This window comes from Lycium ferocissimum, chromosome 9, assembly GCF_029784015.1.
Source record: "Lycium ferocissimum isolate CSIRO_LF1 chromosome 9, AGI_CSIRO_Lferr_CH_V1, whole genome shotgun sequence".
Taxonomy (NCBI): domain Eukaryota; kingdom Viridiplantae; phylum Streptophyta; class Magnoliopsida; order Solanales; family Solanaceae; genus Lycium; species Lycium ferocissimum.
In genome coordinates this window covers 42,260,922-42,332,201 of record NC_081350.1, presented here as the reverse complement: position 1 = coordinate 42,332,201, position 71,280 = coordinate 42,260,922, and the positions used below count along the sequence as shown (strand labels likewise).

At 33.0% G+C, this 71,280-nt stretch overlaps 7 protein-coding genes across 9 annotated transcripts in view; 5 read left to right on the top strand and 2 right to left on the bottom strand.

Annotated features, from left to right (window-relative positions):
- The window catches only part of LOC132030909 (U-box domain-containing protein 34-like), a 6,632-nt gene extending 2,647 nt beyond the window's left edge, over nt 1-3,985 (top strand). Inside the window, 7 exon segments of the mRNA XM_059420701.1 lie at nt 95-213; nt 313-551; nt 725-826; nt 1,025-1,453; nt 2,208-2,954; nt 3,360-3,525; nt 3,528-3,985. Of these exon segments, the coding sequence (XP_059276684.1) occupies nt 95-213; nt 313-551; nt 725-826; nt 1,025-1,453; nt 2,208-2,954; nt 3,360-3,525; nt 3,528-3,565 (1,840 nt within the window). The 3' untranslated portion in view covers nt 3,566-3,985.
- A 4,301-nt stretch (nt 3,986-8,286) lies between these two features.
- LOC132030907 (protein ANTAGONIST OF LIKE HETEROCHROMATIN PROTEIN 1-like) lies at nt 8,287-9,991 on the top strand. The gene has a single exon (XM_059420699.1). It carries the CDS (start codon nt 8,406-8,408, stop codon nt 9,768-9,770), a length of 1,365 nt encoding a protein of 454 aa, XP_059276682.1. The 5' UTR covers nt 8,287-8,405; the 3' UTR covers nt 9,771-9,991.
- Nucleotides 9,992-18,048: 8,057 nt separating this feature from the next.
- LOC132030906 (uncharacterized) lies at nt 18,049-25,253 on the top strand. Of its 2 annotated transcripts, XR_009408132.1 has the most exons (13): nt 18,049-18,358; nt 19,013-19,187; nt 19,799-19,882; nt 19,983-20,224; nt 20,310-20,523; nt 21,298-21,377; nt 21,607-21,691; nt 22,308-22,439; nt 22,512-22,625; nt 23,575-23,619; nt 24,061-24,145; nt 24,618-24,770; nt 25,008-25,253. XR_009408132.1 is itself a non-coding variant. In XM_059420698.1 (12 exons), exons 1-12 carry the CDS (start codon nt 18,150-18,152, stop codon nt 24,707-24,709), a joined length of 1,557 nt encoding a protein of 518 aa, XP_059276681.1. In that variant the 5' UTR covers nt 18,049-18,149; the 3' UTR covers nt 24,710-24,985. The 2 variants fall into 2 exon arrangements, 1 of the variants encoding a protein (XP_059276681.1); XM_059420698.1 differs by lacking the exon at nt 25,008-25,253 and having other exon boundaries at nt 24,618-24,985.
- Nucleotides 25,254-26,009: 756 nt separating this feature from the next.
- On the bottom strand, nt 26,010-33,132 carry LOC132030908 (mitogen-activated protein kinase kinase 2). Its single transcript, XM_059420700.1, has 9 exons — nt 32,734-33,132; nt 31,789-31,873; nt 30,998-31,132; nt 29,825-30,049; nt 29,560-29,742; nt 28,639-28,862; nt 27,877-27,922; nt 27,682-27,783; nt 26,010-26,419 (listed from the first exon to the last, which is right to left on the bottom strand). Exons 1-8 carry the CDS (start codon nt 32,808-32,810, stop codon nt 27,685-27,687), a joined length of 1,074 nt encoding a protein of 357 aa, XP_059276683.1. The 5' UTR covers nt 32,811-33,132; the 3' UTR covers nt 26,010-26,419; nt 27,682-27,684.
- An 8,316-nt stretch (nt 33,133-41,448) lies between these two features.
- On the top strand, nt 41,449-45,323 carry LOC132030904 (WD repeat-containing protein VIP3-like). The gene is made up of 2 exons (XM_059420697.1): nt 41,449-41,837; nt 44,464-45,323. The coding sequence occupies exons 1-2, from the start codon at nt 41,499-41,501 to the stop codon at nt 45,094-45,096; spliced, it is 972 nt and encodes a 323-aa protein (XP_059276680.1). The 5' UTR covers nt 41,449-41,498; the 3' UTR covers nt 45,097-45,323.
- A 3,834-nt stretch (nt 45,324-49,157) lies between these two features.
- Nucleotides 49,158-56,574, top strand: LOC132030903 (long chain acyl-CoA synthetase 8-like). Of its 2 annotated transcripts, none has more exons than XM_059420695.1 (12): nt 49,158-49,289; nt 50,408-50,977; nt 51,082-51,162; nt 51,249-51,518; nt 52,621-52,752; nt 52,844-53,017; nt 53,105-53,334; nt 53,449-53,566; nt 54,993-55,124; nt 55,207-55,341; nt 55,739-55,945; nt 56,223-56,574. In XM_059420695.1, the coding sequence occupies exons 2-12, from the start codon at nt 50,468-50,470 to the stop codon at nt 56,385-56,387; spliced, it is 2,154 nt and encodes a 717-aa protein (XP_059276678.1). In that variant the 5' UTR covers nt 49,158-49,289; nt 50,408-50,467; the 3' UTR covers nt 56,388-56,574. The 2 variants fall into 2 exon arrangements, with proteins under 2 accessions (XP_059276678.1, XP_059276679.1); XM_059420696.1 differs by lacking the exon at nt 49,158-49,289 and adding an exon at nt 49,308-49,453.
- Nucleotides 56,575-57,339: 765 nt separating this feature from the next.
- On the bottom strand, nt 57,340-63,240 carry LOC132030902 (nuclear transcription factor Y subunit A-7-like). Its single transcript, XM_059420694.1, has 6 exons — nt 63,088-63,240; nt 60,293-60,522; nt 59,899-59,984; nt 59,750-59,821; nt 59,007-59,168; nt 57,340-57,917 (listed from the first exon to the last, which is right to left on the bottom strand). Exons 2-6 carry the CDS (start codon nt 60,420-60,422, stop codon nt 57,645-57,647), a joined length of 723 nt encoding a protein of 240 aa, XP_059276677.1. The 5' UTR covers nt 60,423-60,522; nt 63,088-63,240; the 3' UTR covers nt 57,340-57,644.
- Nucleotides 63,241-71,280: the final 8,040 nt, after the last annotated feature.

Genomic DNA, 71,280 nt, shown 5'->3' with positions numbered 1-71,280 from the left:
TTTTTGGTAGAAGAAAGTAATTTCTCCATAATTTGGTGGAGACGTTTGATTTCCATCGCTAGTTGTGCTAAACCTTTAGATCGAATTTTACTAGGAAGCTGAAGGGATCAAGCGTGCCATCAATTATTCTAAAGCATGCTCTCTGTTGTGATGTTTATGTGGTGTCCTCAACTAAGCTTATGACAAATTCCTTAAATCCCTTCTTGGCTTCTGGTACATTGAAAATCTTTTGGACTCTCAATCATTTATCTTTCTCTCTAAAGTTCTCTCTCTTTTCTGACTTCTAATAAGTGCTTGTATACTGTGAAACAGAAGGTGATCTTCGTACAATCAATAAACAACAATCCAGTGCATCTTCTGCCTCCACAGAAAGTGTCTTTCATAACAGATCGTCGTCACTTGCAGTTAATCATATGAGTTCTCCCAAATTTGTCCATGGGAACTCTTCCAACAATGTCAATCCTCAACACCAAACTAATCGAAATCTGGAAGATGTTACCACAGGTCTGGAGGCAGTGAAGGGATGTCATTCTTCCACTTGCTCAGAGCAGGTGACTTCATAGCTTTTCTCTAATGCTTTTCTTCAAGTTCCTCTTAAAACTTGCATTCGTTTATATTTAAAATGTCAATTTAGAGTAGTATAACATTATTTAGTACAATCAAAACTCTATATATGTTGATGTTGATGTGGTACTTTTATCATGGCATTTATGTTTATTTACAGTTAGACATTCAGGATGAAGTGGCGAGGTTGCGCCTAGAATTACAAGATACTTTAGCAATGTACAATCAAGCATGTGAGGACCTGACCCATGCCCAAAACAAGGTAAAGCTCTTTATCTGCTTATGTTACCTCAAATCATTTGGTAATCTTGAAGTGCTCGTCTGGCATATCGAAAACAACAAAATATATGCTACTGATTAGAATCACGATCTCGATAATCTAGTTTAGTTCCATTTAGTTAATGGCTTTACAGCATTAGTGAGATATAGCTCTGACATTACCTTGCACACTGTCTTTCAGGTCCAGTTATTTTCTTCGCAATACCTTGAAGAGTCTGGAAAAGTGAATGACGCCAAGAAAAGAGAAGAAAGTCTAAGGAAAATTGCTGCTGAAGAGAAGGAGAAGCATATGGAAGCTGAGAAGGAGGTTGAGATAGCAAGAAAATTGCTTTCCCAAGAGGTTTATGACAGGCAGATAGCAGAGTTGAAGGCTCTTCAGCAGTCCTTAGAGAAAAAGAAAATTGTTGATGCACTATTATCATCTGATGGCAGGTATAGAAGGTTTACTAGAGAAGAGATTGAGGTTGCAACCAATTACTTTTCCGAGTCTAAGATGATTGGTGAAGGGGCATATGGGAAAGTTTACAAAGGCGATCTTGATCATACACCTGTTGCCATCAAAGTTCTTTGTTCTGATGCATCAGAAAAGAAAGAGGAATTTCTAAAAGAGGTATTTCTTCAAGCTTTTGCGGTTTTCTCTTTCATTTCAAGTTGTGCAATCTTAGACATGCCTCCTTGCACTGAAAAGTTAGGCATAGGGTGTGTTTGGTATGAAGGAAAATGTTTTTCATGAAAAATGATTTTTTGGAAAATGTTTTTCATGAAAAATGATTTTTTGGAAAATGTTTTTCAGGGGGCGGGGGGGGTTTCTTACTTATTTTCTTGTGTTTATAAGAGCAAAAAATATTTCTAAAAGCATTTGTATATAATCTAGACAAATACTATGAGGTGGGGTATTATGGGGATGGGGACTATGGGGGTGGGGTGAAGATGAGGTTCTCACCCTTTACCTGAGAAGGACACAATCAATGTCGCATTCCACTTGTGGAACCTGTTTTCCCTACTTTCACTAGGCAAGTCATTTTTCCTCATTTTTAGGAACTTGTTTTCCCATAGAAAATGTTTTCCAAACATTTTGAACATCCGAACATGGAAAAATTGGAAAACATTTTCCTCCATACCATCACACTGGCACATGCTATGCTATTTGTCCTTCTAATTCTCTTCATGCTAAATAACTCTGGTTATTGACAAGCATTCTTACAAACACTCCACAGCATATATCATGTGTTTGTCTTGTGCACAACTATTTGTTTAAAAAATATACGGATTGTCTACCAGATATAGTTGGTCGCAAGTCTAATGTTAGTCGTTTATAGCAGAGTTTTTTCAACTACTGTTGATATGATAGTAGTCATTTGTAGGTGGAGGTTCTAAGCCAGTTACATCACCCACACATTGTTTTACTGCTCGGAGCCTGTCCTGAAAATGGTTGCCTTGTTTATGAGTATATGGAGAATGGAAGCCTTGAAGATTACATTTTGGAACGGAACAGCAAATTGTTTCCCTGGTTTTCTCGATTCAGGATACTTTTTGAAGTGGCATGCGCTCTTGCATTCCTGCACAACTCAAAGCCTGAGCCTATTATTCATCGAGATATGAAACCAGGAAACATATTGTTGGACAAAAATCTTGTTTGCAAAATAGGAGATGTAGGTCTAGCAAAGATTATATCAGATGTTGTCCCAGAAAGTATTACAGAATATAGGAACTCTATTCTTGCTGGCACCCTTGGTTACATGGATCCAGAGTATCAACGAACTGGCACACTCAGACCAAAGTCTGATCTGTATGCATTTGGAGTAATAATACTTCAATTATTGGCTGCTCGTCGTCCTAATGGCCTTATAACGAAATTTGAAAATGCTGTGAATAGTAATTCATTGGTGGATATACTTGATAAGTCAGTTCCTGATTGGCCATTGATTGAAGCAGAGGAGCTAGCTAGGATGGCGCTAAAATGCTGCAAGCTTAGATGCCGAGAAAGACCTGACCTCGAGACTGAAGTTCTTCCACTGTTGAAAAGACTTGCTGAATTTGCGGATATGCATACCAATGTAGAGAGGAACCCTATCCAGGCACCTAGTCCGTACTTATGCCCAATTGTTCAGGTGAGAACAGGAATTCCGGAGGATGACCTATAGCTTGTTTGGCTAAGATTCTGGAATTCAAAAGTGCTTATTTTAGAGAATTGAAGTGTTTGGCCAAACTTTTAGGGGAAAAATAAGTGCTTTTGAGTTTTTCATAAGCTAAAAAAAAATAGCTTTTCTCCAAAGCACTTTTAGAACCTTAGTCAAACACAAATTCCTGCTCTAATAATGGGTAAAAGTGTTTTTTCAAATTGATTAGCCAAACACAAACTGCTCTTTGAAAGTACTTTTGTGAAAAGTACTTCAAAAAGCTTTTTTTAAAATAAGCAGATTTTAGAAGCTTGGTTAAACAGGTCATTTCAGTGCAGTGTTTGTGCATGCATCTCATTCTGCTTTCTGATCTTGTATCATGCAACATCTCTGCAGAAAGTAATGGAAGATCCACAGATAGCAGCGGATGGATTTACGTATGAGCGTAGAGCAATAAAGTTATGGCTCACCAGATATAGTGTATCACCAATAACAAAACAGAGACTGCAGAACAAGTTGATTACACCAAACCACACACTGCGACTTGCTATACAAGAGTGGAGATCACATTCAACATCGTTCAGATAGAGAAAAACTCGTGACTAGTGTGGAGGGAAAGGTCTATTTATGATATAGTTCAAGAAAGTTCAGTTGTCTCATTTCCTTACTTATTTCTAATTCATCACTTCAAGATTGGTTCTGAAAATCGCGTAACATCATCTTCAATCAATCTCCACTGTATTCTCGGTGTGAAGGGTCAAAACGTTCATGACGATATCAAGCCACAACCAAGCCACGAGAAAAGAAGGAAAAGTAATAGTACTGTTTTGTACACAAGTGCCTTTAGAACACAATCAAGTGTGTTATGTTCATATACATTACCCGAGTGTACATTAGCAGCTGTAATCTTTTGAAGTATTGTATAGCTCCTGATGTTAAGAAAACCTGTAGAAAATGTGAATAAAATGTAACATAATTCTGAGAATGACACAATACAGTCTAATTCATGATATCTTCTACTGGTCGAGTCTGAAATATATCCTAGCTTTCAGTAAGGATAAGCAGAAAGTTGTTAACTTGTGAATGTAGCTGAATATGTTGATCTTAACAACTGTGCATAACTGTTACTCTGTGTTATGGTTAATTGGTCATGATAAACTGAACACGTTGACATTGCCATACTAAATGATCACGAAGCATTAGATGCACAGAATTTTTAAGCTAAACTTAGTGATGTGCTGCATGAAAATGGTTAAATATTGATGAGAACGAAAGTCTGCTGGAAAGTGAAATTGGAGGAAGGAAAATGAGACGCTTTGATCAAAGGAGAAGTCAGGAATTTCATTAAGGGTGTTTAAGATTTAATATATATGTATAAAAAAGTAATTTTCTATATACTCTGTATAATTCTTCGATAAATAGTGTCAACTGACCAACACCTATCACTCTATGTGGTTGCACCCCACTGTATCTTTGTCAAATAAATGATTCTTCACAGGAAAAATGTACTACCTGGAAAGGAAGACCCTGTGAAGCTTCATTGTTTCTTAGGTGGCTTTTGCCCCTTTCCCTGCGTAGCTTTAGGTGGAAAGCAAAGAAGGCGTTCTTCCAAAGAAGACCCGAGCCATAAGTGAAATACCACTATGGATAGGTTGAAATCTTGTATCACTACGTCTCAAGGGATGATAAGTTAGAATTTTCAAAAAAACCGTTTTGGGTACACCTCCCAAGAAGTAATGGAAGCTTGTACGGGTCAAGGGATGGTCTTAGGTGAACGTTTCTATGACGCATACGATATTATATATATTAAACTCTTTCTCAAAAAGTAACCTTTATGGAGTTAATGGGTTTACACATGATGTGGGTCGTACACCTCCTATAGAAGATTAGTCACTAAGAAGTAATGGAAGCACGTAGAGGACAATCAACTATTTAATTTGTCAACAATTTCTTAGAAAGATTGGTGCACATCTTACCAAGAGGAAGAAAAATACGTGGTAATTGACAACAAGAAACGTTAATTCGAAGTTAGAAATCAGATGTTATTTATTTTAAACTCTTTATTCCAAATTCCAATGTTGATGTGTTTGTACTACACATGCCATTTATGGAGTTAATGTATTCCCTCCGGATTTTTCATACGAGAATTATTTTAATATTTTCTAAAAAATTTTCAAAAATAAAAAAATGATGAGCATGAAGAGTCGATACTCATTTTGAATTTTGTTCCAAAAATATATACTAATTCATTATGATAGGAGAAATTACTATCATCAAATAAAGTTCAACTTACTATTTGAATGATAAATAGGAGATGGTTAAATAGAGTAGTGGAGTATTAATTTTGCATCAATCTGCAATGTAAAAAATCTACATGCTTTACTCATATAATCCAAGGCAGTTAAATGTTGTATTCGAATGAATCCATGAAGTCAACTTTTTTTAATCTTTACTACTCTTATTAGATGACAGTCAAAAACCACATTTTCCCAATTAATTGGCGTCTCAAATAGTGCTCAACAAAATTTGTTTGTACGTACACATGCCATTCAGGAGAACAGTATTTTATTTGTACTCTTCCGTCCTAAAATATTTTTCATGTTTCATTTTCGAAAATTAAATTATATGAACTTTAACCAACATTTTAAGATACTCATAGTATTTTTTTTCCCGTATATTTTGAAAGATTGGTGCACATCTCACTAGAAGGAAGAGAAAAATGAAATACATGATAATTGCAATATACGTTAAATCAGATGCAATATACGTTAAACTCTTTAGTCCATCCAATGTTGATATGTTTGTACAATTGTACTCCTGTCTCCTTTATGGAGTTAATGGGATTTTGACACATGGTGTGAAGAGTTGATACTCATTGAATTTTATTCCTACCTATAGAAGAAGATTACTATCATTGGGAACTATTTGCAAGTAATTGTAAATTTGTAATTTATGCACATTCAGCCGATAAAAGCTTACTCGCACCCTTTCATTATACCATATATTTAACTTGTTATGGTTAAATCATTCAATAAGAAAAATTATATACTCCATCCGTTCACTTTTACTTGTCCACTATTGACTTTGCACACCCCTTAAGAAATAATAAATGAAGTACATAATTTACCATGATACCCATATTAATTGATGTATAGTTTTATTGGATTTGAAAAATATTTTAAAATGAGTAATTAATGCTATGGGTAAAACAGGAAAAAAGAAATTATCTTCTCATATTAATGACAAGAAAAGTGAAAATCTACAACAAGTAAAAGTGAACGGATAGTACTAATTAACTATATTAAGCGAGAAAAGCTTGAAAAAAATGTCATGCATCTATTAATTTGATGTAAGCATCTCATACGAATAATTAAATGTTTACCTTTCGACTTATTAAAAAAGGGAAGTTGGTGAGGAAGATTGAATGAGAGGAAAGGAGATGGTTAAATAGATTATTAATTTTGCATCAATCTGCAGAAGTAAAAAAATCTACATGCTTTAATCATATAATCCAAGGCAATTAAATGTTGTATTCCAATGAATCCATGAAGTAAACATTATTAAATCTTTACTACTCTTATTAGTTGGCAGTTAAAAACCACATTTTCCTAATTAATTGGCGTCTTAAATAGTGCTCAACAGAATTTGTTTGTACGGGACACATACCAATTCATGAGAACAACATTTTAAACTATACTCCCTCCGTCTTAAAATATTTGTCATGTTTCGCTTTTTGAAAATTAAATTATACTTATGAACTTTGATCAACATTTTAAGATACTTATAATAGTAATTTTCGTATATTTTGAATATCTACATTTTAATTTTAATGTCAACTTCTAATAATTTTTAGGGAAAATGGTCAAAAATACCCCTCTACTTTGGAAAAAAGGCTAAAAATATCCCCGGAACATTTTGGTCAAAAAAACTCCCATTAAAGTTTTTATATATTGGAAATTATCCTCAAAATAACTGAAATTATTTTTTAAACCCGCCCATCAACTCACCCAACTAAATAATAAACCAGAAAAATCTTTATTCCCCCAAATTCGTAGGTATGAAGTTTGAGGGAATTGGGAGAATAAGGGGATCATATGAGTTATTATTTAGTTGGATTAGATTTAAATGATGGAGCGGGTTTAAAAAATATTTTCGAGTTATTTTGGGGGATGATTCCGCTCAATGATATATTTGAAAACTTTAAAGATGAGAGGGGTATTTTTGACCCAAAATAAGTTCAGAGGATATTTTTAGCCCTTTTTCCAAAGTAGAGGAATATTTTTGACCCTTTCCCCTAATTTTTAATGACAACTTCTAATAAATCCTTTTCAACTTCAACCAAATATGTCCAATAGTCTACTTGCACTTAAAATACTCTTTAAGATTTAATTTGCTTTGCAAAAGTTCCCTCGTTTTAATAATTATATATTCAACATCAAGTTTGCTTAACGTAATCCATTTTCGTTAATCAAGGAAAATCCCCTCGTCTTTCCCATTTTCGAAACGTGGCCTTTAATCGTTTTTATTTTTCCGAACCGCGTATTTGTCTTTTAATATTAAGCCTTATTTAAAATTAACACTTTTAGTCCCTTAGGAATCCATATATTGTGATTTTTTCTCTCATAATTTTTGCTTAAATATATTTAATTTTCAATTAGTTGATATATACAGTTTTTATCCTCTCATTGTCAAATCTTCACAAATTGCATAATTTATTAAGTGTTAAATCATTTAATTATCAATGTACTATGTTAATAGTCTCTATATGTTACTCTATATGTAACTTCTCAAGGTGCTCACATAATTTAAGAAAATAACTAATTGAATATTATGATTTTAAATTAATATACTCCTTGAATTTTGTGATCTCAAACAAGCCATGTCGAATGTTGGAATATATATAAATATTCTTTTTGGAATAAACTAAAAAGATAAAAGTAAGAACTTAAATTGAAACGAAAAAGAGTAATATAGTTCTAAAAATAATCTAAATATTACATGTTTACCTTATAAAGGGATCGAAAATATACATTTTTAGTTAATTAAATATTAAATATGCTTAGTCAAATAGTACAAATTATTAATAACTGAGGATGAAAAGTGTAATTATCTATTAATTTTATTCCAAATTTGTTAAAGAAGAACACACCGACCACCCCCACCCCTACCACTCCCGCCCACCCCCCGAGGAATCTTCCTCTTCACCGCGTTATTTCCTTAACCCCCCCCCCCCCCCTAAACCCCCACTTTCACCGTGTATTACTAAAATCTAGTACATGTGTATATATATGTATGTAAAGCTCCACTTTCATTTCATCAAGTCATACTTTCTTCTGTGTTCACACAATCTTCCTTTTCCATTGAATATTTTTCCTCTTTCATACTTCAAATTTCCAATACTTTCACACCTAAAAAATATCTTTCATTTCTTTCATTTTATTAATGGAAATATCTTCTTTCTCATTTCCTTCACAAGAAGACTTTAATTTCCCTCCTAATCCCAATTTCTTCACTTTCCTTCATCAAGAACTTGAACACATGCCCAAAAAAATAAAAACCGACGATTTTGATCACACCCCAGTTGACGAAATCCTAAATAAATATCTTGGTGTCGAAAATTCAGTTGAAAATCACACCCTTTTTGATTTTGAAAATCAAGAAAGTAGCTCAAAAATGAATGATCAAGCATCTGTGTCTAGCACAAAAAAACGTGCTAGAGAAAATGTTGTTGAGGTGCCATTACAACAAAGGAGATTATGGGTTAAAAACAGGTCAAATGCATGGTGGGAACAATGCAACAGTCCTGATTTCCCTGAAGACGAATTCAAGAAAGCATTTCGTATGAGCAAATCCACATTTAACGTAATCTGTAGAGAACTCGAATCAGTAATAACTAAAAAAGATACAATGCTACGTTTGGCTATACCTGTTAACCAACGTGTAGCTGTATGCATTTGGAGATTAGCTACAGGTGCACCACTTCGTGAAGTTTCTAAGCGATTTGGGCTTGGTATATCTACTTGTCATAAGATCGTGCTTGAGGTTTGCACAGCTATAAAAAGAGTACTAATGGGGAAGTTTGTACAATGGCCTGATGAGTTAAAGATGGAGGAAATTAAACGAGAGTTCGAAGTTGTTTCTGAAATTCAAACTATTTGTGGATCAATGTACACTACACATGTACCAATTATCGCGCCAAAGGAAAATATTACAGCTTATTTCAACAAAAGGCATACTGATAGGAATCAAAAGACATCGTATTCGGTTACAGTACAAGGTGTTGTTGATCATAAAGGGATTTTTACTGATGTTTGTATTGGATGGCCTGGATCAATGACAAATGATCAAGTCTTGGAAAAATCAGCACTTTTTGAAAGAGCGAATCGAGGAAATTTGAAGGATATTTGGGTTGTTGGGAATTCAGGATTTCCATTAACAGATTGGATTTTGGTTCCATTTACTCACCAGAATCTAACTTGGACTCAACATGCTTTTAATGAGAAAGTTAGTGATGTTCAAAAAGTTGCTAAAGAAGCATTTATGAGATTGAAAGCTAGATGGAGTTGTTTACAAAAAAGAACAGAAGTGAAACTTCAAGATTTGCCTGTTGTTCTTGGAGCTTGTTGTGTATTGCATAATATTTGTGAGATGAGAGGTGAAGAATTAAGTGAAGAATTAAGGTTTGATTTGTTTGATGATGAAATAGTACCAGAAAATATTGTGAGATCAGTGAATGCTATGCAGGTTAGAGATCAGATTGCTCACAAGCTCTTGCATCATTATCATGCAGGCACCAGCTTCCTATAGAAAATTCAAGATTTTGTTTACATTTTAAGAGATTGAATCAATTCTGATTTTGGGGGGTTAATTTTTTTCATGGCTTATTGTATTAAGTCATGTTATAGAATAATTTATTAATCTTCATAGAAGATTTGGTTTTGCTTTTCAACTATTGGATTGTTTTGGACATGTATGGGACTCATTTCTTTATCAGAGAAATTTTGCAATAGCAATTGGAAATTTTCTTCTCCCTTTTTTTTAGTTCTTTTTTACTACCCTTGCAGTTATCGACTTCCTTAAAATAATGATGTGCTTGTATGGGATCTTCAAAAATGCACTACTTTTGGAATATCCGGCACGCACTCATCGGCACTAATGACCATAATCTTAAATCAAACACATGTGCAAGTGGAAATGTGACATCATTTGTACAAATTTTGCATATGTCACTATTTATTGAACCCAACTTTTACATTTATCTTGTGAGTTAGTACCACTTAATATTTTCATTGACCTCATTAATAGCCTTAAGGCTCATGGGGGACTAGGGGAGCAATGAGGTTGACTTGTTTCAAGTTTATTTTACTCCTCTGTGGGTTTCAGAACAGGACACCTGCAACCAACAATGTATTTACTATATGACTTGTGGAAAGTACTCTCACACTCTGAAATTATCAGGTAATCGCTTGTGAAAAATGTTAGAAAACAGGATTTTCACTAATTAAAAGGATTCAAAATATAAAGAAGTAAACAATACAAAAGATTCAAGAAAATTCAACATATAATATATATTTGTATTATGAGGATTCATCATGTGTATTATGAGGATTCATCATGAATTGACTAGTTTTGCGTTGGCTGCCAACCTATTAAAAAAAAATCTATCACAGGATAGCTTAATACCTGCTTGTTAATTACATAACTGGTGATTGATCAACATGCCTGGTTTATATTGCTAGTTTGGGTCTATTTGCTTGAATTTGTGATTGATGTTCATTCCTCTTGTATACCTTTCTATATGAAAATTCATTTTAGTTTTATTTGCAACTTATAACCATTTATGAGATTGAAAGCAAGATGAATCTGTTTACAGAAAAGAACAGAAGTGAAACTTCAAGATTTGCCTGTTGTTCTTGGAGTTTGTTGTGTATTGGATAATATTTGTGAAATGAGAGGTGAAGAATTAAGGTTTGATTTGTTGATGATGAAATTGTTTTAGAAAATATTGTGAGATCAGTGAATGCTTTGCAGGCTAGAGATCAAATTGCTCACAAGCTCTTGCACCATAATCATGCAGGCACCAACTTCCTATAGAAAATTCAAGATTTTATTTACATTTTAAGAGATTGAATCAATTCTGATTTAGGGGGGTTAATTTTTTTCATGGCTTATTGAAGCCATGTTATAGAATAATTTATTTTTAATCTTCATAGAAGATTTGGTTTTGTTTTTCAAGTATTGGCTTGTTTTGGACATGTATTGGACTCAATTCTTTGATCAAAGATATTTTGCAAAAACAATTGAAGTTTCCCTTGCAGAGTTAGCTTTTCTTTTTCTTTCTTTTTTTATGATAACCCTTGCAGCATTTTGCTGTTATGATGCTTGGAAGTCTTTTAAAATGTTACCGCAATCATGTCGGATCATTCAAAAATACAGTATTTTAGAAGGATCTGGCACGCACTAATAAACATAATCTTAAATCAAAACTCATGTGCAATTATAATTGTGATATCATTTGTTCAAAATTTTGCATATGTCAGTGTTTATTGAAAAGAAAAAGAAAAAGAAGAAAAAAATTGAACCCATTGGCCATTTTTAATTGATCTTGTAAGTTACAGTAGTACTTAACATTTTTATTGACCTCATTTAATAGCCTTAGGGCCCATTGTGGAACTTGGGGAGCAAATGAGGTTGACTTGCTTCAAGTTTAGTTTACTTACTCTTGTGGGTTTTAGAAAATGATACCTGCAACCAACAGTATGTTGTCTGTATGACTTGTGGAAAATACTCTCTGACTCTCTGCAATTATCAGGAAATTACTTGGATCCAGATTTTTATCAAAAGAGATTCAAAAATATAAAACAGTAAACATATGGAAAAAAATTGAAATTCAACATATAGTATATATATATCAAAAAAAAAAAAAAATAACCTGCCTACAGCGTGTAATTTTCTAGCGAAAAATTATCAATCAACTCCCTTTGAATAAGGATAGCTTCGCACCTACTTGTAGAGTAAAGAACTGGTGATCGGTCAAAATGCATGGTGTTTCCTATATAGTTATATACCTTTAACAAAACAAAACAAACTTGTAAATTTATAGTAATATACCTTTTAGTGGTAGTTAGGGTGGAACATGTGGTTGCCTGAATTTGTTGACTGATGTTTATATCCTCTTTGTAACAATTCTATATGAAAATTCATTTTAGTTTTATTTGCACTAAACTATTTAATTGCCATTGGTTCCAACTCTATGCAAAATAAAAAATGACATTTATCAGAGGCTGATTCAGGATTTCAACTTATATTTTCGTAACTGATTTCATTGCGCTCCTATAATTATGAGTTTAGAAATCACATACATATATACATTGCGTATAAAAATTATAGGGTTCTGTTGAACCCTTTGAATATATATTGCATCAGCATCACAGCCGGCAACAACCCAAATAAGATGTACAATAAGTTTAACTTACAACAGCAAGTAATCAATAATATAAGTAGATAATTTCCATAACTAACTAAAATACATTAATCTTAAGAAAAATGGTTAGCTAGTTTTGTGTGGAAGATTTACTAGTAATCTATTTTTCACAGTTTTTCTTGCGTAATGGTTGCGTCATGATGATATAACAACTAGTGTTGTCATTTTCCTCAATAATTTGTTGACCTTAGAATAGGCTGACAGATGTAATTTGGTCTAAGTTGACTGGATTTTGATAATCTAACAGGATAACAAACTGTTTTGACAGTCAAAAGAAATAATTTTAAGGAATTCACCGTCATTGACTGCCTCAAATCTTCCCCCAAAATGTCAAATTACCTTGAATTTGGTGCCAAGTACATAGACCTAAAAATTCCCCATAAACAAAAGAAGGCAAAGTTCCAAATTTGCTAAATCATGTAAAATGATTTTACATATCCTTCATTAATAGTTGGGGTCAGGTTTACCATTCCAACTACAAAAATGGGCTTGCTTTATCCTGGTGACTAACTGTCAATTATTAAAGACTAATTTTTACTAGTTACACATATTTTAGCGGTAACTTTGAATTATTTCGCATAGTTTAAGGATAAATTTGAATACTTTACTAACCCTTACACCTTAAATTGTAAGCCGCCTCAATGCCTCCTAATTTGATATTAAACCGTTTGAAATTGTGTGATGAATAATTACTCTAGTAAAATTGTAGTTTGAAGCTATTTGATGAATATCTCGGTTAAGAGAGTTTGGCCGATCAAAGTTTATTGAAATTTTAGGAATACGAAGGAGCTGAGGCTTCTCCAGATGTTTTGACGGTTCATAAAAGTTATTGCTACGGTAGAGCTTCCACTGTCACAGGTGAGCTCCACGTCAAAATTATTCATCCCAATTGGTTGTTCAAATTTGCCCTTAACTATAACGATCTATATTTTCCCCCTAAATTGTGCATTGATGATACAAATTACCTCTTGATGGTTGACATTTTGTTAATAAGAATAAATCTAACTCATTTTTGTAACGATAAGGATAGATATTATCTCAACTATTAACAAATGCAAAATATAAACTATATTGTATTAGGAGTGGGCGTTCGGTTCTTCGGTTCGATTTTCTCAAACTTCGATTTGATTTTTTGAAAGTGAACACCGAACACCTTACCAAACTAATTCGGTTCGGTTCGGTTTCGGTTTTTCTAGCTTAAGCACCAACAAGACACTGCATAAAAAAAATATACATTTGTTCATAGATTTTGGCATGCATGAAGTTCATGTCACATATCAGTGTTGAATTATGAGTTTACAAGATGAGAAATAGTAACTTTGCTTTAATAAGATGCCTTGAATTGCACAATAGTTTCTATTCCATACAACTATGGCATGGAAATTTAATGCATCAGTTTCATAAACTTCTTGAAAATCATTTTACAAAATGAAGTTGCAGACAATCAAGATTAAAATGAAATTTCTGGAACATCACGCTTACAATTCTGTTAGTAATGTTTGATGATAATGAATACTTATGAAACATGAAATATTTGTATAACGAGCAGCAATAGTCTTACAATTAGGGGTGGGCGTTCGGTTCTTCGGTTTTCTCAAATTTCGGTTCGATTTTTTTACTTTCGGTTTTTTGAAAGTAGACACCGAACACCGCACCAAACTAATTCGGTTCGGTTCGGTTTCTTAAATTCAGTTCGGTCTGGTTTTTCGATTTTCGATATTTATGCCCACCCTATAATTGTATAGTTCAGGGTGTATGACTATTTCCCCTTAAATTATACTAGGAGAATTGACACAAATCAGTCAGATAACTTAAAATTGAGCACCTAATTGACTGAATAAAAATTAAAAACAAGACTTGGAGATTCCAAGAAATTGACATATGTTGTATATTTGAAATTTTTTAAATTCAAGTTCTTAATACTGCTATTAATGACATGCTCTTACAAGAAATTGCATGTTTAAAAACATTCTAGCCAAATTTTCATTATGTCTAAATTTTTTTTTTTTGTCTTTTTACTTGAATGACAAAAAACTTTAAATTTTTAAATTTAGTATTGAATTTGTACCAATATACGGCTACTTTGGAAGTCGGAACTGCCGCGATTACCGCAAGAAATTTCCCCATTACTCTGACGTGGCATTCTACACGTAGAAAACCTTCAAAAGAACAACAGGGCTATAACTGGGACCCACCAATGCCACGTAAGCAATAAAGAAAAATTATACCCCTCTGTTTCAATTTGTTTGAACCTATTTCCTTTTTTAAGAAAAATGAATGATCTTTTCCTAATTTGGAAACAAATTCACTTTATGAAAATTTGTGTATTACACAAATTTTCAAGTGCTTATTTTAAACCACAAGTAGGAAAAAGTCTTCCCTATTTTTAAATTAAAGGTTAAATAGGTTCATATAAATTAAAACAGAGGGAGTACATCATTTGAAAAGCTAACAGCCTTCATTAACACTTTTCATTTTTATTTTTATTTTCATGTCACAGTTCCCTCCGTCCAGTTCTATCTTCATTCTCCTTATACGATGTTCGCATATATAAAAAGTTCAATAGTTTCTCCTTCTTCTTCTTTGCCAATTCGCTCAATTGTCGTCCCTTAATAAGGAAGACGATTAATAAAACATTAATAGAATTTAGAGCATAAGATAGTAAGAAAAAGTTCCAACCACAAATAATAAAGGTAATCCAAGTAAAAGAAACAATTTGGAGCATAAGATAGTACTCCTTCCGTCTCAATTTAAGTGTCTTATTTTTTATTTTTTTTTGGTGTGTCCAAAAAAGGGTGTATCTTTCTATATGTAGTAAGTTGATAATTCAAACATCTTACATGACAATTTTAAAATTATAAAATTCAAATGACATCTTAGTACATTACACTTACATTTAATTTAGGACCACAAGATTTAATAATTTTTTTTTAATTCATTAAAATTTGTATCCAGTCAAATTAAGACATTTAAATTGAGATGGAGGGAGTAATATAATATTAAGGAATAAGGATACTGATAAATATAACTCATTTTTGTAACGATAAGGGTATAAATGATTTTAACTATTAACGAATGAAAATTATGAACAATTTCCCATAGTTCAGGGACAAATATGAATTTTTTCCTCTTATTCTGATGTGGCATTTCTACCATCTTAGTAACTCAGTTGGTTGACTACCTGAATTTTTACGTTGTTGATGAGGGTTCGAATTCTCACGTTATATAATCCCCTTCCCCATTTCCCCTTTCCTTACCCCCAATTTTAAAAGAAAAAAATTCAGAAATATATAAGTTGGTCACTTACATTACAAAAAAATAGCCCAAAACTTACATTACAAAAAATAGCCCAAAATATTCAAACATATACACACATATACCAACATATACAAACATTTAAGAAGGCAGAGAGTGAAATAGAGAGAAAAGTTTAGGTCATTTTTTGTAAGAATTAAAAAAAAAAAAAAGAGGTCAATTTTGATAGCATTGTTGCCCCAATTAACATACAGTGTAATTTTCTCATTTTAAAAAAGGCAAAATACATCAAAACCCCCCCGAACTATACCCGAAAAGTCGATATCACACTTAAACTATCCTGACGACCCATTACACACCTGAACATCTAAAAACTGAATTTATTACCACCCTACACGCTTATGTGGCATAAATTATAAAAATAATTAAAAAAGAAGCGCATGTATTAATCTCCTTTTAACAGTTTCCAGATTTAATCTCCTTGTATTCTCTCTCTCGTCACTATGTCAATCTCCTTCCTTTCTTCTTCATCTTTTTCTTTAATTTTTCAGATTTGCGGCTTCATTCCCTTTTTCTCCTTTATTCAGTTTCTTAGACATATTTTAATTACTTTTGTAGTTTTGTTTCTAAACTTCTAGATATTATAATACAAGTTGAAATGATGTAAAACAACAAAATATCGACCAAATCGAGTTCTTGAAGTTAAAATGGAAGCTTCATTGTTTTGCAGAAAAGAGAAGCTATAGTTTTTGGTGAAGTATTTGCTTTGTTTTGTGAAAAGCAAGTGAGCTTTGTGTAATTGTTTTCCTTTTTTTTTTTCTTTTTTCGGTGAGAATGAAAAATCATGGCACTTTTTTGGTCCCCTAGATTTATTTGAAAAAGGAGGTTCTTTTAAGATTTTCTTGTCATTGTGTGGTTAAAATTGAGTGGAGGTCAACAGATGGGAACTGATGTTTCTCCTTTTTTTTTTTTTTTATTATTATTATTTTGTTTCCAGTGATTTCTAAGGATTACAATCGGGTTGTGTAGCATCAATGACAGACAACAGTAAATTCTGTTTTATGTTGGTTTCCGTTTTTGTGTTGTTGGCTGTTGTAGTTAATGTGACATCGGCGCAAAACTATGTGCCCGGTGATGATATTCGAACCCTTCAAATGGGCAACAATGAAGGTGGTGGTGGTGATGGTGAAATGAAGAAGAAAAAAGATTTGGGAAGTGGGGGTGGGGGGTGAAAGTGGCGTGAGTGGCAGAAGAGAGGGTAGGGTTGAGAGGAAGAAAAAAGAAGGGTTTTGGAGGGGTGGCAGAAAGGTGGAGGAGAAGGAGGTGGGGTTGGGGGTGGCGGAATTGTGGAGGAGAGGGGGGATGGGGGAGGAGGGGAAAGGAAAAAAATATAAAATTAAAAATTAGAGGATTTTTTTGACGTGGACCGATGGACCGACGTTTGTACACTCTCCCCCAGTGCAACTGGTCATATTATATGAGGGAGTAAAAAAAATCATTTTTTCATATATTAGGTGTGTAATGGGTCGTGGAGATAGTTTAAGTGTGATATCGACTTTTCGGGTATAGTTCGGGGGGGGGGGTTTTGATGTATTTTGCCTTTAAAAAACTAAAAACAAAATATTAAGTGGGACCTACCAGTGCCACGTTGGCAATAAACAAAAATTATAAACCATTTAAAAAGCGCTAACTAACAGCCTTCCTTTAACACTTCCCGTTTGCTGTTATTTTTTTCCTCAAAGTTCCCTCCGTCCAATTCTGTCTTCATTCTCCTTATACAGAGAATAATAGTAAAAATAATTTAAGTAAAAGAAACAATAGTAGTAATATAATTTAGAGCATAAAATAGTTGTACTTAATAGAATGATAGATATAAATATCATTCATTTTTGTATCGACAAGGGCATATATGATTTCAACTGGGCATAATACATAGATAGACATCTTAAATTGGCCTCAGCTTGTCTCTACTGTATCTCGTGGACACCCAACACTGACATGACACATAAATTTGAAAGGTATCTCGATGATTATTTTGTAAGGTGGAGTGTTCAACCGACACAGTGGACACCAATACAGGTGTCTTGAATGATCAGTTTGTAAGTTGAAGTGTTCAAGTTTAAGAGCATTTATGTATTCCGCCTTTCAACTATTAATTAACAAATGAAAAATATGAACAATTTCACAATATAAGTGGGACCCAGCCGAAAATACAGTGCCACGTTGGCACTAAACAAAAATTATTAACCATTTAAAAAGCGCTAACTAACAGCCTTCTTTTAACACTTCCCATTTGCTGTTATTTTTTTCTCTCAAAGTTCTCTCCGTCCAATTCTCTCTTCATTCTCAAACAAAAACAATTCAAAAAGTTCAATAGTTTGCCCTTCGTCTTCTTCTTCGCCAATTCGATCAATCGTTACGATTGATCGAATTTTAATTAGAATTAAATGGCGAAGAACAGAGATGAGGAAGAAGAAGGACAACAACAACATAATAACAATAATAAAGTGGTTGTAGCATTGAAAGAGGAAGAAGAGGAAGAATTGGAGGAACAATTAGGCTCTAGTTTAACTCTTGAACGTGTAGCTGCTGCTAAGAAATTGATCGAAGATCATTATAAATCTCACATGAAACTCATTCAGGATCGTAAACAAAGGTTTAATTTAATTTCCTCATCATGATTCATGATCATGTATATATTATTTTTTATTATATGATTTTGAAATTTTAATGTTTATGTAAATGCGTTAGTGAAGCATTTATTTTTAATGCGACGTGATTATAAATTGCACATGAAACTTATCCAGGATCGCAAAGAAAGGTTTTCCTCGTCATTTCTCTTAGATTATATTATATGATTTTGAAATTTTAGTGTTTATGTAAATGCGTCTGTACGATATTTATTAGGAATGCTAAATGTGATTTTTAGAATATTTCAGATTTTGAATTGAAAATGTGTGCATTCTGTAGAAAACTTTAGATTTTGATCGAAGATCATTATAAATCGCTCATGAAACTCATAGGATTATGAACTTTCATGTAGGAATTTTATTTCGGATTTCATGTTTGTATGGCATTTATTTGGAATGCAACCTGTGATTTTTTTAGAATATTTTAGATTTTGAATTGGAAATTTGTGCAACATGTAGCTTGATAATCTCAATATGGTATGGAGGTTGATAGCTAGGTAAAAGTGATATGTAGTAATATGAACTTTTTTATTTTTGAACCCAAAATACATAGGCACAGCATCGGAATTTTGACAATTCTTTTCTGTATCCCCTCATGCATTATTGTCTATAAACTGTAGGCGTTTACTGCTAGAAAAGAAATTGGAAAGCTCCGGTGTACCAAAGGAGGAACAAATGGACTTTCTAAAGGAATTGGAAAGAAAAGAGACAGAGTATATCCGACTGAAGCGTCACAAGATTTCTGTTGATGATTTTGAGCTTTTGACGATCATCGGTAGAGGAGCTTTTGGAGAGGTTTGAGATTCTGTACCTCTTTAGATTGAAAAATATTTCATTCTTCAGGGATTGAGTTTTCCCCGCTATGTTTGTGTTATCTGGACCGTTCAACCTTTAAGACTGAATTGTAAAATATGAAATTATCAGAACTTCTATATAGTTGGTTTCTATGCCGTCCATTTCAAAGATCAACTGCTTCATAAGTTCATATGCTTAACCAGAAGGACATGTTCAATGAATTCCTTCCATTCTCATGCAAAATCCATAATCATTTTGTACCTTCTAAAGATGCTTAATTAGATTTTAAAAAATTTAATTAGACATTTAATAATTGGAGTCACTCATGATGCTTTTGCTTTTGTATCTCTCACTGTTCTTATGTAGCTCTGTGTTATAATAATTGCTGTTATTGGAGCACCCTAAGTAAGTTTGAAAATCTTAATTGTTTCCCAATGCTTCTGTAGTATTCAGGTAAATTACTAATGTTAGAAGATGTATTTCCTTGGTCCTTCTATTGGACATTAAGTGCTTGAACCTGTGACCTCTTGGTCACACAAAATGTGCTTCCTGTTTACCGGCACTTGCTTCTGATAATGAGGTTCTGATTCTTATTCAAATCTATTTTGCAGGTCAGGTTGTGCCGGGATAAAATATCTGGAAATATATATGCAATGAAAAAGTTGAAGAAGTCTGAAATGCTAAGTAGGGGGCAGGTGGGACCAGATCCTTCATAACATGTTTAAGGGGCCAAAAGGAATTTGCTTTCTGTTTTAAGAAGTGGTCTGATTTTCTTACCATCTCTTTATGTTACAGGTCGAACATGTTAGGGCCGAAAGGAATTTGCTTGCTGAAGTAGCAAGCCACTTTATTGTTAAACTTTTTTATTCTTTTCAAGATGCTGATTACTTGTATCTAGTAATGGAATATTTGCCTGGTGGTGATATGATGACGTTGCTTATGAGGGAGGAGACATTAACTGAGACAGTCGCAAGATTTTACATTGCTCAAAGTGTTTTGGCCATAGAGTCTATTCATAAGCATAACTACATTCACAGGTAGTTAATCCTATACACTGGAGTCTTACAAAAGATTTGAAATGATTTCAATGGTTTATGTCTTTTACATAATGTTTTTTTGCAGGGATATTAAACCTGACAATCTTCTTTTGGACAAAAATGGACACATGAGGCTGTCTGATTTTGGTCTATGCAAGCCCCTTGACTGTTCTAATTTATCTCCTATAAATGAAAATGAAGTGATGGATGGTGAGGACTCAAGTGGATCTGCTAACAAGGGAACTGGTTGGAATTCCCTTGAACAACTGCAGCATTGGCAAATAAACAGAAGAAAATTAGTAAGTTGGACATTATTAACAGAAACACAGCTTATCTCATGAATTATAAACTTAATCCAGAATCCTTATTTTTGTTGATTTTTCAAGGATCATAGATGTGCACTAGAAAAATTAATAATTGGAAGAAAAGTACTAGTAATATCTAGAACCAGAACAATTGGTTTCGGGAGAAAAATGTAGTTCTCTCCGTAGGTTTCGGACCTGGAGTATCGAATTAATCATATGCAGAACTATCTACCACCATTATTTCAGCTTTTGATAGTGTGAACTTTGTAATGTAATAAGGGAAACATAGCTCCAATAATTGGGTTGCTAAATGACATATCAATCAAGTCTATTGTGAACTTTAACCTTCCACATAAGATTTGAAAAATAGTATAAAATCACTTTTTCTTTCCTGTTATTTTGTTGAGTTTAGCACCGATACGTTGCTGCTTAAAAGTGTAATGTTTTGTTAAAACAAAAATCTTTTACCCAGTGTGGACCATCTGAAAAAATTGAAGTACTTAGAAGAACGTTGTTAAGACTGAAAGATAGAGCAGAATAACTAGTGTTGTGTCTTACTCTTATTTCTATTCTGGAGTAACAGATCTTGGTCAACACCTGTTAAGACAAGTCTACCCTTTTCCATTATTCATCTTCACATGAGTAATGGAAACGAACTAGAAACATCATTTACTATTCCTAGAAATGACCTTTTGTTACGACCTTAATTCCACGACATGTTTGTTAATTAGTTACCATAACCTTTAATATTACCTGTTTCTATGGCAGGCATTTTCAACAGTTGGCACTCCTGACTATATTGCTCCTGAGGTCTTACTGAAGAAAGGCTATGGAGTGGAATGTGATTGGTTAGTTTTCTTACTATTTGTCATTAACGTGGATTTTAACTAGCTGGTGTTTTAAATTTTTTGATATCTTTCCTTTTCAAAGTTTGAACACGACTGTTTCATGTACTTGTTGCGGAACATAGCTCACATGCTTCAATTATGTTTTTTCTTTTAGGTATGGTCACATTGAATAGACAATGTAAAGTTAGTAGACTTAATTCATTATCCTCTTTTCTCTTGCTTCATTCAGGTGGTCACTTGGCGCCATCATGTACGAGATGCTCATTGGTTATCCCCCTTTCTACTCTGAAGATCCGATAACGACATGTAGAAAGGTACAGTGATCCGCACAAGTGTGTGCCAATTCTTTTAGCAGCATTGACACTACATAATTTACAACTTTGGAAATGATATCTACTTTCTCATGTTCAACATTGATGACGGCACTGGATTATCCATTTATCCTGTGTGTTTAGCTAACAATCAAATTATCTTGTGAATACTTTGAAATACTTGTGTAGGGCTGGCAAAATGGTTAAAAGAACAAGTAACCATCCAATCCGACCCATTAGATGTGGGTTGGATAACCAATTTCTTAAAAATGGACATCCAGATAGATAATATGAATATCCATATTATCAACACCCATTTGTCTGCTTGTTATTTTTCATGAGTTCTTGCTTTCTGGGAGTCTAAGCTTATTTTGGCTTTTAGCTTGTGTTCTTAGCTGGCTATTCCTGAAACCATTGTTTATTCGGATATTCATATTATCCGTTGGTTAACCCACCTTTTTATTGTTTAACGCATTTTCGACCCAACCATATGTGATCCGACCAGCCCGTTTGCCACTCCTATACCTGTGCAACCTGTGCCATCCAATGGTAGTTCATTTAGGATTCTTATGTAGTATGATTTAAATTCTATGTCTTGACACTTGTTCTGGTTCTACAGATTGTTCATTGGAGAAATCACGTAAAATTTCCAGAGGAAGCAAGATTGACTCCTGAAGCCAAAGACCTGATCTGTAGGTTGCTTTGTGATGCTGAAAATCGTCTTGGTTGTCGAGGAGCAGATCAAATAAAGGTTGGTGTAACAAGGAAAGTCTTATTTTGAATCAATTATAGAATCTTATGTTTTATTCATGAATATAATCAGGCTCACCCCTGGTTCAAAGACATAAAGTGGGATAAACTTTATGACATGGAGGCAGCATTTAAGCCAGAAGTCAATAATGATCTAGACACACAAAATTTCATGAAGTTTGATGAGGTGAATTACCATCTATATCTTATTCCATTTCTGTCTTCTTTTTCCAAATTTTAGAGTAAGTTTGTGAGAAGTGATATTTCATCTTCGTAACCCAATCATGACAGTATGTCCACATGGTTCGCTAATACACAAGCTACATTAGTGTTTATGCTGTGATCAAAAGTTAACCTTGGTGATCTTATGACCTTTGTTATTTTGGTAGAGGATACAGAGTGTAATATGTGGGTTCACGGGACCCAACAGCTTTTGCCTAAACCCTATATATGTATTAAAATATCCACTAAATAACTATAAATATTTGATTGTGAACCCAGTTATTATTGTACACTAACTTGCAGTTGTTGTGGGAGAACCCATAAACTTCAAATCGTGGATCTGCATCTGCAATGGAACATGTTATCAACTTTTTCATACTTAAATCCTACTCTTTTTCATTTGAGTGGGAGTAAGGATATTATGGGGAGAAGGCAGGGCTAGCTAATCCTTTTTTCTCATGTTTCCCTTTTCTGATGACAGTTCCATATTGATCTGATTCAATTTTAGTTGCTATCCTTCTACAAAAGGCTTAAACTCTATGATTTGATTAGTACAAGTTTATATGGTTATATTCAACCATGACGAGATTAAAATTCCACTAAGGGTATGTTTCCACCTAAGTATTGGAGGGAAGAAAAGTAGAGTCCAGAAGAAGTGAAAAAGTAAAAGAGGTCAATTAAAAGCAAAATGAGAATGAAAAGCAGAATTGAAGGATCGAAGCTAATTCTTATCACCAAATGCACAGGACCATTTTCTGGATAAAACTGATAAAATTAACACTTTTTATTTTCATTTGAATATCCTTAAGCTTCGGTTTGGATGATCAATTTTATGTTCATGTTTAACTGCTGTTGATAACAATGCTTAGTTGAGAATTCTTTCGCAACTGATGTAGATATGCAACTCACTGCAGGCAAATCAAGCACCAGCAAAAAATAGTTCAGGACCCCAAAGAAAGGTGAGTTTTGTTTTGCCACGATGAGTAAAGTAGTCTTATTTGAGCAAATCTGAAAGTTTTAACATTTTATTTTGGTTTCTATAATGTATGTGAGAAATTTTACATGAAATTTTGCTTAGAATTTAGATTTTATGGGATGTCTAACAGTTTTACTAGCTAAGTTTTACAAGAAGAGTCAGGAGTGTAAGTTTCAGATATGTGCTATTGAATTTAGACTCATAATAGCGTAGATGACTAGTGCTTATGTATGTCATGATGATATATCTTTTGCATCTCTACGTTCCATGCTGAATGTAATCATGTTTTGCTGTGCGTCTTGCTATAATCGTCTTTGACATTTTCTTCTCCAGCTTACTTTTCTGATTCTCCTTTCCAGCACACCTTTTCTTCCCATGCCGTGCTTAAATAAATCTTTTTCTGTTGTAATTTTTATTTTGGCAGAAGCGTCTGATTCCCGAAGATTTAAGTTTTGTTGGCTACACCTACAAGAATTTTGAGGCTGTCAAGGGATTGCGACATTCTTCAGGTATTGACTTGGGATATACTCTCAGACCAATAGTTCTATAATTTTCTTTTTGAAGTGAGCTCATGTTGCATGCTCTATCATCTATTATGTCACTGCTAATTCTTATGCATGTTGTGACATGTTTAAGTACTTGGCTGGTAAATTATTTATGTATAATACTCACATGTGTTGATATATGTCTTAATGTCTTCATTGGACTAAAGTTATAAGTAGGTTAACCTTCTGTGTACCAGCTTCAATTTCTCGTGGATGATTGGTCATGCCACAACTCAACATTTTATGTACTAGCTGGATACAGAAAAATTTGATATCTTGCTGATTGTTTCAACTTTCATGTATAATGTTGTGTATGTGCTGGTTTCTTGAATGAGCTGTCTATAGTAGGTTTAAACTGTTTGGAGCCCTACTTTGATTGCTCTCCTCTCCTAGCAAGTATATTAAAAGGTTTTTAACTGCCATTATATCCTTGTAGGAGATTCTGCAGTGGATTTCTCAGGCAAGTGTTCAATCGATGAGAACGAAATGCTTGTCCATGCTGCATCAGCAGATACTGTATCTCTGTGATGAACGCCAAGTTTTGCGATAAAACTGACTGATCAACATGCCATTTTTATGGTTTCTGGAGGTAATACATTGTGACTTCAATTCGAGTTCCGACCTTTGCTCCTTTGTCCATAAAGCAGATTGCCATTTACAACACTTTAACTGCAAAAGTGACAATATAGTATCTCTGGGTAGGTTTCTTGCAGCTATCAATAGGAGAGTTTTTTTTTTTTTTTTTTTTTTTTTTTCTCCAAACTTGAAAAGTTGTGTACAAACACTAAGAGATCATTTAATTAGAGACCCCTTTTCTTATCCCCAGATTTTGTAGATTCACTCACACAGCTGGACCAAGAAAATGGGGAATTCAAATAGTTTGCTTCCGTCTAAATCAGTGATTGTATTTTTTCCGGTAGCTAGAGGTGTCAAATGAGCGAGCTGGATTTGAATGGGTTGAATCTATGAATGGATCAACAACAACATACCCAGTGCATTCCTACAGGAATCTATGATTGGACCGTGACCAAAATTTCGATACGCCTAAAGTTTGATTGGAAAAAAAATGGATAAGAGCTATACCCCAACCTGCCCAACTTAAAAGCGTTTCTCCATTTGATTGTTTCATTTCTATCAATATAATTCAATCTAGCTATAGGTTGATGTTGATTAGGGGTGATAAACAAACTTGAGTCCTACTCCTAAGGATAATAAAATCATAAAACGACATAATCAAGTAAATCTATTATTGTATTTTTCCGGCAGCTAGAGGTGTCAAATGAGGGAGCTGGATTAGAATGGGTTGAATCAATGAATGCACAATAACCGAACAGTTCGATACAACTAAAGTTTCACGGGATAAAAAATGAATATAGTTATAACCCAACCTACCCAACTTAAAAGCGTTTATCCATTTGTTTGCTTCATTTATTTCAATAATTCAATTTAGCTATGAGTTGCTAAAAATGGTCAACTTGAAATCTCAAAGGAAGTTCCAGAAGAAAATGTAGCGCTGGATATTCCCAATTAGTCACATTGTGGATGTAACTTGCAAGTCATGATAAAGTAAAAGGGAATAATTGCATACTTTTAGCCTTCCATTTTATGAAAGCTAGCTTCATACAGGATTAGCTATATCTATATTACTTTCAATAATATTGGTGGGATGTATTACCATGATAACCATTATGACTAAAAAATATTGCAGTTGAAAGATTGATTTAATATGCTTCACGAGAACTTTTCGTGTTCTGATATACTTATACACTGCCCTTAATTTCCATAAATCTTTAGACATGCAAAACTTCAATATAGAAAACAAAGTTGATTCATTGAAAGGTCTCTAAATTGATCATTAGGAGAAATGAGAGCTCAATAATTTTACAATCAATACAACACTAACAATAAACAAGTTTATGTGCCAAAAGATAGAGGTCAAATTGTAAACCAAAACACTTGCACCCAGGATTAATGTAAAAAATGAGCCCTATGAAGAGGGATATCTGGACTACTTGTTCCCTTGAATATAATATATTAAAAGAAAATGTCATAGTTACACACCCAACGCTACCTAACGCAAGCTTGAGAAGTACAATTATGGCTGCATCTGCTTCACTTGGTTCTCGGCGCCTCCTCAAAAGGCTTTTAATTTTTGGAAAGTCACAAACTCACAATTAGAAAAGCTACTTGGCCAAAGTTCTGGTTGATGACCATCACTTGCAAGGCATTCTAGAAAATCTGTGAGAATAAGAAGTCAAATAAGTTTTAAGAATGATGGCACACCTACAAGCCATTTTGGGCAATAGGATACAATTGCAATCTTGGAAATATCAGATTGGATAAAGAACTGCACATACATTACAAGGCTCCTCACAATATAATCACTGAAATCACACCAGTTGAAAAGATTCTGAAGCTCTTTCAGTTACATATATAAGTGAAATGAAACAAATCAAAAAAAAAGAGCACAAGTACAATAAACGAGGACGATTAATCATGACTTTAAAGTAAGATCTGAGCAGTAACAGAAAATCCAGTGACGGGGACAAACAAACAAATATTTATAGAAAAAAATTCACCATTTTCTTTCATGATAAATTGTCAAAAGCCAGACACTGGCAAGGAGTTTGTACGAGCAACAATATACAGTTTATGAAAGAATATTGAGAGGCTAAACCAAACTTGTGAACGATGAAGCAGCATCATATTTAAAGATTCCAGTTTCAAAAACAATAAAGGAGTTTCTGGAATAGGGATTTTAAGAATTCATTTCTAATTTTTTCCTTCTAGGCATTTTGCTCTCTAATGCCAGTGTACATATTCATTTACCACAAGAATGTGTTGGATGAAAACAAATTTATAATCGAGCCAAAACAAGCTATGCAGTATTTGCCCCTCATGAAAAAATAAAACCAAGTAGAATAGAGGGATTGAAGTTGCCGATTCTACAAAACAAGTAAAGCTATAGATAGAAGGGGAAAAAAAAAAAAAGGAAGAAGAAGAAGCAAATGCAGGACTTAGATATCAGTGGCAGCACTGATACAGTTCGCTTTTTCTTTTCCTGTTCATAAATTATTGCATACAGTAATAGTTATCTGCAACAGTTACGATGTTGAATAGATTGTTGATATAGATGCTGAGGCTCTTGAGATGAATCTGAGAGGGTGATCCTTTTCTGACTTCTCTTTTTTCTTTTACCCTCTCTCCCCAGAAAGAAGTTGAGCTATTGCTTTTTACTTTTCACTATGATTTCATTTACTACGTATGAAAGGTGGTCTATGATTTTACGAATTGGTTTCTTTGCGATCACTATTCCGTACCCATGTTTCCAGACCAAGAGAAAAGAAAATTTGCACCAAAGACCCTCAAATATATAGTAGAGTATACTTATAATAGACACAAGAATTTCCTGCCTTAAATTAATTTCTTTTGTAAAAGCTACAAAAGGAGTAAACTACCGAGGATTGAAAATGAATCAACAAAGTTTTACGCAAACATACCAATTATAGCTCATTGAGTGTTGCCAATGGAGGTCCTGCGGATGTGAAGTAAGATCCAAGATCAACATCCAGGTCATCGTACATGGTGATGAAAGGGTGACTCTGTATTTCATGAATCCCAAAACAGCCACTAAATTAGTAATTGATCAATACACAAACCTCGAGAAAGACAAAAAAAAAGTGATTTTCACCTACCATGAGTTCATTTGCTGACAATCTGTCCTTCTGGTCCTTCTGGACACTGAAACAAGTTATTGTGTAATGAGCTACCAAACCAGAAAAACAACATCTAGCAGACACTCATACGGCAATCGGATTAATAGTTCCAGACGGGAGAAAATGACAAAATTGGACCTTATCTTTGGTGGTAGGTTCAAAATAGTCTCTTAAGTATCACTTCAGCAGTTTTGGTCCTTTAAGTTTGCCAAAAGTGAGCACTTTTGATCTCTGTCAGATATTTACCATAGTTTGATTGTTAAATTTAATTTGAAACTGTGAAAATGAAAATATCTAATGGGAACTCAGATTTGGAAGTACATATTTTGTAGTTTATGTTATGTTTGGTCTATTTCAAGAGTCTAATGCAACTTTTTGAGGTGCAATTTCTAGTATTTTTGGTCTATTTTTGTGTCAGGTGTAGTCTTTTGTGTTGCGGTTTCTGGAATTTTGATGGGAATTTCTTGTGTTTTTTGGTTAAAAAGAATTTCCGCAGTTTTGGTTAAATTTAACAATTAGAGTATGGTAAATATTTGACGGAAACCAAAAGTGCTCCGTTTGGTAAATATTTGACGGAAACCAAAAGTGCTCCGTTTTGGCAGACTTAAAGGACCAAAACTGCTCATTTGGTACTTAAGGGACCATTTTGATCATTTTCTCTACATAACTACATTGCCAGCTCAGATCTAATGAGGATTGTAGATTTGGAAGTAAGCTGAATCTGAAACTATAGGTGCTTACCACGCAGATATGAATGAGCAGAAGTGAGGAGAAAATTGGTCAGGAGGTGCACAAGGTGCTGGTTGGTCAACTATAGTTTCCATAAGTTCATAAACATTAACCCATCCTTCATCTCCCTCGGGTGGGGTATATGGGAAATGACCTGTTGCACACTCGAGCAAAACTAAACCCAAGCTCCAAATGTCACTTTTGTAACCATAGGCACCTCCTGAAATTCTCTCTGGCTGTAGCAGACAACAGAACATCAGCAACTTGGAGGTTTTTACCATATGCAAGATTGTACTAATAAAGTTGTAGAAAAATATTTCTGTCTTATTTATGACTAAGAATTAGAGAAAATGACAAAAATTGTCCCTCATGTTTGAGAGTAGGTTCAAAATAGTCCCTTAAGTATGCACTTAACAGTTTTGGTCCTTCAAGTTTGCCAAAAGTTTAACATTTTTACTCTCCGTCAAATTTTACAGAACTTTGTCTGTTAGATTTGACAGTAACTATGAAAAAGAGATTTCATTATAAAACATGAAAAGAATCCCATCAAATCCTAAAATATGCAACACCAAAAACTACATTGTACACTAAAAAAATATTTTAGAGAAAAAAAAAAAAAAGAAGCAAAAATTACAACTTGGAAAGCTGCACCAAACTCTAAAAATAAAAAATAGCAGAAACTACAAAAATTGTACCTCTTAATGTGAGTTTCCGCTAATTTCCTTTTTTCATAGTTCCCGTCAAATCTAACATAGTTCGGTAAATATTTGACGGAGACAAAGTGTAGCTTTTGGCAAACATAAAAGACCGAACTTATTAAGTGCATACGTAAAGGATTATTTTGAACCTACCCTCAAACATAAGGGATCATTTTTGTCATTTTCTCGTAAGAATTGCCTACTCGCTTTTACAAATCAGAATGCAGATACTCACAGACATATAATTGTATGTGCCGACAAAGGTATTAGCCAGTCCAGATGTGCTTGCCAGTACTGCACTCACACCAAAGTCGGTGATTTTGACATCACCTCTGTGATTGATTAGCAAATTCGAAGGTTTCAAATCCCTGTGAATAATATGCTTCTCATGATGAAGATACCACAAGCCTTTGAGAACCTAAATGGTAAAGGAACAAGGTTGATAACATTAGTACTTGAACAAATTCTTTCTTGCGGAATTCAAATTGTTCACTGGCTACCTGTTTGCAGATGGCAGCAAGATACCGTTCGGGTATTGTATTGACTTTTTTCAGAAAATCTGCTAGGGAGCCACCGTCCATATACTCCAAAATGATTGAGATAGCACCATTATCAAAGAATGACTGATAGCATACGACAACAAATGGACACTGGGATGACTGATTAATTCTCAGTTCTTGAGCTATATGCTTGCGCATGGACTCTTCAATATTCATCTGAATAACCTGGATGAAAGAAAACTGCTGGTCATAATGGGAAACAAGAAAGTATAATTGATAAAATAAGGAGGCAGTGATATGCACATGAAAAATCAGACACCAGAGAAACTTAATGCATTTATTCATTTAAGGTGTGTTCGGTATGGAGGAAAACATTTTCTTCCAATTTTCCCATGTTCGGTTGGTCAAAATTTTTGGAAAACATTTTTTCTAGGAAAACAAGTCCTTAAAAATGAGAAAGTGACTTCCCTAGTGGAAGTAGGGAAAACAAGTTCCATACGTGGCATTCTACATTGATTGTGCTCTCCCCACCCTCCAAGACACCTCATCTTCACCCACCGCCGTAGCCCCCATCCCCAACACCCCACATCCGTACCCCCCACCCCCACCACCCATAACATTTTTTTAGATTATATACAAGTGCTTTTAGGATAATATTTTTTGTTTACCTACCGAACACAAGAAAATAAGTAAAAAACCGACTTATTTTCCTGGAAAACATTTTCCTTCATACCAAGCACACCCTTAGAGGACAAATCTTTTAAGGTAGTCCGAACACAGTAAGTTGAAAAACAATTCAGCCAGTAGATTGATGGAGATCGCAGTGACATTTATTTAAAATATTTAAGTGAATAAAACTCTGATAATTAAAGATCTGTTGACATCTGCTGAAGGATTGTCCAGTAGACAAACCCCTCCATCAGCATTGCAAAGAACTAATCATCCTTCTTCCCCTGCGTATGCAATCAAGAATTCAAGGCTTGAGTGTTAAAGAAGTGCTTCCTTTGTCCCAATTTACGTGGCACCATTCGGATTTCAAGAGCCAATCTTTTTAAAAGGACTGTCACACCAAATTATTGAAACATATCAAACTGATATGTAAACAATCTGCTGCTAGTCAAAGGAATCACCAACAACCAAGATAAGCAGAATAGAGATGGAAGCCATATATACCTTGAGAGCGAAAAATTGCCCAGTCCATTTATGCTGAACCAGCCGCACAATACCACCATTTCCCTTTCCAATAACTTTAACTGCTTCAAAATCAGCTAAGCATAACTGGTTGTCTGCTGGCTGTATAACTGTAGGCTGAAGAAAAAATTGCAAATGCCTGAATAAATACGCCATGATAGTTGGAATTGATTGCAAAAGTGCATACAAATGAAGATGTAAAACATAAAATGTCCGGTCTGGATTACTACACTCAATTCCAAGCAAGTTGGCATCGGCTAAATGATTGACTATCCTTGTCACTCCATTTAAGCCCGTCACAGTCCAATACTATTAAAAAAAGGGTAGTTGCTCTAGCACTAGAAGTTCTCTGCATTTTATACTGGCATATAAATACCTAACAAGACTAAAAGACTCCTATCAAATGTTGGACTTAAAGTAAGCATACTAATGTGACTAAAACTGAGTCCCAACTGATTGGTATCGCTTATATAAAATATATTTCCAGGTCTAGATTTAAATGCTTAAGTTACAATTTGGACCCTTCATATAAGATGAGTTCCTAATGAGAGCTTTAATATCAGGATTCCAACGAGCAGCTCAATATATTCAGATCCCTCTAATTTAGCTTGCATTTCAATTTCTTCATAAGCTGGTTATGAATACGCATTAAAAAATTTGAATTCTTTGTGCATTTAACGCTGTTAGCTAAACATTTGAGTAATTCAAACCTAAAAATTCCTATGGCAAGTTAAATAGTAAGATGCAGTAAAAAGCAATTCAATCAAACCCACAGCTGCAACTTCACTCTGCGAGACAATTCGAACTCCATCTCTATTCACCAAAAGATCCCCATCCTTAAATGTCCCTGATTCAGTCCTATACAAAACAATCCCAATAAAGGCAAATCATCAAAATACATAAGCATAGCAAAAGATACACAAATATAAGAGATATAAGAAGTGGATCTTAGGTTAGTAGACCACTGCACAATTTTTTTTTAATGTTTAGCTGACATGAATTTAGCATAAAAATATATTCTTGGAGACACACACACACACACAAAAGCATAGCTAAAGAGAGACAAAAGTAAGAGATATATGAAGTGGATCTTAGGTTAGTAGACACACAATACCACTGCACAAACTTCTATTTTTTAATAGTTGATATGAATTTAGCATAAAAATATAATCTTGGAGACATTTAACGCACACATATATAAGCATAGCTAAAGAGACACAGAAATAAGAGGTATAAGAAGTGGATCTTAGGTTAGTATACACACAATACCACTGCACAAACTTCTATTTTTAATAGTTGATATGAACTTGGCATAAAAATATAATCTTGGAGACATTTACACACACGTATACATAAGCATAGCTAAAGAGACACAAAAATAAGAGATATATGAAGTGGATCTTAGGTTAGTAGACACACAATAGCACTGCACAATTTATTTATTTTTAGTTGATATGAATTTAGCATAAAAATATAACACACACACACACACACAAAAAAAAAAAAAAAAAACACACACACACACACACACATATATATAAGCATAGCTAAAGAGAGACAAAAATCAGAGAGATAAGAAGTGGATCTTAGGTTAGTAGACACACAATACTACTGCACAATTTATTTATTTTAGTTGATATGAATTTAGCATAAAAATATAATCTAGGGGACATTTACACACACACACACAAACATATATATATGGAGAGAGATATTACAGGAATTTGGAGAGATTAACTTCATCAGGAGGTGGAAGAGAAAGTTTAAGATTAGGAGCAAACGATCCTTTCTTCATAACTAAATCTTGCAAAAACACAGTAAAAAATTGCTTCTTTTGGCAACTTGGGGTTCTTGAATTCTTCTTAAAAGTTCACTCTTTTATAGATATCTTGAAGGAAAAATGCTTCTTTTGGCAACTTGGGGTTCTTGAATTCTACTTAAAAGTTCACTCTTTTATGGAAATCTTGAACAACCAAAATGAAAGCTGCTTCCAGGCAACTGGGGTTTTCGTAATTCTTCTTAAAGTTTTGTTTTTTATGGAAATTTTGATGGATCAAAGTTGAAATTGCTTCCAGGCAACTGGCTATTTTTGTATTCTAGTTAAAGATCACTCTTTTATGTTTTTCTTTTTTTTTATGGCGGAAAAAATGGGAGCTTTGGGCATGTGTGTAGTTGGGTCAACTGGAAAGACTCGTGCAGGAAGTCTTGCAAATAATAGCAGAAATTATGAGGTGGTTGTATACTTGTATCTATCAGCTTGACTAGGAATAAAAAAATTATACAAGAGATATAAAAATAGTAATTTAAAGAAAAGGAAAATAGTACTCCATCCAAGTGTGTTTGGTACGGAGGAAAACTATTTTTTTTATATTTGATTGGTCAAAAAAAAAAAAAAAAAAAATTAAGCGAACAAGTTATTTAAAGATTTAGAAAATAGCGAAAATAAATCGCATAGGTGACATTTCATAGTACAATTATGTAATACTCACCAACCAACACACCCCATCTCCATTACTACTTCATCCTTAGGCCCTCATGCCAACCCCGACTTTTACCAATAGAATAATATTTTCGGTTGAATTATCAAACATTAGAAAATAAGCAAAAAAAATTTACTTATTTATCATAAAAATATTGTCGTAGTAAACATTTTTCCTTCATACCAAACTCAAGTTTCATCTCAATTTACGTGACATTATTTTCTTTTTAGTCAGTCCAAAAAAACACAATATTATATATTATAATAATTTAAGTTTAAAATACCAATTTTATCTTTAATGAGATAATTTATAATTGGATATCTACGATTTATTTGGAAAAAAAAATTGTATCAATTTGATCTTTCCACTAATACTTTCATTCTCCCTGCTATGATACTGATAAAGAGCCCTCTTCCTTCTTTGCGACATAGTTGTTGAGACAGACGTTGTAGTCATGGAAAAAAAAATGCCATCTGTGTCAAGGCAGTGGCGGAGCCACATGACACCCTTTTGTCGAAAAATTATATTGTATAAATACAAAAAAAAGATATTTTTTTTTTATGTATATATACTATGTGTTGAACCCCCCTTAATTTCGTCGTATATTTACTTTTTTTATGTTTTGATACCTCTTAGTAAAAATTTTAGTTCCGCCACTGTGTGAAGTATGTTGAGATAGCTTCTTCCTTCTCCGTGCGTTATAACATCACATAAATTGAAAAGGATGGATAGATTTGAAGTAAATAGATAATGATGGAGCTGTGTGTGTGAGAGAGAGAGAGTGAGTGGGGAAATGAGTGGGAAACAAGAAGAAAAATGATTAAAACACTTGTCTGAATAATAGGATTACTCTTGCTGACTTTTATTCTGTTGTGTTGTGTGGACAATCTCCTTTCACTTTCCTTTTTTCCATTTTTGCCTCTTTCTTCCCTTTTTCCTCTTTTTACTTTGTTTTATTGTTTATTTATAGGTCTTGTTTGAACATTCTTTTCGAAAAATACATATATTGATTAGAAAAGCTTTTTAAGTGGGGATGGGGGCAGTCACTAAAAAAAAAACAAATACTATTTGGATAATTATTTTTAAAACACTTTAACACAAGTTACTTTCACCAAAAAAGAGTGACCGTTTGGACAAAAGAAGAAATATTCTCAAAAAAGTATTTTAAAATATTGTTTGATTATATATCGGAATGTTTTTGGTTAGTTTTTCTAAGATGAATTTTTCAAGTTTGAATGAATTATTTAATTCTATTCACAAAATTTTAATTTTTTTTTAAGTGAAATGCATGTTCAAACACAATTTTAACTTCTAATACATTCAACTTCAACTTCAGCTTCAAAAACATTTTTTTCAAGTTTGACTCAAATATAAGTGCAAACTCTTATTTCGTCTAATAATTTTATGAAAATTTAATATGGCTGTCAAATGTCATATCAGTTAAATGAACAAAGCTTACTTGTTCCTCCCATATTTATACCAAACTTAATGTACATATTTACATACATAAGTTATTGTCAATTATAGTTAATTAATGCTCCATCTCAATTCATCTATATAGTTAATCATGATAAGTTAATAGTAGTATAATTTAGTGTAAATACGAGGGTGAATAATATTTTTCGAGCTAATTAAACTGAGTCTTGAAAGCTTGTCATATTGTGAAACAGCTTTCCCCATCTCTCTATTTTGTCCAAAACACCACACTTTGTTCATGCCGGCTATTGCGCAAAGGACCAGATTGACTCTCGACACCGACTCAATTGACTACACCAATCTGCACATATAATATTAAAAAACTAAAAAAAAATTGAAATTGGTTATTCGCTAATTTGTGTCGGAAATCTTATGAAAAATACTTAAAAATTCTCGTAGCTTGAAGGGTGTCAAAGACACTGCCCTTAAAATCTTAAAACAAGATATTTAAGGCTAAATCAAGATCTTTAAAGATAAAGCGGAGAATAAGCTACAAAGATTTATTTTGGTAGAAAATTCAGCAAAAGAGAGAATGTTTTTTGTACTCTTGGCATTTCTCACAAAAGGAAGAGTGTGTGTATATATAGGTCAAGGAGATTAATGAGGCTAAAATGGGTGAATAAACAATATTGTCATAATTCTGATAATGGCTAGTAACGGCCGGAAATAAAAGCTCAGTTATATGGTTACTATGATGCATTAACTTATGGTGGATGAATGTAGATATTTCATTCACATTAATCTCTAGAGAATCTGGAGATATTCTTAGTCAATGATGACACTTCCCTCTTGGGATATATTCTTATTTTTTTTTCCTAATAATTTGCTCGTAGCTAACAGATTTTTATGATAATTCACCGTTAAATAGAATAGATTTTAATGTTTAGCTACAAAATTTGTTCGTCTAATTCCTATTTTTTCAGTAGCATATACTTTCTACAAAGATCTTCTTCTCTCTCCATTGACAACAAAGATAACGAGGCATTGACCATTTTGGCACAAATCTGATGTGCCCATGATGTTGAGTACTTGAATTGTGTTGCTGCTATTTGTTTTGAGTGGATACAATTTTCACATCCAAGTCAATATCAATCTGTTGGTCTAAAAATCTCAACTCTAAATGCTCTTTCCCACAAAAACTTCTACCAAATTATTGTTAGAAAAATATTATTTTCTATTTAATATCTCAAAAATAAAAGGACTATTTCTATAACGTTTTTTATTGGCTTTAATACAAGGACTTGATTCTATTTTATTAGCCTTACTTGCAGAATTCATTTGACATTTTCAAACGGTAGTATTATATTCAATTTGTTAATTAATGATCTTAATGACCAAATATTGTCTTTATGGTCATTTACTACTCTTAATATTTTTGGACGTTGGCATATGATTAATACATTGGACGTTGGCATAGATCCTTCTTGTGCTCATGTTGTTGGATATGGAAATATCAAGGGACAACTTCTACTATATATGTTCCTATGTCTTTTCTTTTGTGGATGAGACAGAGATAGAGAATACGATAGCAAAACATATTTCCTCTCATATATTTTAGTATAACACTTTATCATATATTTTATTCTTTGGGTTGTATAAGATAAATTTTGTTAGATTAAGGCTCATTACATTTTGTCTTAAAAAGAACATTGAATGCAGGGGATACGCGACGGGTGAAATATCCTTAACGATAGTGCCATTGGTATCTTTTTACGAAGAATTCTCCAAGAGTTCGTGATCAAGTATGTTCCTCAGCTTAGAAGAAGTTCCTACAAGTGTTTATGATGAAGAGAAGTCCCTACAATTTTTCGTGATGAAGTATTTTCTGTAAGATTTCCAACAATTATAGAAATTCATCTTATTTGTACACTGAACTTGGTTTTTCCAACATTGTGCGTGCAATGATCATGGGGCAATAGTATAGAAATTCCTCTTGTTTGTATATGTAAGACTTATTTATACCTGAAAGATAGTAACAACGCACGGGTGAATTGCGATTTATTTCTTGGACAATCATCTTTAGAATTAATACTTTTGTTGCATTTTACATGAAGTGTTTGACTTGAATCGAAAGCAAAAAACTTTTGACATATATATGCTAAATGTATCATACTTTAGTATTTTGTGATCTTCAATAATACACCATGCAAAATTCAATAAGACTATGTTGATAATGGCAAAATAAGAATATGAAAGGAGTAACATATTCCGAATTTTCATTATCTTCTTTTAAAATTTCAAAATATATTGACAATATAGGTGAAAAATGGAGTAACGTTTTAGATGATTTGAATTTCTTATGAAAAAGTTATGATTTTTGTACTTCTACTCGGAAAATTTGATCTCATAGCTCATTATAAATGTCGTTTTAGCTATATGCTTTTTTCAAATGAAATCAACAAAAAAATAACACAAAGAGATCATTTCATCTAATTTTCTCTCACTAGTAGGGGTGTACAGAGAAAACCAACAAACCGCACCATATCGATAATTCGAGTCAAATCGAAAAAAAAAACTCAGCTAGTAATTTGGTTTGGTATTGAAAATAAAAACCCGATCATAATTGATTTGGCATAGTTTTAACTAAAAAAAGTCAAACCGAACAAAACCAACCCGACGTTACACGTATACACTTTTAAAAAATATTTTATACATAAAACATTTATTTATATGCAATTTATAATTATTATTTTTAAAAAAAAATTCACATATTATTTCAAACTTGGACTTAAAATTTTGAATGGTACAATAAATTTTATAGCCCATAGATGTTAGTAACTCAAATAAAATTCAAATCAAAATTACCTACTAATGCTAACAAAAAAATTCAATTCTAACGCTAGGAATAACAACAATATTTATTTCTTAGTTTTGCAATGGTTTAGACAGCGTAAAATAAATAATTTAATTTAGTTTTTTTTTTAATAGTATTTAGTCGTAATTTTAAGATGACTTAATTAGAACCTTTAGATTTTGATCATTTTCATTATGGCTTAGTGATTTGATTATAATTTTTGTTGAATATTTTAGTACAGTGTCATTATTCATCTCATATTTTGAGTTATTTTGTTAAGAAACACTTTAATTAGATAGTTGCATCTTACTAGGACTAAAGAAATATTTGAAACACATGTTATAACTTATATGTTTTGTATGAAGACTTTATCAGGAAAAACCCGAGAAAACTGAAAAACTCGAGAAAACCCGAAGTCGAAAAACCCGACTTTTATTGGTTTGGTTTGACTTATAAATTTAAAAATCCGACATAATTGATTTGGTTTGGTATTTGAAAAATCCTTACCAACTCGATCCATACTTGAAGTCATGAAGATCAAATGTTACAGTCCGAGAACTGATTGAAATATCGAAACATAAGGGACGCGATTGGAAAAATATATACAAAATTCTAAAGTCTCAATCTCCATTAGCGAAACTCAGAATAGAGACCTTCAATTTTATTCCTAGTTTTGAATAAGCATGGATTTGCACATGCTGTTTTTTAACTTATTTTCTTTACTAGATAACTAATGAAAGATAAATAATACAAAAAAATAAATTTAGGGATTTATAGGACCTCACATGGTTTAAGTATGTGATTGACAATTTCACCATAATTTAGGTGTATTTATATGCTACATCCCTATTTTTCATTTATTTCATAACATCACATGATTTGAAATTCTTACAAAGACATTCAGCATTTTCACAAACAATTTTCCTCTCACGAGGTTCACATTTCAGAGTCAGAAATATAACGACAATATCAAAACTTGAAGAGGAAATAAGATCTCTTGATCTCTTACAATTTGAGTAGAAGGACCCAATTGCAAACATATATATACAAAATTCTATGGTCTCTATCTCCTTAGCACAACTCAGAACTCATTCCTAGAGTTTAATTCTCAAAAAAAAAAAAAAAAAAAAAAAAAAAAAAATCCAAACTTCGTCTTTTAAATTTGGCGGTAACTGTGAAGGAAAAGGAAATTAGCCGGGAACTCATATTTAGCTAGCGTTTGGCCATAGATTTCCAATTTTTTTTTTTGAAAAACTTGATTTGGTGAAGTTTTTCAAGTTTTGAAAATGTGTTTGACCATGGTTTTTTAAAACATATTTCACTTTTTGTTTTGGAAAACATAAAACATTACTTATGCCATAAGTTATAGAAACTATCAAGAATACCCAACAATACAAAATATACATACTTGTTAATCCCAAATTATGCAGAACATGATATTTTAATTACGATTGCTAATAATACACTTACTAGCTACTACAATTCAAATTACAAAATATAAAGATCCATCAGAAAAACATTGCATAAAAGTAAAAAAACAACGGTAGTCAAAGAAAAAAAAAACTAGCTATTCTTTAGTAATAATATTTTTTTCTTTTTTTTTGTACGAACAAATTTAATTTTTGTTCACTTTATAGAAGTGGTGGGTTTGAAAGGTGGGTCCCTTTGATTCTTGGTTAATTGTAGAAACATGATAGATACGACTTTAATGGAGGAACTTGGTAGTTAGATTTAGTTGGGTCATAAATAGATGAGATTTTTTTTTTTATAAAATACAAAAGTTTGAGGTAGTTTTAGAAGTTTTGAAAAGGTCAAAACATAGATCTTGGCCAAAAACGAGCTAATTTGAACAAATTACAATGAGAATTTGAAGATTAAACAAAAATCCACTATCAAAATTTTATGATCAAACAAATATTTGAAAACAAATCAGGTCATTGAAATATCTAGTTCTAGAAGTTTTGAAAATCTATGGCCAAACGGGAGGCATGTTTTCAAGCCATTTTTGTAACCTTTGCCGTTTTTTATTTACTTCTATAGTTTGAATGCATGCAGCCATTTGATGTGTACTTTTTTTTCTTTTTATCTTTTTAGTGTCTAGTGCAGTTTTTTGTGTTGCATATTTTTAGCGTCTAGCGTCTTGGAGTCTGGTGCATATTTTTATATCTTTTTCATATTTTGTTTCTCTACATTTCTTGTCTAGTAGTAGTATTTTTTTTTTTAATTAGTTCATAACATCACATTATTTTTCCCTTTTTTTAAATAATAACAAAAGATTTCTAAGATATTTGCATACTACAATTTTCCTCTCACGAGGTTCACATTTTATTAGATCGGAAACCTAACGACAATGTGAAAACACGAAGGACCCAATTACAAATACCTAACGATAATATCAAATTATTGAAGGACCCAATTGCAAAACTATATATATAAAAAATTTGTACCATCTCTTTCACCATTAACTCACAATTCAGGATTCAGCTCCCCTCCAGTAGTTCATCGGTCAATTTCGTCCAGTGGGCTCTTAAATATAGTACACGTGTCTCTTTAACAAATAAGTTATGTGTGTTAATCTGGACCACTTATTTGCTAAAGGGACACGTGTACATACTTGTTAAACCCACTGTTTCAATGGACATTTTAATTACGAGAAATAACACAATTACTAACTACAAGAGACCTTCAATTTCCCCTAGGGTTTTAATCCACCATGAATGAGTAATTTTACAAAAAAGCGTACTGTTATAAAAATAATTGTTGTTATATGTAAGAAAACTGTTATAAAAAAGAAAAATATAACATAAAAAGTTGGTTCTAAAGAAAAATTGATAGTTATAGTGAGGTGTTGTTACATAAAAATGCTGATATAGAGAGTAAATGTAACACAATATCAAAACGTGAAGATTCCAATTGGGAAAACATATACTCACTCCGTCCCCATTTATATGACACTTTTCGTTTTTTGAGTATCAGTTGACTAAACTTTAAAATTAAATTGGATTAGATTAACTCAATATTTTAATATTAAAATTTATATATTTGAAAACTACATGAGAAGTATTATAAGTTGCAACTTTTTTCATATCAATTTGGTCCCCGTTTGTCCATAAGAATTATTCAATTTACTCCGAATTTTTTTTCCACTTTTTTCCGGAATCAGTGTGTGGCCATGAGAATTCCGAATACAACTTGAAGTTGTATTCCGAAATACCAAAAACTCAAAAAAATTATTTTTCAAAAAATTTTACTTTTTTACATTTCATTTGTCTAAAAAAAACTATTTTTTTTTTTAATTAGTTCAAACATCACATTATTTCTAACTTTTTTTAAATTAAAAAAAAATGATTTTTTTTTTTTTATATTTATGGATAAACGGGGCCTTGGTGTAAAAATATAGGCAGTTTGAATCTCGAAAAGCAAAAAGTGTCACATAAATTGGGACAGAGAGATTATATAATTTCTACCATCTCTAGAGGTAAGTGTAATACAATATCAAAACAAGGAGGACCCAATTGCAAACCGTATATAACCAAAATTCTTCAGTCATTCCATCTCCATTGTAACGAAACTTCACAAATCACAACAGAAAACACGAAGGACCCAATTACAAATACCTAATAACAATTTCAAAACATTAAAGGACCCAATTGCAAAACTATATATAAAAATTTGTACCAATCTCTTTCACCATTAACACAGACCTTCAATTTTTTCTAGGGTTTAATCCACCATGAAATTAGCTCCACTAGAAACCCTACAAAATGCACACGAAGACTCAATTTGGTCAACAGCATGGATCCGATCAACTGAACAATTACCGCCGTTACTTTTAACCGGTGGTTTAGATGAAACCGTAAAATTATGGGATCCGAGTAACTTTACTTGTATTCAAACTTATACAGGTCATTGTCTTGGTGTTGTATCTGTTACGGCTCATCCTACTCGTAGAATTGCTGCATCTGCGAGTATTGATAGTTTTATTAGGGTTTTTGAAGTTGATACTAATAAAACTATTGCTACACTTGAAGCGCCGCCATCTGAAGTTTGGCAATTGCAATTTAGTCCCAATGTAAGTAAGGAAAATGAAAATTTAGCATTGAATTGCTTGTTATTACATACTATTTCATAATGTATAGTATTACATTGTATATTGTGATGTATTGTATCGTACTTTATTGTTTTGATGAATATAATGTTTGGATAGATTGAGAAATGTAAGTAAGGAAAATGATTTTTTTTTTTTGTATATATTGGATGAAGTTGTTGTTTGAATTGAAATTTAGCACCTTGTTTGGATGGTTGTTACATATCGTTTTATAATGTAATATATTGTATTGTACTGTATTGTTTTGATGAATACAACTTTGGATATATAGTATTTGTTTCTGTCGTTACATAATGTCACACATCAGCAATTTGAAGGACTGTTTTGTATTGCATTGTGTTGTATTGTATCATACTATATTGTTTTGATGAATATAGTGTTTGGATAGATTGTATCGTTTTCCGTCGTTATATAATATCACACATCAGCAATTTGAAGGATAAACATACTAGAAAAGTTGGGTATGAGGTGGAGCTACTATAAAAAGGTAGGGTAAAGGATAAAATAGGATCTGAGTAACTTCAGTTGTGTTCAAACTTATACCAGTCATTGCCTTGGTGTTGTGTCTGTTACGGCACATCCTACTCGTAGAATCGCAGCATCTGTGAGTATTGATAGTTTTATTAGGGTTTTTGAGGTTGATACTAATAAGACTATTGCTACTCTCGAAGCGCCTCCATCTGAAGTCTGGCAGCTGCAATTTGTCCCAATGTAAGTAAGGAAAATGAAGAGTTTTGCTTGCATTTGGATGAATTGTTGTTTGAATTGAATTTTTTTGTTAGTCTTAAGATGCATTGAAATTAATTGGACCAGCTTCACTCTTTTTTTTTCCAGTTCTGACTAATACTGTAAGGAAATATCTAGGTTGAAAATTTATACTCATATAACTTTTTTTTTTTGACAAGTATACTGATATAACATTTATGCATAAAGTTATGGTCTTTACTGGATTTTCATCATTTTGGTTATAGGCTTGTATGCTTTAGTTTTGTAAAACAAAAACTTTTGGTATAAGAGAGAGATTATTAATTAGTATTAGACTATTGAGCGGAATGGATATCAATGATTTAAATAGGCTATTCCAACTGAGGATCAGTTCCCTAGTTGATTAGATTGATTGATGTTTACTGGTAGTCAATCATCTAGTGGTTTCTCTTTTTCTTAGCTTTGTGATTGGCCTGTTGGACCAATACTAGTTGTTCTTCTAGTGCTAAGCAATCTGCTAATGTTTGTCCTAGGAATTGTATAGGTTAGGGAAATATGGATGTAACTTGCATTGCTATAGAAAATCTCGATTAGGAGCTCGATGAAAATATCCTCCTTGGTCTTCTATCTTTCTGCCCTGCTCCCTCAAAAGTTACTTAAAGTCAGTATAACTACATGAGTTTCCCTTATTAAATTGTTTAGATAGGAATAACTGCTTTTATTTGTTTAGTTGATGAGCTGTGATGCCAAAGTTCCTCATAGATTTCAATGCGAAGACCTCTAATTTTTTTTAATATGAAATGGCTCTTTGAAGGGTAGAAGGCTAGTAGATAGTATCGTTTATCCTTTCATATTAGTAGTCGCACTATCGCGATATAAGTTCTTGTGCTTTGATTTATGCTACTATCTGTTATTTTCTGTACTTTGATTATCTTATTTTATGTGATAGCTGGATGTAACTTGCATTGCTTCATCATGGCTTAGTCACTTTCGTTATTTTCATTTCCATATCGCTTTGAATTTTTGTCCTGACCTCTTTTAAAGTCTTTCTATTACCGAGGTCTTTCGGAAAATGGTACCTTGGTAGGATAAGGTCTGCGATGCCTCCACCCTCCCAGACCCCATGTTGTGGGATTTCACTGGGTTGTTGTTGTTGTTGTTGAAATGGCTCTTTGAAATACTTGTTGGTAGAAGGCCCTAAGATCCTTCCTGAGTAGAAGTATTCAGATCCCTAAATTCTCTTTTTGACTGATTTCTGATTGTGAGGAGGAAGGCAGACCTAGCTCTTGAAATGTTGATGAAAACAGCACACACCTATTTGATGAAGTGGTGAATATTGTTAAGAACAAGGCTCTATATCAACCAGTGCCTCGTCCTGTCTCTGTCATAAATATGTCTTGAAAAGGTCTTAGTGGTTTTGAATACTCAGTAGCTGCTATATGAAGTTTTGGTGCTCTCCTCATACTCATCTTCATGGTTTGTTCAGGTAATTGGACATAAGATGTTGGAACCACAACAGCAACAGAGAAGTGCATTGCTTACTTATTGAGACAACAAAGAACTTTTTTTAATTAACCTATCAAATCAATCAACTAAGTTTGAGTCTTAAATGAGTTTGGGTCAATTAACCTATCAAATAAAAGACGATAAAGAACCAGAAATTTTGTTTGATTATGTTCTACATGGTCTCTTCTGCAATTGGTTCTTTTTCTTTATTAAGAGTTAATTGGGGTATTTAGATGTTCCCTTGTCATTCTGATATGTATCTTCTTGTTTGACTTGGAAATCTATCTCATTATCCATCACACTTGCTATGATTTAACTTTTTGGCACACATCTGTATGGGAAGTTTTAGGCAGTCCCTTATGGTTCTTACATTTTCCAGGGTAGCACTCTGGCAGCAGCTGGAGGTGGTAGTTCATCAGTCAAGCTATGGGATACTACTAACTGGGAACTTGTTCTCACATTGTCAATTCCTCGTCAAGGAGCCCCACAACCATCTGACAAAAGCAGCAACAAGAAATTTGTCCTTTCAGTTGCATGGAATCCTGATGGTAGGCTTCTTGCTTGTGGATCAGTTGATGGGACTATTTCTGTTTTTGATGTAGCTCGCGCCAAATTCCTCCACTTCTTAGAAGGCCATTCCATGCCTGTTCGGTCCCTTGTGTTTTCACCTTCACTTCATGATTCAAGAATACTCTTCTCAGCATCAGATGATGGTCATGTGCATGTGTATGATGCTGAGGGGAAAACATTACTCACATCTTTGTCAGGTCATGCAAGTTGGGTTTTGAGTGTTGATGTCTCCCCAGACGGGGCAGCAATTGCAACAGGGTCAAGTGACAAGACGGTTAGGCTGTGGGATCTTAAAATGAGAGCAGCTACGCAGACTTTAACCAACCATACGGATCAGGTTTGGGCTGTGGCTTTTGGACCAACATCAAGGACTGATGTTCGGTCTTGTATGCTTGCAAGTGTGTCTGATGACAAGAGTTTATCGTTCTATCAGTACTCTTAATTTTTCCATGCTTGTATGTCTGTAGGATGTATCGAGAAAATATTTGGCTTCTTTTTAGGGGGCATGCCATCGTTTCAGAGTCATATGTATATGCAATGCTATTTATTCGATCTCTAGAAAACACATGAATTTGGCACCCAGTAGGGTGACCTCTTGTGAAGCGGAGCATGCTCACTTTCGTGATATTCTTCGTTGTATAACTAGTGACGGAGCCGATGATTATTTCTTGTTTGGTGCTTTCGTTGAGTTTTATGCGTTTCAGTTTTAGTAGTTAATACATGCCAGAAGTTTTCGAAGAAAAGCTACTGAATTATAAGCATTCATTTCATTCACAATCCTCGAGTTACACCTCAGATGAATATAAAAGAGAGACCATTGTGTCTTGGTAGACAGAGATTCGATTTCATTTTCGTTGTATAGTTATGTGGTAAAATACAGCTGAAAATTGTATAAGATTTCATGTTTAAGATCTCAAGGGGTGGAGGATGTGGTATTTTTGTTCTTGTATTTCTTTCCTCTTTGTAGTAGACGACTAACACGGCCTAAATTACTACTTCTAAAATTGAAGAAGAAAGGGCAAATCAAATATAGAATGCAATTAATAGATGCCAAGGATAATCAAGAAACTTGATATAAATGATTTAATTCAAAAAGGAAGTTAGAAACAATGAAGAACTCATACAAGAACGACTTATAATGAGATAACCCAAGAGAGGTTGATCGAAGATAAAACGGAAAAAGCTCAAATATGCCATCGAACTATCAGAAATGACTCATTTATGCTACTTATCAATAATTTTGGTTCATTAATGCCATTGAACTATCAGAAATGACTCATTTATGCCATTCATCAATAGTTTGGCTCATTTATGCCATCACCGATACCAAAATCACTCATCTAGGCCATTTTTAAGCCGGTGTTAGAATACCAGATATGACACATGGCGTCCAATTAGAGGTCTACGTTGTTTAATTAAACTAACACAATTTTAAATCCCAAATTAATAAAAAATTCTTCCATACACCCGACCCACTCACAACCATTATCTAGTTGGAGGCCACGTGTCATTTCTGATACTGCAATACTAGCGTTAGTGAAAAATAATATGGATGAGTCATTTTGGTAACGGCAATGACATAAATGAGCCAAACAATTGATGAGTGGCATAAATAAGCCATTTCGATTAGTTCGATGGCATAAATGAGCCAAACTATTGACGAATGGTATAAGTGAGCCATTTTCGATAGTTCGATGGCATATTTGAGCCTTTTCCGAAGATAATCACTCATTTTGACTTTTTTATCCCATATTATAGGATGGATCTACATACGACTTTCATTGATATGAGATAAACCCTAAACAACTTACACGACTCTTGATTATTGTTCGACCTCCGAGAGTTGCTAAATTGCCATACCAATTTGACCCAAAATTGGCCACACTTATGTGAAAATCACCATAACCTCTATTGTATAATTTTAAATTAAGATAAACTTTGAGAAGAAAAGATAGAAATGACATTAAGTAAGAAAAGATAAAATGACATTAATAAGCATAAATTATTAAATTTGATCTAAAAATATATGGAATTTATACCTTTGAAGTACCATTGTGGCCTAATTATTTTTTGGGGAAAAGGAAAATTATTGTCACTATTTCAATGAGTTTCTAAAGCCTCTCATCTTCATTGAAAGACGATCTAATTGTTTTTTGGGGAAAAGGAAAAATTATTGTCACTAGGAATTTAATACTAGTAGAACTTATCATTTAAAGCCTCTCATCTTCATTGAATAGAATTGAATTGGGAAGTGGTAGCTTTTAATTCTCATTGAGTTTCGGAAAGAAAAGATTATAAATACAAATACAAAAAATAAATAAATAAAAAGAAGGGCAGCTAACTATTTTGTTGTCAGTCAGCTCCATTAATATTCTCCAGCTAAACTTTAATTTCTCCTCCTATGTTTTACTAATTCCTAAAAGATTGAACCTTGGAAAGTGAACCTGGTGTTTAATTTGCGAAGGAAAAAAAATAAAAATGAAACCACTTCTAGATTCATATAATACTTCATGGGATACGTTTAAAAAAAAAATGAAATTTATAATTTAAAACAAATCATTAAATATTTTTATATAATTAAACGTCATCTAACTTAAAGTAAAATAAGAATTATAAAATTGGAGCTCATCGTTGTTCACTATCATAAAACGTTCTCATAAACTCAAGTAAATTCAAAGCATTACATAAAGTTAAACGTTTAATCATAACTAAAGTCAAAGACTCGATACATGGCATTGACCAATCATAACTCATGAAACAAAATCAAGGAACATATAATGGACAATCAAAATTCACAAGATGCAACCCGATAATTAAAGCATAAAAAATAAAAATAAAAACACAAATTCTGCCACAAAGAGTAGATGTGGTTGACTCACCTCAATTGAAATCAACTAAAGTGTAAAAATAATTTAAGAGATTTCGCCTTGACATTAATAAAATCTCACTAAATACACAACTTATCTGCTGATTTTCATGTTCAATCTTAATTGAGAATTCCAAACTAAACACGCAATTTTCTCTACTAATTACGTATCCAATCTTAATTGAACATCTCCAAATTTGTACTCCCTTTGTCCCGTATTACTTGTTCGAACTCATAAATCCATATCCAAACTAAACACACAATTTTCTCTACTAGTTACGTATCCATTTAAAGAACTCATAAGTTTATTTTTACTATATCACCTTTATCTCTCTCCAATTAATTGTACTCTAAAAATTTTGGTTACTTTAAAAACAATTAATGTTAGTAAAGTAGGAAAAACTTAATTAATTCTATCTTATTTTATAAATGGATAAGTATTTTGAGACTGATATTTACAGTAACGTGGACTATTAATATGGGACGAAGGGAGTATTTCTATATTGAAATTATTCCATTTGGAATAAAAAATTGAGAGCTAAGTCCCCAAAATTACCAAAAGTTTCGAAATCACAGATTGAAAGCCATGTGTCTGTAACTTGTGGTGCAATGATTCAACTTGGTATTGATTATAGCCAAACAATTACAAAGGTGTCATCAAGTCACTAAATTGAAAAACACTTCCTCATTATGTTGGTGTTGACAATTCGGAAGCATATATTTACTATAATCTCTTTTCTTTTTATATATTATCTTACCAAATTATGATTATTCTTTTAAAGAATTATGTTTGAGTCACTTTAAGAATAAATCATTAGTACATCTTACATTTTAAGAATCAGATGAGATATAATATGTACACGAACATGACATTCTCCTTGGCTAAAAAATTCCTTTGAAATTAAAGTTGGGTTATTTGATGCGTCTATAAAATGAGATTAGTGTTCAATGTTAATTATTAAATATGAGATATACAAAAAATTTCATGATTCCTCTTTCAATTTCTACAACGTCATGACTACTTAGATAATCAAACATGTCTTGTTTCAACAATTTTTCATATCTTTTTTTAATTATTTGTAATTATAAAAAGAAATATATTATTATTGATGATAAAACTTATAAATATGAAAGTATTGTTCAAACTTTTGGTATATAGATATTCAATAAGATTGTAAATTAAATAATTTGACCCTCACCCTTGAAGTCTCATTGTTTACTACTCCCTCTGTCCCAATTTATGTGATACAGTTCGGATTTCGAGAGTCAAACTTTTTTATTTTGACCATGATTCGGACATACAATCTTTAAGTTTTTTGAAAAATAATTTACATTTCTAGAAATTACGTAAAAAGTAGTATAAGTCATAATAATTAACAACTTAAAATATTAAAGGGCACACAAATAAATTGCGGCTAAAGATTTTCTTATTTGACTCTCGAAATCCGAACTGTATCACATAAATTGAGACAGAGGGATTACTACTTTTGGTCCTAATACTAATAAAAAGAACACAATAAAGGGAAAGACTGTTAAAAATTTCTGGGAGTGAATTTGCAATACTCTAAAGTATTGGCATTGAAACACAAATATACAAAGTTATGAGCTATTTTTTTACCCTATATATATTCTTCTGGAAACTGAAAAGTTTTCATCAACTTTCCTCATTTATATCATTGCATGACAACTTTCCAAAACCAGCAGAACCAAACGGGGAAAAGAAAAAGCCTTTTTGATCAACTTTTATACATCCATAAAGTCTTCTTAAGGTACCCTTTTCTTGAATTTTACAGTTTCACTATTAACATGATCATTCTTTAATTTATTTTCAAGATTGATCCAAAACTTTAAACCAATAGTTGTGTGAACTTATATGTGGATGTGAACTTAGTGTACTTTCTTTGCAATTTGGTGATTCGTTTTCATTTTAACTGTAAGTGTTTGAGCTGTTTTTTAGAAGTGATGATGTAGTTCTTTTTTTTTTTTTTTTTTTTTTTGAGATAACCATAGTGTGGTGTTCGGGCCAGTTTGTGTGCACTTTGACTAATTTCATAGGTATTTGTTACTAACACAGGTAGTTGATAACTCTGTTCATCAAGGCTTGGACAACAGGAAAAAAATCAAGTAGTGTTTTTGTAGGAGTATGTGTTATAGTGTATTGATGATATTTCAATGTTTCATTTTGATATTAACAGGTTGGTTTTAAGCTTTTGGGGGAGTTCTTCTTCCTATACTTTCAGTTATGTTTAATTATATAGGAACGCGTATTCTTCCGTGATTTTCAAATAGTTAGAATTTCAAGCAGAGGTTTGGGAGTACTCAGGTCATAGTGGAAGCTTTGATTTTGTGTGACTGCTAATGACAGAAACATTCATGTTAAAGGTTGATGGTGATTGTGTTTTTCCCGCGTCCCATCCCTGAGGTAGTATTTTCACCATGGGAGTTCATCTATTAGATAAACATAAAATAAAATAAAAATATAACCTTATAGATACAGTGTGATTTTTCGACGAAAGGAGTGTGGATGAATCCCCTTCTGCCCCTCTAGCTTTGCCCCTGCTCTCATCCTCTCCTTAGTGGTTTTTATATCTGTGAAAACTGAAAAATATAGCCTATAGACGAAAAGGGCTTAAACTAGTGAGGCTGAAGATACTGTGTATGACAGTGAGGTTTGAACACTTAGTTTACTCATTTTCGCATTTGAAAGTATTCATGATGCTTACCTTATGAAATTTTACTTATAAGGCACAAATCTTAGTTAATTTTGTAGTTTAGCTCATTGGCCATTCACTTGATGTATTTTTGGGCAGAGTATGCCATAGTAGTTGCACTTATCGGTAGCATCCAGAGAATGATTTATGGTACTGATTTATATATTATGTCTTAGGTATCTCTTTGTTCTATTTTGAAGAGTATTGTGTGAGCATAGAACCGTGCATCATATAAAATGGAAGCTTCTGAAGGAAGTAGTTATGTCTCTTTCTTCAAAGACAAGGGGTCATTTGGGGTTGTCGGTGCTGTTGTAATTGCGATTATAATACCTTTATTCCTCTCCTTGGTTCTTATGGGGAAGAAAAAGGCAAAACAGAGAGGAGTTCCAGTTAACGTTGGTGGTGAGGCAGGTCTTGCAATGCGAAATGCTAAGTCAGCCAAATTAATTGAAGTTCCTTGGGAAGGGGCTACAACTATGGCAGCTCTATTTGAGAAGTCTTGTAGAAAACATTCGAGTAAGCGCTGTCTTGGAACTAGAAAATTAGTTAGTAGGGACTTCATAACAGCAAAGGATGGAAGAAAGTTTGAGAAACTTCACTTGAGCGAGTATAACTGGGAGAGTTATGCGCAAACATTTGATCGGGCTTGCAACTTTGCCTCTGGACTTGTTAATTTGGGTCACGATGTGGAGACTCGTGCTGCTATATTCTCTGAAACTCGTGCAGAGTGGATCATTGCCTTTCAGGTATTCGAGTTAATCCCATTTTATATTAAAATAGTTCATGTTTGTTTGTTATGTGATTACTAGAGTAGTACAACAAATTTTATAGTTGAAATTATTGTTCTCAGGGATGCTTCCGCCAGAATATAGCTGTTGTTACTATTTATGCTTCTTTGGGAGATGATGCCCTTATACACTCGTTGAATGAGGTGGGGCATTTAAATATTTTTTTCTCTTGGATTACATAAAGTGCCAGCAAATGTGATGGATTGAATTCCATTGTGATCATTGACAGACTCAAGCATCCACATTGATTTGTGACGCCAAGCAACTTGAAAAATTGGCTGCAATTGGTTCTAATCTGAAAACCATCTCCAATGTCATATATTTTGAAGATGATGAGACTGCAATAGATTCAAGCACTACAAATACTGACAGCTGGAGGGTGACATCTTTCTCGGAAGTTGAAAAAATGGGTAAAAGTAATCCTATTCAACCAATTCTGCCTATAAAGAGAGATATTGCAGTGATCATGTATACAAGTGGCAGCACAGGCATGCCTAAGGTATAATGAAACTTGCTTTTAATTTTTCCTTCTGATATGATATTTAACTTTGATTCCTCAATAGGATAGAGTATCAGAGCTTTCCACGTGGCCAGATCTTGTGTATCATTTAATGGTTACAGGCCTGAATTATTATAACAAATATGACTCATCAATCTTGACTCCCGGGGTAAAAGCTTGGTGATGAATGAGTAAAATTGAGATTCCATATAGATATATAGACGGCTATGTTTCTGATCACCTTTGCAGGAGACAAAAAGTTTTCTCATTATTGCCTATTCTAGAAAAACCTTCTATCGTATCCATCTCTGACCAATGATTCTTAAGGCATATTGACAAAATTCCTTTACTAGATTTGACTTGACTCCACCCTAAAAGCGATAATGCACTATGTTCCTACCAAAAGAAGGCTGGAAAAAAGAGAGCTCCTTTCTTTTCTACCTTTTTTTAGGACATAAATCTTATTCGATTTTGTAATAGTGGATTCTATACCTGCATTCTGCCTTTTCGAAGACAAAGTAGTCATTGCACACACTTGGCATTTTACCTTAGGAAAAGCTCAGCTCTTGTCCCTGGACAACATTTCTTTTCCAATTCATCTATTACACCAAAGAAGCTTCAATCTGGTGAACAAAAAGAAAATGAGTACTCCCTTTGTCCTAATTTATATGACAGTCTTTCCTTTTGGTCAGTCCCATAAAGAATGAAATCTTTCTATATTTAGTAACAATTTAACTTTAAAATTTCTATTTTACCCTTAATGAGATGATTTATAGTCACACAAATATCTATGGCTTTAGACCACAAATTCCAAAAGTTTTTGTTTTTTTCTTAAACTCCATGCCCAGTCAAACACCATCGCATAAATTGGGATGGAGGGAGTATTAACTTTTGTCATGATGTAATCTCATGAGTCTTATACTTTAGATATTTGTCTCATCCAATGCGATGTTTTTTCCTTTGTGAAAAGAAAAGTGTGTTACTTGTTCTCTTTGGCTTTCAGTTTAAACAAACTTACTTTTCTTTTATGTTATCCTCTTTGTTGGTTAAAAAAATTAGCTTGAATTAATCTCACTTAAGCTCTTTCTTTTTTATGTTTTAGGGTGTCATGATAACTCATGGCAACATTGTAGCAACTGCGGCTGCAGTTATGACTGTTATTCCAAAACTTGGAAGCAGTGATGTCTATTTGGCATACTTACCTTTAGCTCATGTTTTTGAGTTAGCGGCTGAGGTAATCTTCAGAGTTTTTACATCGTTTGTTTCATTGAGTCTTTATCTAGCAATGAAGCTTGTTGTAGTTCTGAGTGATTCTGGTCCTGCAGACTGTTATGTTGACTGCTGGTGCTTCAATTGGTTATGGCTCGGCTCTGACATTGACAGATACATCTAATAAAATCATGAAAGGGACCCACGGAGATGCCTCAGCTTTAAAACCTACTTTAATGGCAGCAGTTCCAGCCATTCTGGATCGTGTTAGGGATGGTGTTATAAAGAAGGTTTAAGTTGGACCTTCGGGGCATTTTAGTTGGAGTATAAGGCCTCATATGAGGTACTAATCTCGTGATTATGTTTTTCTATTCTAGGTGGAGGAGAAGGGAGGATCTGCAAAGAAACTCTTCAATATTGCCTTTAACCGTCGATTGGCCGCTATGGAAGGTAGCTGGTTTGGAGCATGGGGTCTAGAGAAACAATTATGGGAGGTGATTATTTTTAAAAAGATACGATCAGTACTCGGAGGAGATATCCGTTTCATGCTTTGCGGTGGTGCTCCTCTGTCAGGAGATACACAAAGATTTATCAACATTTGTATGGGGTAACTTTTCTTCTGTCTTGACATCAAGAAATTCTTCTGCATACACTTTACTTTTCAATACTGCTCTCTGGATGGACTGTTTTATTCTAGAATTTTCATGATCATTTTCTACAGAGCGCCTATTGGTCAGGGATATGGCTTGACAGAGACATTTGCAGGAGCTGCCTTTTCCGAGGCAGATGATCCTTCTGTTGGTCGTGTTGGTCCACCTCTTCCTTGTTGCTATATAAAGGTATGGTGGATACTTCTTTGAATAAAGCTTGATAATATTTCAAATGTGGATAATCTGGGTGTATCCCATTCAGAAAATGTCTATGGAATTCTTTTGGGGCCATCGCTACACTCAATCATTTATTAAAAAGATCTATGTTCCAAACATTGAGCTAAGTTTTCTTGAATAGTACGTTTTGTGGAATCATGCAGTGGACAAAATGATCTGTCTCCTAGGAAATTAGTGTTCAAGTAATTAGAAGAGTAATCCCAACAGGTCAATTAATTTCTGATACATCAGAGGATATAGCTTCCTGTGGAAATCGACGTGTTGTATAAACTGCGTTAGCAAGTGTCATTTACTCAACAAAAACATGAGAGTCTTTTCACCCTTTTCATCCTAAAAGCTAAGGATAACATCATTAATGTTCCCTGAGGTTTGTCCTCTCTGTTGATTATAAAGATTATGGTGCAAAGAGAAAGCTGCTAGCTAATGAGCTGTGTTGGAAGTTACTGAAAAGCAAGTGTCCAACAAGTAGTTCTTCCGTTAATTAATTGTCTCATTAGAACAAATTGAACAATTAAGAGGTAAAGCAAGAGGAGAATTTGGGAGAATACAACTAATGATGCTCCCAGTGCTGCCTTTGCCACACGGAAAATATAGTTACTCTAACATTCCTCATGTATTCACAATGATTCCGTTCCTACATCTCACGTCATAGTCTTCCCATCTTCCAATCTAGAATGAACAACTGAACATCCTTTTACATCCAACCACTACTCCTAAAGACATTGCTAACTCTTTTCCTTCAGAGTTTTCACATTGAGTGGACCGCGTTTATTTTTGATAAATTGAATGGTCCTATTTCACCTCAGATCATTGTTATCAGCCTTCTTTTAGTGATGTTTTCCAGCTGCTGTAGTCTTTGAGACAGCTGTACATAAAACCTCTGTTTGATATAGAAGTATGTACTTAAATGTCTATCTGTGCAGGTGCATATATGACCATTCGGTTGCCTATAAACGTCATTGCTAAATAACTTGCTTTAGGCACCACTTAGTTTGTAGATATTTAAGGAGTGATAAGAGGGGAAAAAGTTCCTATGACCTATTTGAAGTTTTGTCCTTCCAATGTCTATGAGGTATGAGACATTTGTAATTTTTATTAGGATGATCTGTTGAAGTTTGGTTTCCAAGAAGTATTCAAGTTTAAATGTAGCAAGAGTAATTTTCTCTTCTGGAGACTTTCTCGTAGTCCAGTCGGAGGGAAATGGACAAAATAGACAGCTAATTTATCCAGAAGCTAAAGAATAAGTGTTGGATACTGTTATTCCCTATTTATTCCTTTTCTTTCAAACTTTACTAACTTGATAAGTTTAGGAATTTTCTGTTTTTTATGACGGTGCATGGTGATTTTTTCATAAAATGTGTTGTGTTTAACAATACAGCTTATTTCTTGGGAAGAAGGAGGTTACACAATTGGTGATAAACCGATGCCTCGGGGAGAAATAATTGTTGGTGGGAACAGTGTTACTGCTGGTTACTTCAACAATGGCGACAAAACTAATGAGGTGTACAAGGTAGTTCTGAGCCTCTTCTTGTAAATGGACTGAATTTGTTTGTACCGCAAGCCTGTTGATGATGTTAATACCTCTAATGCAGGTTGATGAGAGGGGCATGCGCTGGTTCTACACTGGTGACATTGGAAGGTTTCATCCTGATGGATGCCTTGAAATCATTGACAGAAAGAAAGATATTGTTAAACTTCAGCATGGGGAGTATATCTCACTTGGAAAGGTATTTAATTCTGTTTATATATTTTTGTATAGATCGGTATTCACCATTTTCTTTTTTCCTTCATCATGGCATTTGCTTGAAATTTATATTTAATGGTTTGCTTGGGGCTACAATGAACATAATCTGCTTAAATTTTAGTGCATTTGACTATGGCTTCAGGTTTAATTTTGGATGTGGGTGCATATTTTTGTGCTCGATACTTATTCTTTGCAACTTCGTAGTATAGGCAGAATTGGGGACATCAAAAAACTTTATAATAATATTTACTGGGATTGTTATTTTGGCCTTAATCTGAGTTTTCTTTGTTTTTTGCCTTGCTTTCTTTCACCCAAAATGTCTTTCCCCTCTTTAGGTCTTGATTTATAGGAATTGTATGACAAATCGATGCTCATTGCAGGTTGAGGCTGCACTTATATCAAGCAATTATGTCGATAACATAATGGTCTATGCAGACCCCTTCCATAATTATTGTGTAGCACTGGTTGTTCCTTCACAAAAGGTGCTTGAGAAATGGGCACAAGAAAATGGCATCGAGCATAGAGCTTTCTCTGATCTGTGCAACAAAGTCGAAGCAGTGAATGAAGTCCAGCAATCCCTTTCAAAGGTTTGTCGCCTTTTCATCCGAATTATCATCATGATGATCCGTATTGAAAATTAACCTGGCAAGTATATAGGCCTGTGACAGCTCGGTGTTAGCTCCACATAGGATAACTCGGTACTATCAAAAAAAAGTGATTCGAGTAATGGAGCATATCTTTGCCGATACAGATTTACTCCGTTGAAGCAAAAGACCATCTCTAATTTTCACGGCATTAATTTGCGTGTTGGAAAGTTTTCAACTATAGAGTGCTGACTGTGTAGTTAATGTGACTCAAATGCAGGTAGGCAAAGCTGCAAAATTGGACAAGTTTGAGATTCCTGCAAAGATCAAGTTGATACCCGAGCCATGGACGCCTGAGTCCGGATTAGTTACTGCAGCTCTCAAATTGAAGCGCGAACCCTTGAAAGCGAAATTTAAGGATGAGCTTCTGAAGTTGTATCAATGAATTATTATCTTAATATTGACTGATTTAGCCTCTATGTAGCAGGAGAAATATGTAGTTCATTGGCAGTTGAAGAGTGGTAATGTGTTAGAAAAACATCAGTTTTCCTCGTGAAGTGAAATCACACGTCTTATTTCCCTGTTGTATTAGACTTCAATCATTTATGCTAAGGTCAGTTACTACTTCATTACATTGATGTTCTCCATATGCTTGTTCTTCTGAGTGATGTTATGTACATAGTGGTAGTGTATTTTCTTTATCAACTCGCAAAGGTAGCCTCGCTAATTGAAAACTCTCCGACTAAACTCCACTCATATATGGCTGAACATTGGGCGTATATACCTGAACTTCAGGCATATATGACTATACTCTGGACATCTCCTGTCTTTCAAATATCCATATTCCTCTAGTATGAAATATCGAAGACATTGATAATATTCCAAACTCAAGAGTGAGTTACTATGGTTTCCTGTATGCGATTTCTTGTGGATTACGATGCGTGAATGGTATATCCAACCAGTAGAGAAAAATGTCAAAAATTTCTGTGAGAGATTGATTCAAGTGCCTATTGGTTTTATTGATGTAAGGAGAATAGCTGCCTAGCTGGACCATCAAGATTTGCTATTATATAGAAGTGGCTTTGTTATGTTTTTTCGGACATGCTTGGACATCTTCACCCTCCAGAGGAAAAATGGTGAAAATGTAGAAAAGCATGTGAAAAAGAACATTGATCTTTGAATTAATGAAAGGCAATGACAGAAGAAGAATCCAAGAAGTTATGTCTGACATTTGTGAAACACCAACTACAAGTTAAATATTTCGGAAAAAAAAAAGTAAATATAGCTTAAATAGCATTGCCAAAACTGACTGTCGGGTGTCATTTTTTACGTGCTAAGTAGTTCCAAAACACAAAAGATAGATTCAATTCAAGAAAGTTCACTGAACACATTGCACATCAAGTACACAACCAGCAACACCATTTCGTTTCTTTTCTTTTCGGTTTATCATTAACAACTTCCACTGCATACACAATTCCACGCTAGGTACAAAACGTGCAGCAAAACAGAGAACTAATTCAGAACAAAAATACTTTTTTTCTTCAATCTAAGGTTCGACAAATCTAGGATTAACAACCAAATTCACTGTTATAACACAAACCAGGCGATGCTTGCAAAAACCAGAGACTTAATAGGAAAGGGTAAGTTAAGCCAAGGATGAATTGCCTGCCGGTGACTGTCTTTGCCAGTTAAGAACTTATAATCACCGGACAATCGGAGCACGTTGCTGAGTTCCATTGCCTTGCATGGTAATATCCATATGAGAGGATACACTAAAGGCCCTGTGATCAGGCTGCTGTTGGAAGCTGAAAGCAGAAGTTGAACCATCATGTTCAACTGAGTCTCGAGAAGAGGTTGAGTTAGCGGGGTAACTATTTGGATCAGATTGATGCACTTTCTTTGAGCTAAGAAAGCGTCCTCCGGAACCTCTAACTCTATTCACTGCATGAAGATGCCTTGACTCGTGAAGATATGGCTGCACGCAATAAAAATCCAGAAGAAGAATAAGTCCAAATTTCATCTTGAAGAATAAAGTAAAAGTTGAGAAGTCTAAAGCCTATTATTGGGGTATAGTAAAAGTCAAGAAGTATAAGTTATACACCAGCTTGAGTAGCTCATAATATTCTCTCCCCCAATGAAAATGCAGAGTCGATAGTACTTTTTTTCCTTTCGTTAGATCCTAATAACCAACTTATTTTCATGTTTCATCTCACCATAAATGATCAAAATGATGAACCTTTCCCTACTTGAATACAAAATTAGATACTACTCCCTCCGTCCCATTTTAACTGTCGCTTTAGCTCTTTTCACGCCCATTAAGAAAAATAATAAATATAAGGTATATTTTACTAAGTTATCACTATTTACTAGATTTTTTGAGAATCGAGCAATATTAAAAAGGACTATTTTAATGTTAAGGGTATAGTTGAAAACAATTGCCAATTTTGATCTTGAATTCTAAAGTGACACTTATTTTAGGACAATATTTTTAAGCTAAAGTGACAGTTAAAATGGGACGGAGGGAGTATACTCTAAGAATAAAGCAGGAGCATGATAAAGTTTCATTTGTCAAGACAACAATGACAAAAAAATTGTGCACCATAAACGAAGAACCATTGTAAATAGAGACTTGGGAAATCATGACTTCTACATTAATATTAGAACACTAAATGATATTGTATAATGCCTGATCACGTATTTATTATTCCTAAATATGCACGAGAAAAAACTGCACCTCAGAGCTTCATAGGATTTAATTGCAATATGCTTTTCGCTTTCCCGTATAACAGTTATTGGATTTTTTTATGCAGATATACATATAGTTTGCTTTTTTCTTGAGGAAAAATCCTTTCTTAAGTTGTTACTAAGAAAATATTGTTAAGCACATGTTAGAAACAAAGGATAAGACAGTTCAGAGTTTCCATCATCTTGCTACTTCAAATCTATCTATCATCTTTTTCTTCAATTTGTGTTAGTCATAGTGCAGTTCATTGAATGAAATCAGAAAGAAATGTGAGTTTAATGAACTACTAAAACTGGGGAAGAACAGAAAGTACCCAAATACCTTTCTATTTTTGACAAGTTTGTTCTGAGCTTCAAGTTTTGCACGTATCTGTCTACGCCTCATGATCCCATGGTACTGTTTTGCATTTACATAAATTGGTCCATCCTCTGCAAGATCTACGGGAAGTGGGACCCGAGCAGGTGCTATGCCAATCATTTGAGGCTGCATTGTCCAAATAAAAGAAAAATTTCAAAGAAGAAAGAGAAAGGAAAAGAAAAAGAAATAGAAAGAAAAACGAGTAGTATGAGAGAACTGAAAAGGGACAAATTGCCCTTAAAAAATAGCCCAACGGAGGACAAAAGTGTCCCTCGGCGAAAAGTACCGGGGCAATTTTGGTCCTTTTCCTTAAATAAACAGACCGAATTCTATTCAGTGTTTAAAGTGTGACTCATGAAAATGAAATATCGTGCGTCCGCGTATCACAGAAGTTACATAGTCCACATACCAAATCCGTAAAATTTTGAGATTAACAAAAACTTAAGATCCTTGATGAATAAAACTTGATGAAGACGTTATCAGTAACGTTATCAGTAATTATCTGCCTCCAATATTAGGAGAATATTTAAACCTAAAAGAAAGTTTTAAGTAAGTGGTAGCCCCTAAGATGAAGAAACAACTTTCGCAATCAAGTCATATATATATATATACTAGAAATAAAGCAAACATGTCACCATTTGGAGATAAAGAGAGGAAACTTCAAAGCAAGCAATACAATAAACAAAAAACGGAAGCAGAGTACTCACAAAAGGCTGAGGTCCATAAGCAGTATATAAGCCACCGATATAGGGATCAGCATAACCAAAAGGAGAGAAACCCTGCAGCGTAAAAAAATTGATAAATTAGATTTTGCCAAAAGCAAAGGAAAAAAGTCTCTAGAAAAGAAACAACGTACAGTTGAATGGGCCACTTCATTTTGCGAAGAAAAGAGAGCAGGCTTTATTTGAACTTGCATATCTCTTCCATATCTTTCATCATGAACTGAAAACCAAGATGTAAGATAGCCATCATTATAAGCAAAAGAACTTTGTTAAGTAAAAAGCTAATCCTGTTGAGAGTCATTCTGTCAAGCTACTTATGCATCAGAAAAAGAAAAGAACATTGCCAAATAGACAGAAGAGTTTTTTATATTATATATTGGAGGAACAGCTTGGTGAGACTAAGAAAATGATTATCGTAATTTGAGTAGTACAGTTGTTGGTCAATTGATTAAACTGAACTAGTGAATATTAGATTATATACATAAAAGACTTGCAAAAAAAGTTTGACAATCTTTAAAGCATCGGTACCATATTCTGAGGAAGCACATTGATCTTGAGAATTTGTTTTCCCTGAGGCAGTCATTTTGTCTGGGGAGTTAAAAGTTGAATATGTCAACTGCAATGTCTTGCCTTGTAAGTCTGGATCCAAAGACTTCATCTCCTGACAGCAAGGAGATGGAAATTCCACTTCTGATGAAATTTTTTTATGTAAAGTTTCTTGTTGATTGGAACTCCGCCATAATTAGCTAAACAGCAAATTGATACATAAAACAGATACTATAAGTTTGATCTAAGCATTTCTTTGGTAAAGTTGTAAAGGGCGATAAAAGACACAAGGACAAACAGGCTTATGCAATGCTAAGCATTTCTGCGAGAACATTTAATTTTCTTAGTATTGATGATTTACATGCAGTAACTAGCAATTCATCATATATTAACAAAAGACATTGACCTACTCAATATAGTCTACTCATCGATATAGATGCTAAAACCATATCAAAAAGGATTTGATCTGATAGAAAAATGACCACCTAAACTGAAATCAACAAAAATACCATTTAAAATGTGAAAAATTAAGAGAAAACCCAGGTCACATATAGTATCAGAAAACTCTTCTCAATGGTCAATAAAAACAAAAGGGAAAGAAAACATTAGATCAGAACCAAGAACACAAGAATAAGAAAAAGTCAACCAAATATTCAGATCTTTAAACGCCACTTTGGAAATGTTACTATAATCAACAGAACTTCCACGGATATTAGAAGAAAAAACGCGGTTTTCTTTTACTACCCACAAACAGAAAATATACAGAGAACCAATAAAGATAGCAACTTTACTCATTATTCCCCTCATCAATATGCTTTCTATCTTAAAAGGACATACTTTTGACTTTAAAGTCCACATGCATCCAAGATTTTCACAATTATCTAACCAAACCAGTATATACACAATACCCAAAAAGGAAAATGTAGAAATCAAAAGCAAAATGAAACTATAAGAAGAAGTAAATAACTTGGCATACACATAAACAAATCCAATAATGAAACATGAAAGAACAAAAGATCAGGAAAAAGTTAACCAAATATTCAGATCTTTATTGCATCAATAACACCACTTTGCAAATGTTGCTATTATCAACAGAACTTCCATGTATATTAGAAGAAAAAACCCAGCTTCCTATCACAACCCATAAACAGAAATATACAGAAAACCAATAGAGATTGCAACTTTACTCATTATTTCCCTTATATTATGCATAACAATCTTAAAAAGACATACCTTTGACTTTAAAGTCCACATGCATTCAAAATTTTCACTATGTAGAACATTCCTTATCTAAATCAAAGTAGCAAACAAGCATATACACATTACCCAAAAAGGGAAATTTAGATATCAATAGCAAGATGAAACTGTAACAAGACGAAAACTACTGGGCATACACATAAATAAATCCAATACTGAAACATGAAAGAACAAAAGATCAAGTAAAAGTCAACCAAAAATTCAGATCTTTATTGCATCAACAACACCACTCTGCAAATATTAAAAGGAAAAAACCATTTTCCTATTACCCCATAAACAGAAAATATACAGAACACCATAGCAACTTTACCCATTATTTCCCTTATCAATATGCATAACAATCTTAAAAAGACATACCTTTGACTTTAAAGTCCACATGCATAGATATATTTTCTATAAAAAGTTTAGAAATCAATAGCAAAATGAAACAACAAAACAAAAAAGAAGAAGAAAACTATTGGGCGCACACATATATAAATCCAATACTGAAACATGAAAGAACAAAAGTCAACCAAATATTCAGATCCTTATATTAGAAGAAAGACCAATAAACATGGCAACTTTACTCATTATTTCCCTTCTCAATATGCATAAAAATCTTAAAAAAGACATACCTTTGACTTTAAAGTCCACATGCATTCAAAAAATTTCACTATTATCTAACCAAACCAGTATATACACAATATCCAAAAAGGGAAATTTAGAAATCACTACCAAAATGAAACAACTAAACAAAAAAGAAGAAGAAAACTACTTGGCATACACATAAACAAATCCAATACTGAAACATGATAGAACAAAAGATCAAGAAAAAGTCAAACCAAATATTCAGATCTTTATATTAGAAGAAAAAACCAGTTTCATATCACAGCACATACACACAAAATATACAGAAAACCAATAAAAATAGCAACTTTACTCATTATTTCCCTTCTCAATATGCATAACAATCTTAAAAAAGACATACCTTTGACTTTAAAGTCCACATGCATTCAAAATTTTCACTATTATCTAACAAAACCAATATATACACAAAACCCCAAAAGGGAAATTTAGAAATCACTAGCAAAATGAAACTATTAAAAGAGTAAACTACTTGTCCTACACATATATAAATCCAATACTGAAACATGAAAGAACAAAAGATCAAGAAAAAGTCAAACCAAATATTCAGATCTTTATATTAGGAAAAAAAAAAAACAGTTTCCCATCACAGCACATACACACAAAATATACAGAAAACCAATAAAAATAGCAACTTTACTCATTATTTCCCTACAATATGCATAACAAGCTTAAAAAGACATACCTTTGACTTTAAAGTCCACATGCATAGATATATTTTCTATAAGAAGTTTAGAAATCAATAGCAAAATGAAACAACAAAACAAGTACTAAGAAGAAGAAAACTATTGGGCAAACACATAAATAAATCTAATACTGAAACATGAAACAACATAAGACATAAAAAAATAGAAAAAACAAAGGAAAAAAAAAAAGTAGTGAATGGAGAGAAAGACCTGTGGATTCCACTAAAGTTAAGATAAGAATTAAACACAAGTGTTACTTGTTGGGATAAAGTCAAGCATGTTTCCTTTCTTGAAACTCTCTTTCTCTCTTCTTTATAACTCTAAAATTATTATTATTATTATTATGTTTTTTTGCCTTGTAAGAAATGGCATAAGAATCTCTGTGCATCTTTCTTTCTGGCTGTATGATGTGTACACCAAACTAAAACAATTAATTTTTTCCATTTTAATTTATTATTACTTTTTCCACTTTGGGACATCAAATGTTTGTACTTTTGTTCTCTCTCTTCTCTCTGCATTAATTTAAACAACACTTATCTGGGGATATTTCAAAATGTTTAAAACTATCTTATTTTTATACAACTTTTAAAGTTCTAGAATTTAACTTTTTTTAAGCTGTTCAAGTTTTCACTTTGTGAGATGTTTGCATAATATAAATTAAATTATATTGTAAATTTTGTGTCGAGTTAAATAACCTCGTATAAAATGAAATAAAAAAGTGTAGACCTTTTAACTTTTTGAGAAATTAAATTAAAGCTAGTTAAATACTATTAAATGATGTGATATTGTTTATATTAAACTAACTTATCACTTCTTATCATAATTTATTACTAGAATTATTATTATATTAATATTATGTTGAATTTTGTGAGGTATAGTTGATTACTATTTTGTTGATTTTTTATTCATGTCCAGAGACAACGTCAGGATTTGAAATTTTGGGTTCGAGATTTTGATTCTTAATGTTATGTGTTCTAAATTAATAATTAGTACACAATCAACAAATTGTTTATAGCATTTAATTAAGAATTGATAAATACTTAATACTCCCTCCGTCCCAATTTATATGAAAGTTGATCAATTTGGGGAGTCAAACATTCATTTCTTTGACTATGATTTTCTTAAACTCTTTTCATATATTATGAATTATTAATTATACAGACTTACAGTAACTATTATATAGATATGTAAATTTTATTACAAAATACTAAAAATCATCTATATTTAAAATTGAGTTAAAAAAATTATTTAACTCCCCAAACTGATCAATCTTCGTATAAATTGGGATGGATGGAGTTTTTTAATATAAAATGGAGAAAGTAATTGTTGTTTGAAGGACTAAATCAGAAAGAACAGCCAATAAAAAAAGGAGATGCTACTCTATCCGTTTATAAATAAATGATGTTTTAGATTTTTCATTTTATTTCAAAATAAATGGTATTTTAGAATTTCAAAAAGAAATTAATCTTATTCTTATAAAATTATCCTTATTTTCATAATCAAAAAATTATTAAATTTCTTAGGCATTTAATTAGGATAAATTAATAAAAATACTCTAAATTTTCTAGAAATGTTCACTTTTTTTAATAGGTGTGAACCACATGTTAATGGCATCACCAATTTTCAAAATCTTTAACCATTTTTATAAGTTTTGTCTTTACTCTTAAAGTACACTATCATCTTTCAATGCTACTCCATTTCTTCTTTAATAGGTCCCACTTAGTCCACTAAAAAACAAAGTAAAACAAAGTTAAATTTGCTTAGCTGTCATAATCAACGTTGTACACTCCGCTGTAACTCTAGTATTAGCTCCTTATCATCACAGTTCATAGCCGCCCTTTACTGTTCACTGTCCATATCACGCGCTTGTGCATGTTTTACCCGACATTATTCTTAAACAGCAATAATTTACTTCTTCCATCTACGTACGTGAGATCGACGCTCTATACTATGGAGTGGGTTTTAGATATGTAAGATATGATTTATGTTCCAAATGGATGAGGCCGTTCGTTAATTGGACTGATTTACCCAAAAAAGCCAACATATTTAAGTGACATAATTTAAATTCAATATTACCCCCTCCGATAAAAAAGAGTATTCACCTAATCACACACCGCTTAAGAAAATATTATTCCTTTCGTCTCACATTATTTGGCCACTACTTTTACATGCTTCTTAAGAAATCATAATATCTTACCCCTATCTCTCTCCAATAAATATATTCTAATCAATATTGACTATTTTTAAGAATATTTAATATTAAGGATAAGACGGAAAAGATTTAATTAATTTTATCTTGATTTTGTAAATGAATAAGTAATTTGGGACATATATTTTTAGGAAGATCGCCAAGTAATATGGGACGGAGGGAGTAACTTTTAGACAAAAATAAGTAATTTGACTAAATTGTATCCAATTAAACATGTATTGAATTTTATCACATAACACTTAATAGGAAAAAATATGAAAAATAAGACTAATTCTTGGAAAAAGGGTAAAAAATATCCCTCTACTTCTGGAAAGGGGTTTAAAATATCTTTCATTACAAATTTGGGTCAAAAATACCCCTCACGTCATTAAAGTTTTCATATATACTCCTGTCTTAACGGAAATCCCCAGCATAACCCAATTTCATTTTTAAATCCACTCCATTTAAATCCAAACCCATATGAGTTACCCACTCATGTGCTTGGTGGGTCCAGATATAGGAATCGGGAATAAGTTGGTCGTATATGGGTTTTTTATGTAGTTGGGTCGGTTTTAAATGGAGCGAGTTTAAAAAAAATTAGATTATTTTGGAGATTTCTGTTAAAACAGGGGTATATATGAAATCTTTAATGACGTGAGGGATATTTTTTACCCAAATTTATAATGGAGGATATTTTTAGCCCTTTTCCCAAAATAGAGGGATGTTTTTTTTACCCTTTTCCCTAAATTGTTTCTTGATTTAATAAGTGGACAATCTTTTGACCCAAGAAAAAAAGGTTAAGTGGACACTATTTTTTATCCGGATGGAGTATCATGTTCATCAAAGTGAGAAGGAGTAACTTGTAAGTATGCACCCTATAATTGAATTGAACTGGTGCAAGTATTACAGGCTTATACTCCTAAATTCAAGGTTAGACAGGTACTATGAAAATTTTCAGAAATGGAATGGATCAAATATAACAAAGATGGTGCATCTAGGGGTAATCCTGGGAGAAGCTCTTGGGGTTTCTATGTTAGAAATAACACTAGAAACATTATTCATGCTCGGGCAGAGGAGATGGAGGGGGCATATTTTACAAATACACAAGCAGAAGTAATGACCATACTTAGGTTTTAAGATTCATTAAGCACACTCAGAGGGATCAGGTACTCAATGAAACTGACTCATTACTTCTAGTTAAGGTGATTCATAAAATATCGGAAGTGTCTTGGCAAATAGTGAATGAAATGAAGGAGTTTTGGGAAATTATGGCCACTAGGAGTATAACTGTGAATCAAATTCTGAGAGAAGGAAATACAATGACAGATTATTTGACAAATTTTGCTCTAGATAAAAATAGCATTCTAGTTACCTCATTTCAGCAGCTTGAAAGGGAAGGAAGGAGATTACTCAACAATGATAAGTTACAATTGCCATATATGAGAAGGAGAATTTACAAATGAAGGAACTAGATGTAATGAAGTGGAGTGACCACAATTCCTATGTTCAAATCCTTTAGGAGGAGAACATTGAGATTAATTTGACTAACTGTTTATTTCTTTTTTGCAGATACTAAAGGACAGCAAAAAACATACAGGAAGCCAAATATAATACAACAACGGAAGCTTCAACGAAAAGGAAAAGAAACTCAAAATTGGTTCATGAAATGACATACCCATGGCAAAATATTTTGCTATGAGATAATTGTTTGATGGTATTAGTTCCATTAGGTGCTCATTCCATTGAACAAAATTCTGTTGCGGAAAGAAGTATGTCGAGAATGGGCAATATCAAAATGTTACAAAAGACATCACAAAGAATTTTCACACAAGGCAAAAGACATCAACTAAGACACAAGCAAATCGGCAAATTGACACATACATCGACAACAAAGAGCAGATTCAGCAAAATAAAGGCACAACAACTCTATATGGAATGGATTCATATGCAGAAACATCAATTTCACAATATCCACAAAAAGAAATCAAGTCGCGCAAAGGGTACCATACCTCAACATACATCCAGCTTCCAGGAGGGACAAAAAGGAATTAATATCTTCAGATGCAAATTCTGACCTCAAAGATCATGGATTAACGACAAATTGAAGATCTAAACTTGGTTCTTGGTGCTCAATTTGAAAATTAATTGGTTGAGACTAGGGTTTCTTTTTCTCTATTTTACTTTACCTTTACTTTCCGCTCTGAACTGCTATTTGGTTTTGTTTGTTTTGCTTAATTAATGAATAAGAGCCCACGTGGCCGTGTTTTTTTTTTTAATTTTTAAATATGGAAACAAATGTAAATTTGTATCTTAGATATGTTATACAAATTTTGTACATATAAAAATTTAAATTTAAATGGATTTTAAATATAATATGTTATTTGTTAGATTTTTTTTTTTTTTTTTAAAAGTATCACATAAATTAGAAGGTAATAATACTTTAGGTGTATCAATAAGATACATGATATTTTCAAAATCAATGCTTAATTCATACTTTTTCCATTCTATTTTTATGTTGTCAGCATTTGATCAAGAACATAATTGAGCACATAACTTATTATGAACTTAAAATGTCATGACATTATTTTGACTATAAATTACATTAATGGTGTAAATGTAATATTTAAATTTAAATTATTTTTAAATCTGGAATGAAGTATTCTATTTAGAATATATTAATAAAGATCACATAAAATGAAATTAATCAAGGACAAAACAAAACAAAAAAAAAAAAAAAAAGGTCAAATGCTTGGATAGCCGTATATATACCTTTTTCAATTAGAAATGTCCTAGAAATACTTTTATAAAGATGATATAACATGAAGTGACTTTAACCCTCCTATACGTTTTCAAAGGAAATCCAACTCTTTTTATCATTAAATAAATGAATTCTTGCAAAAAAAAAAATGTTTATAATATGTCATGACAAATTATATAATAAGTTAAACCGTTTTTAGCAAATAATTATAATAATCACACATTGAAGCTCGAAGGTCAACTGTATTCTACGGATCCTTAATACGTGGGTGCTTAAAGCATTCCCAGTGGGATCGCTAGAACCCTTACTTCTAACTCTGGTTTTTTAAGGATTTTTCTCTTGTTTGAATAAACTCTTTAAAGTCAATTTTCCTAATTTCTCTTAATAAATTAGGTGGCTACTCTAAAAAATTCAAAAATCCAAATAGAGTCCACAACCTCTTAGTAGATTTTATGCCTTGCGTAAAAGTGAATCGTAACACACACAACCCCATATATAGAAATAAAATAAAAACCATAACTTTTTAAACACACTTTATGAAACGATTAAGTAATAATTAGATGGATAATCGAGTTTAAGACACTTACACGAAGAAGATTCTTCAAAGTACACTGGAATCAATTGTTGCTTGGCCGTGAAATGATTCGCCGTGAGAGATTGGGTCGGAGAGAGAGAAACGATTTTAGGATTTAGGGTTTTAAATTGACCCTTTTATTAATTTATCATCCTTTTTTTTGTACCACGCGAATTTAATATTTACACGAGGGAAATAATAAATGGAAGTCTATTCCACATCAACGACGCTTATATCCACGCGCCTGAGTCCTAATACAAAATGAAAAAAAAAAGTGCTTAATTGGTACAAATCCGTAGTCGTTTTGGTGTTCAATTGAAAAAGAGTCTTAGTTGAGGTGTCTAAATGGAATCTGCGAACAAGTTTAGGTGGTTGTTGATGTTAATGAATAAGAGCCCATGTGATTGTGTTTTTTTAAAAAAATACAAGTAGTACATTTCTATATTTAGAAATAATTTAATTTAAAACTTCACCTTTTACCCTTAATGAAATAATTGACAACTACTAATACGCATAACTTGTTTTATACCACAATTTTTAAAAGTCTTATCTTAAATTTCATGTCTAGTTAAACTATATCACATGAATTAGGGTGGAAGGAGTATCAAATTAAATTGAAACATATAAATGAAAATGAAAAATATATTGAATAAGTTATTTTCAGCTTTTTTGAATGTTTGGCTGGCCACACAAAACATTTTTGTCTAACTAGGGGTAATTTGGTAAGAAAGAAAGATGACAAATAGAAGACAAGTAGTACATTAGGTTGTTTATTAATGTGGCACCACGCGGAAGAATCTAATTCTAGGCAGACACGTGGCGGGTTTTAGGCAACCTTAAACCGGTGGTTTTTGGCAGCTTTTGGACACAAAACGACAGTAAGGAAAAAGACAAAAAAAGATCAATGGCAGGCCAATCCAAATGTCCCATCTCTTGTCAGTTTTTCCAAATTTTTAAAGTAGTACTAGTGGTATTATTCCTCATGTTTAAATTGTTTATCTTGCTTTTCTTTTTATTCCGTTTAAAAAAAGAAGTATCTCTCTTTTTTTTGGCAAGATTAAAGAATAGTTTAGTATATTTTATATATCTTTAATTTAAGATCATAAGATTCAAAAGTTTTTTTTACTTTCTTAAAGTCATATCAAATCAGAGCCAGACAAACAAAATGAAACGGATGAGTATTAGTATATTTTTTCATCTTTCTAACTTGTTTATTAATCTTTCCGTCTCAATTAATGTGATATAGTTTGATTAGACACGAAGTTTAAGAAAGAAATGAAGACTTTTGAAACTTGTGTTCTAAAACAAGCCATAAATATTTGCCTGTAAATCATTCCATTAAGGGTAAACGGGAGAAGTTTTAAGTTAAATTATTTCTAAATACAAAAATATATTATTCTTTTTGGGACAGACTAAAAAAGAAAATGTATCACATAAATTGGCAGATGAAGTACTATTAAACCATCTGAAATTGTTGAATTAGGCTCCCCTATATTTTCTATACTCTTTGTTTCCCAAGTTCTTATTATGATTTGTGACACATATTTCCTGTTTAGCATTAATGAGCTAGACTTAATTTTTCACTAAAGAAAGCTTCTAACCATGGTTAAAATCATCTATCTAACCATGGTTAAAATCATCTATCTGTGCACGTCCCCTGATATAATTTAATGCAAAAAATTTCGTTGATAATTTTTTTGGGACATCTATTTAATGAATGAGTTTTAAATTTCTCTTCTAAATTAAGAACCATTTAGACCAAGATTTAAAAATTGTCTTTGAGCAAATTGAAATAATAATGAGAATACATAGACTTAAGGTCTAAAACTTGCACACATATTTAAAGGACTACTTTGAATTTATCCTCAAACATAAGGGACTATTTTAACAAGGCTGTATTATGTAGCTCCTTCCCTCGATATAATGGGCTGTATTATGTAGCCCAGGCCCTGCGTAGACCAGCCCATCCATGAACAAACTTGGAGTCCAATTATGACGGCCCACTTATCTGAGAATCATTAGCAAATGACGCGTGGTGTCCTTAAAAATGTCCGGTCTTGAATTTTTGTCCCTGCTTAACAAAATCTTCAAAAAATGACCTTAACTTAAAAAATTCGATGCAAAGAACTTTTTGTCGCCCATCATACATAAGTTCTAGCTTTTGCCTGTAAGACAGAACTTGTGGTCAATTGAGCAGGTTTATTGTCGTGAGATATCCTGAACTTCTACCTTATAGGCAAAATTAATTTATGTGCACTATTTATGCCCGATGAGCAATAAAGGCAAAATTAATTTATGTGCACTATTTATGCCCGATGAGCAATAAAAGCTTTACGTAGCTATTATCTAAAACAGATGCTACTTTTTATAAGTTTTATTAAGCAGGGCCATACTCTTATGAAAGCCATTTGTGAACTTAACCCCTCAAAGAGGGACATTTGCTTAAATTAGCCGATATAATGGGCTGTATTCTGTAGCCAAGGCCCATCCATGAACAAATTTGAAGTCCAATTATTACAGCCCACCTATCTGCGAATCATAGTTGAAGCCCATCTCCAATCCGAAAATGGGTCGGTCTTTTGGGGTGATCTTTAAATTTTGCCCCTCATATTTGTAATCTTTAAATTTTTCCTTGGCTAAAAACCAATGTGTTTTGGTGTTCGAACTCCCACTCAATATAAAAATTTTAAAAAAATTCGCAAGCGAGTTTGAATTTCGCTTATCATAATTTTACTTATGTTTAACCAAAAGTTTGCCGAATGCGTACTTTGTTTGAGGTATATATATATATATATATATATATATATATATTTAAATTTTTTTATTTTTACTTTCAAGGTAAACTTTTAGTTATGCCTTAACTAAAAGCGTGCCCTATAAGAC

Bases quoted from the DNA above. Each gene is read 5' to 3' on its own strand.
- LOC132030907 (XM_059420699.1), top strand. From the start codon at position 8,406: ATGGAAATATCTTCTTTCTCATTTCCTTCACAAGAAGACTTTAATTTC.
- LOC132030906 (XM_059420698.1), top strand. From the start codon at position 18,150: ATGGCGAAGAACAGAGATGAGGAAGAAGAAGGACAACAACAACATAAT. The intron at 22,626-23,574 runs GTGAATTACCAT...AACTCACTGCAG, and splicing joins ATTTCATGAAGTTTGATGAG to GCAAATCAAGCACCAGCAAA. The intron at 23,620-24,060 runs GTGAGTTTTGTT...TTATTTTGGCAG, and splicing joins GTTCAGGACCCCAAAGAAAG to AAGCGTCTGATTCCCGAAGA.
- LOC132030908 (XM_059420700.1), bottom strand. From the start codon at position 32,810: ATGAAGAAAGGATCGTTTGCTCCTAATCTTAAACTTTCTCTTCCACCT. The intron at 31,874-32,733 runs GTAATATCTCTC...TGTTTTGTATAG, and splicing joins GTTAATCTCTCCAAATTCCT to GACTGAATCAGGGACATTTA. The intron at 31,133-31,788 runs GTGGGTTTGATT...TTTTTTCTTCAG, and splicing joins CGCAGAGTGAAGTTGCAGCT to CCTACAGTTATACAGCCAGC.
- LOC132030904 (XM_059420697.1), top strand. From the start codon at position 41,499: ATGAAATTAGCTCCACTAGAAACCCTACAAAATGCACACGAAGACTCA. The intron at 41,838-44,463 runs GTAAGTAAGGAA...TACATTTTCCAG, and splicing joins AATTGCAATTTAGTCCCAAT to GGTAGCACTCTGGCAGCAGC.
- LOC132030903 (XM_059420695.1), top strand. From the start codon at position 50,468: ATGGAAGCTTCTGAAGGAAGTAGTTATGTCTCTTTCTTCAAAGACAAG. The intron at 50,978-51,081 runs GTATTCGAGTTA...TATTGTTCTCAG, and splicing joins AGTGGATCATTGCCTTTCAG to GGATGCTTCCGCCAGAATAT. The intron at 55,342-55,738 runs GTATTTAATTCT...TGCTCATTGCAG, and splicing joins AGTATATCTCACTTGGAAAG to GTTGAGGCTGCACTTATATC.
- LOC132030902 (XM_059420694.1), bottom strand. From the start codon at position 60,422: ATGAAGTCTTTGGATCCAGACTTACAAGGCAAGACATTGCAGTTGACA. The intron at 59,822-59,898 runs GTACGTTGTTTC...TTTACGCTGCAG, and splicing joins ATGAAGTGGCCCATTCAACT to GGTTTCTCTCCTTTTGGTTA. The intron at 57,918-59,006 runs GTATTTGGGTAC...TATTGCGTGCAG, and splicing joins AACTTGTCAAAAATAGAAAG to CCATATCTTCACGAGTCAAG.